Source organism: Phaseolus vulgaris, chromosome 1, assembly GCF_000499845.2.
Source record: "Phaseolus vulgaris cultivar G19833 chromosome 1, P. vulgaris v2.0, whole genome shotgun sequence".
Taxonomy (NCBI): domain Eukaryota; kingdom Viridiplantae; phylum Streptophyta; class Magnoliopsida; order Fabales; family Fabaceae; genus Phaseolus; species Phaseolus vulgaris.
Genome location: NC_023759.2, coordinates 17,798,709 through 17,870,797, shown reverse-complemented (window position 1 = coordinate 17,870,797; position 72,089 = coordinate 17,798,709). Strand labels below are relative to the sequence as shown.

The 72,089-nt window shown below is 34.5% G+C and overlaps 1 protein-coding gene and 1 long non-coding RNA gene across 17 annotated transcripts; one reads left to right on the top strand and one right to left on the bottom strand.

The window, feature by feature from the left end:
* Positions 1 to 46,857: 46,857 nt before the first annotated feature.
* Positions 46,858 to 48,487, bottom strand: LOC137815462 (uncharacterized). The gene is made up of 2 exons (XR_011081754.1): positions 48,157 to 48,487; positions 46,858 to 48,092 (listed from the first exon to the last, which is right to left on the bottom strand). It is a non-coding gene; the product is annotated as an uncharacterized lncRNA (long non-coding RNA).
* A 3,133-nt stretch (positions 48,488 to 51,620) lies between these two features.
* On the top strand, positions 51,621 to 56,250 carry LOC137813707 (choline monooxygenase, chloroplastic-like). 16 transcript variants are annotated; one of them, XR_011081482.1, is made up of 10 exons: positions 51,628 to 51,931; positions 52,025 to 52,092; positions 52,188 to 52,262; positions 52,348 to 52,565; positions 53,233 to 53,354; positions 53,503 to 53,596; positions 54,812 to 54,908; positions 55,017 to 55,110; positions 55,812 to 55,888; positions 55,988 to 56,250. XR_011081482.1 is itself a non-coding variant. In XM_068616090.1 (10 exons), exons 3-7 carry the CDS (start codon positions 52,242 to 52,244, stop codon positions 54,827 to 54,829), a joined length of 468 nt encoding a protein of 155 aa, XP_068472191.1. In that variant the 5' UTR covers positions 51,628 to 51,931; positions 52,025 to 52,092; positions 52,188 to 52,241; the 3' UTR covers positions 54,830 to 54,908; positions 55,017 to 55,110; positions 55,812 to 55,888; positions 55,988 to 56,250. The 16 variants fall into 16 exon arrangements, 6 of the variants coding, with proteins under 6 accessions (XP_068472192.1, XP_068472191.1, XP_068472194.1 ...); XM_068616090.1 differs by having other exon boundaries at positions 52,353 to 52,565; XM_068616093.1 differs by having other exon boundaries at positions 52,353 to 52,565; positions 54,812 to 54,918.
* Positions 56,251 to 72,089: the final 15,839 nt, after the last annotated feature.

Genomic DNA, 72,089 nt, shown 5'->3' with positions numbered 1-72,089 from the left:
CAAAAACAAGTTTTGACAGCAGAGAGTTAAGTGTTTACAAAGGATTAGCATTTGTTCTTCAAAGATTTCAAAAATCACAAAGTGCTTGTTCTTGGTTTGGTTCCAAAAGCTTGGTGTGAGGTGCAGCTACTGTTCTAGCAATCTTGCCTACTGGTTTAAGGCAGATCTGTGTATCCTCAATCAGGTGTAGTCGTTTCACATCTCTTTCCTGTAATAGTTTGGTTGAACACTCTTCTTGATAGGTGTTCTTGAAGAGTGGGTGTGTGTATGCTGAAATAGGTTTTTTCAGCAAGAGTACCTAAGTTCTTGTAGGTTTCAAGAACAGTGGGAATTGTACTTGGTTGTACTGTGTGTTAGTGATTTCCACCTGTTGTTGGTGAAGACTGAATGTAGCTCAGGTTGAGTGAACCAGTATAATTGCTTGTGTTCATTCTCTCTCTCTCTCTGCAATTTCGTTTCTGCATAATTGATAAAACAGCAAAGAAATAAATCTGTTCAATTGAAAATAAATCTGTTCTTTCTGGGCACTGCGCATACTATTCTTGATTTCTGAAAAAGGTGTTTGAATCTGATAAGAACATATGTAATCTGCTAAAAACCATTGAAACAGATTGACTGTGAAAGGCTGTTCAAGAAACTGCAAATGCTATTAATTGAATCTTAAACAAATTGCTTAAAGTTGAAACTTGCTGTTCTATGATTCATTGTTCTTAATTTCTGGAAAATTGCTTGACATCAAGAAGAACACTCATAGTCTGTTAAAAGCCACTGGAACAGCTTGTTTGCAAAGGTCACTCAATTAATTAGCATGCTATCAATTGAACCTTAATCACTTGCTTGAAATTGAAGCTTGCTGTTTTGTGTTTCACTGTTTTTTCAAATCTGATATTTGTGTGTGTGCTGCTGGAAATTCTCACTACATAATCTTGTGATTAACCTTGCTGAATTAAAAGCTTTTCAAACAAAAATAGTGCTGAAATAAATCTGTTCATTTTCACATAAATCGATTTATTTTCTGTAAAACTGTGTTAAACACTGTTTCTGCGAGAAAGTTTTAAAAGGTCAATTCACCCCCCCTCTTGAACTTTGGCACTATTAAACCCAACAATATGTACCTAACATAGACCAAAACTTATTGAGTGTTGGTCAGTTGCTACAAAAAGGCTTCAAGGTGTTGTTTGAAGATAACCACTGTTTGATCAAGGATGTTACAGGACAAGATTTGTTCAAGGTACAAATGAGAGGCAAAAGTTTTTCATTAGATCTATTTCAGGAGGAGCTGACTGGTCAAGGACTTCTCAAGATGCAAAAATCTGAAATGGAAGATGATCCACCAATTAAAGGCAATTGATTACTCTCTGACATATATCATAGATGTAACGTTGCAATATGTGAACCTGTGGATCACAAAGAACTTGTTGATCACAAAGAAGTTATCAATAACCCAAAGGCGGAAAAGACAATGGAGGAAGAGGTGTATATGATTGCGAAGAACAAAACTCGGGAGCTTGTTGACATACCTCGAAATAGAAAGGTACATCAAATGGATGTCAAGTCAACATTCATAAATGGATTTCTTGAAGAGGAAATTTCTGTTGAGCAACTTAAAGGTCTCATTGTGGAAGGAAAAGAAGACAAAGGCTATCTTATCAACTTAGGCTTTGACAAAAGTCTTTTAGAATCTGCACCTTATGTCAAATCAAAAGGTGTTGAATGGAGATTAAGCAAAGCGAGGATGAAAAAAAATAAAAATTGTAGATTTATTTACCAAGTCACTTCCAACCAACAAGTTTGAGTTCTCAAGACAGAAGATTGGAATTTGCAGTTCAAAAATCAAGGAGGAGTGTTGGAAATTCTGTTTTTTAACAGCAAATAAATGCACATAAGTGCAAGTGATATTTTATTATTCTGTTTTAATTGTTGATTTAATATTTCTAGGTAACTGCTCATAAAATTAGTTAAAGAGTTTGTTACTGCAAGTACTATAAATGTAATTGTCAGCAAAGATAATACAATATCTTCCTCTGATTTATTCAAAAAACCAACAGAGCTAAAGCTTCTTTTTCTTCAACAATTCCCTAAGCAATACATTGTCAACTCTGAAAGGATTATCTACTTCGTATGACACTTAACTTTAGTCAAATTCAAGTAAAAGCATACTACCAGAGAAAAAAATAAGTTGATGCAATCCTTGCTTGCATCTTCTTGCTTCTTTTGCTTTGATGTTTTTTTGCGGTTTGATGTAGGAGTTTTATGGATGAAGATTTACGTGAGAAGTGAATGAATTCGATGCATGAAAGTTGAGGCTTAGAAGAGGTGACGCCAACTTCTAAGAAGATCCAAGCTAAACATTCACAAAGGTGCTAACTAGGAGAGAGTTAGGAGACAAGTGAAGCTGAATTTTGGCAGCATTTCATTAGTCTAATCCAAGCTATTTTACAAGGTGATTAACAACTTTATTTATAGTGTTGATTGGTGCTAAATTTCATAAATATTCCTCCACTCATAGCTTAACAGATGGCACTATATAATTGGAGCAAATTCTTTCCATTTCTGGCTTGACAAGTGGTGTGTTGGCATTGGTTTAGAAAACTCTCTATTGAGGTGGAGCCATGTGTCACTCACGCCTTCCATGCCTAGTCCAGCTAGCTTCACACATCCCACATGCCTCCATATGTGACATTCCATCTCACTAGATGCCTTCCATGTCATGCTCCAAGTGTATGGTTTTACCCTAAACGGTCTACGGTTGCATTGGGCCTAAGAGGCCCAATTGTGAATACATGGCCCTTGAAATGACCATAGACGGTCTAGACTTTATAATTTTATTTCATCCTACTCTATTAGGTCTAATGTAAGAATTAATGGCCTTAACAAGAGGGGGTGAATTGTTTAAGGCAAGTTTATCGCAAATACTGGCTAAGAATGAAGATTAATGATGATTTACAGATCAAAGAATCAGATCAACCAGGAAAACAAATTTATTAAAACTGTTATCAGAAAAACAACTGGTTGAAAATATGATTTAATCGATTGTTTATGGCAGCAGAGATAAAATCACAAGTCAAACAGATTTTAAATGAGTGATAGAGAGAAGACCACACAAAAAATTATACTGGTTCACTCCTTACCAGAGCTACATCCAATCCCCAGAAAACCACTGGGTATTTCACTAGGTAACCAACAACAAATTACAACACATCACAACCTCAAAGAGGTGATCTTGCCCACTCAAAAACACACTCTCTCTTTGATTTCAAACACACACAGTTAGAACAACCCTCTGACTTTACAGATACACAATTTACAATAATTCAAACTAAAAAACAATTACAAAAGAGTATGGAATAGATTACACTTTATTACAAGAAATCACAGTTGCTCCTAATCCACTCTTTAACCAAAGCACAATTGAAGGAAATCTTGCTTTCCTGAATCCAAACTTTCACTCAAAATATTTTATGAATATCTTTCTCTCTCTTTCAAATAGGAAGGGTAATCAGCTTTGTAGCTCATCAAACTAGCTGTTTTAATCAGTTAAACATGAGCCAAAACAGTTTGTAACTATCTGAAAACAGATTTAACAGTTTTATGAAAAGCTATTAAGAAATTCAAAAATCAACTGGTTGAAATGTCGATTTAACCAGTTGAATTGGTTTTGATAGTTCAGTCAATCAAAACCAAAACAATTCAAAAGACCCTTCACACAGGCTGAGGAAAAACAACCGATTAAAACGAGAAATCAACAGGTTGTTTTTCACTTAGCTTTGAAAAACATTTTTCTTTTTAAAACCAGATTGATTCAGTTGTGAATTGATTAGGAGTGGATCTAGCAAATTCTAAACAACCTAAAACTAAACCCCAAACACAACTACAAGGTCTTCAAGCTGTCTTCAAGAATTTGGAGGCATCAAAGCTTCATTTTCAGCATTCTCCCCCTATTTGATGAAGATAAATCCATGGGTTGCTTTGGGGAGTTCTGTTTAGAATTTGGCACAACTTGCAATCACAAAAAGATGTGGGTACAAGAGATAATCTATTCCATATATATCAAGTATCACTGAACCAGTTTCCACTAGGTGATTTCCAAAGAGGAACATCAACCAAATTAGTGTGAAAACCAGTTACACACACATACATGCAGTAGTAGAAAAACAACCTGTTAAAAAACAAGATTAACCGGTTAAAATCATCAGAGTTCAGCAGTTTATCATCTACCTAAGCAGTTATCAAACAAAATAAGTGCAGGAATTAGATGATTACAACCCTAAAGTCATTTCTCCCCCTATTTTGTCTTCACAAATAGGATGTAAGAAGGGATAAAAACAACATAAAAAAAAAGAATTTGTTATAAAAGATGTAAATGTGCTTCAATTATCTTTGCCATTCTGCAGTTCAAAAAGTTGGTTTTGCACAACCTTGATTTGTTCATCCAAGGTTTGAAACCTTGTATCCATACTCTGAAACCTTGTGTCACACAACTCATAAAGGCTCCTTTGGATGTTAGCAAAGCTATCCATTCTACTCGCCATAAGTCTTGCAAATGGAGTCATGTATGTAATCCTCTCATCTTCAGTGCAACACTTGGTCCAGCTTCAAAAGCTTCAGCAACAGGTTCATCTCCTATGGCAGCAACTTCATTTTCTTCCTCAGCTTGTGCTCCACTTGATAAGCCATCTTGGTCTCCTCCTTTGCTAATCCATTTACCATTAACTTTGGTAAACCCCATCTTACTTAGGGAACCATTGTTGATTTCACTTGAGGACTTCACAATTTCAGACAACTCATCTTCCAAGTCCACTTTAAAATAATTCAGAAACTTAGAAATCAAAACAACACAAGGGTTGTGGTAATCACTTAACCTTGTAGATTTCTGCATATGATCCTTGAAGATATGGATTCAATTGATCTTTACTTTGTGCATGATACAATATATGAGGACCAGATCTTCTTCTGAAAGTGTGGAGTGATTGTTTCCCCTAGGTGTGAGCATCCAGGAGATGATGAAGGCAGTGAGGCTCTTGTAAAATCGCATTTTGTTAAATTCTTCAACCACTCCTATATTACCTTTGTTGATCCTTAGTCTAGTATACTTCAGCCCAGTTATAGCAGTCCAAACATCATGAAAAATTTCTATGTCTACTCCTTTCACATGAGAGCAAACATTATCACCAACGAATTGAAGATTTGTGTAAAATACTCTTACCAAATTTGGATATATGTTTCCAGACATTTCCAGAAATTTCCATAAATCTTTTCAGCATTTGCTCCTTCAACAAGTTCCTTACTTCCATGAGCTTTTCCTGCTTCATCCAGGAGAAGGAAATCAACTTTGGATTATTACCTTCCTACTTGTCTCATGAAGGTATTTCTCTATTTGCTTTCCTTCTCCAGAGAACCAACTCTCCAAACGTCCTCCCTTTCTTATAACCCTGATTTTCATCCTTTTTGCAGTGAGTGGTGTAAAGTCCATGGAGAAGAGATTGACTTCCAACAAAAAGTGAAGATAGACAATAGTCTTTGATGTGAATGCAGAGGAAAAATAATGGGTTGAATCTATGAAGAAAAACAATTGCACAAACCATGGTTATATAGGTAATAAAGCAGTTTCATGATTTGGCATTTAGTGGGTTATTTTCCTTGAGAAAAAGAATTTGTTAAGATGCTATAAAGCTAGTTGTCAGGCCCCTAACAAAATGCACAAATAAAGATCACGTGTTGATTTGACCAAGCCTGAAATGTTTTTAATTTCCAAGATATGTAGGAATATATTCCATAAATAACAGTAAGTGCACAATGAGAACATGTTCAAAGCAGTAATTAATGCAACATTGACCACCAATGACTCTGAGAGTGATCAGAAATACAAATCAAGGCACAGAGCAATAAAGCATAATTAACCACAATGTTGTCAGGGCTGAAACAATCGGTTGTTTCGTGAAAACAATCGATTGATTTTTTGTGACAACAATCTGATATAAGTCATATAGACTAAAATATCAAGTGGTGAGAAGTTGAGGGGGAGAGTTCTAGCACACTTACATATGTAGATGTGTGATTTTGATTGTAATGAACTTACCCTAATCCATTACTCTTGGATTCCCATGTTAATCTAAGTCTTGGATTAGAATGGTGTCATTTTAATATTGTTAAATATATTTTGATGTATAAATTCATGTGTGGTCTATATGATTTCATATATTGGTATTTTATTGAAATTTAATTGTGGTGAATTGTTAATTAAAATGTCTCTTCTTATATACATTTTCTCATGTTGGAAATGTATTTCAATACTTTACCCAATAAACAAAAGAAAATTAAATAATTAACCTTGTCACTATTTTTTGAAAACTAAATTCTTCATTTTTTTATATAAATTTTAGATTACAAATAAGAAAAAGATGAGCTACCTCAAACAAATTGTACAACAAATCTCATTTTAAAAATAAGTTAGATGATGTGTTGAGATTTAATGTTCAACTGAAATAAGAGAATTAGTGTGGAAAAGAAATGAAGAAAAAAACGTAAGATTGTAATGGCATTGATTTTTGGCATTTGATGAATACTTTATGGCAAGTGTACTGTATCAAAAGTAATAATTTGTCTCTAAGAACAGGTATCAAACTCACAAGGAATAGTTAAATTATCAAGTATAAGATTCACTAAATAGAAAACAAAATAATAAAGTTTGTTGTGTATGATTGCAAGAATTGTAAATAAATAAAAGTAAAGAGTTTTTGATTCAATTGGGATTGGGGTTCATCCTTCTTACTCATTTTTATTTTGAAAAGCATAATACTATTCTATCCTTTGATTGATGTTGGTTCCCATATAAAATCATTTATATCAATTTCTCGCATATAAAATTATTAAGAAAGTCCCAAATATCAATTCCTCTTATATTTATAAAAACTATTTATCCTTACGATTAGATGTTGATAGTAGTTAACATTTCAAATTTATTCCTAACATTCAAATAAGTTAAGCATTATCATTTAGGTCAGAAACTTAGAAGTACTTTGCAGTCAAATCTAAGGATCAAAATCATGATAAGCAAGCCTTACGAATAAAATAACAATACCAATCATCAATCAAGAAAAAAATATTATATTTAAATAGCCTCAATACATAAGAGATTGGACATATTACTCCCAATACCAAAGGGTAAAATAGGTCACTCATGTTGGCCATTACAAGCATGGAAAGAAAGAAAATAAGATTCATGATGTTTCTCCTTGATGGCTGCCTCCTCTAGGGTTTTCTATCACCTTATATTTTCCCAATGATGTATAAGGTTATGCTTCATGCCTCATATTTAACATAGTTGGACTTGGGCTAAGTGACTTCTCGCCTGGGCGTGATTGGGCTCGCTTGGGCGAGTTAGACGAAAACAAGTCCAATGTCTCTAGAGTGATCTTGCCTGGGCATGAGTGAGCTCGCTTGGGCGAGAACTTCGGAAGGCTTCTGGCTTAGACATGTTTGGGCGAGTGTTGGAACATTCTAACTTTCCCTTTTTATCTTATATATTCTCCTTTTTCCCTTTCATCTCCATTTTTCCCTAGAATCCTGAAATTAACACAAATTTGGAAATATATCGTTCTTATTCATATTATAATCACAAAATATGTAAAAAGATTTAAATTCATAAATTAAGGGTTATATTACAATTATTTTATTAATAAATATCTATAAGTGTCTGTATTTCAATATGAATATTACTGAAATATGACTCTTATCAACATTCACACTTATTGTTGTCATCTTCATTTTGCCAAAGGCGGTGATCATTTATCTTATGCTATAAATAATTGTTTATTTTGCTATGATTATTGTTGATTTTCCCCGGCAAGTACATCAAATCAACTGTAAAGTACTATTTAAAGTACGAATGTCAAATCCATAAGGAACAATTTTAATTAAGATGTTCTGTTATAAAACTCATTAAGTATAGAAAATAATTGTGAGAACTTGTTCATAACCAAATTAATGATTTCACCATAAATAACTCAAAGTTTAAGATTTAATTCTACAAGTAACAAAGCTAACTTACCGAATATAGATAAAAATGCTTGGGATTGAATTGTTTCTATCTCAATCATTTGTATTTTGGAATAATATAATATATAATACTCAAAGCTACTTATTCTTGATGTTGTAATTTAAAGTTATTCACCTTGATTCCTCACAGATGAAATTAATAAGATAATTTCTCAAATACTAATTCCTCAGATATCTAACAAATCATCCAGCTTTACGAACATAATTATTATGCAATTAACAACCTGAAATCTATTTCTAGCATTACAAGTTATCAAATATTTTCATCTATTTCAGATCCATAAAGATACTTTCTAGTTAAATTTAAGGATCAAAATCAAGACTCCATTGATTAGATAGAATCAAGAAATAATCATGAAACGAAAATACCAAGAACAAGTAAAAAAAGATATATATATATATATATCACCAAGAATACATTTGATCAATTAGCCAATTTGAAAGCAATTAGTCACTCATGATAGCTTCTCAAATCTTCATTCCTGATGTGAAATTGCATAAAAAGAGTTCATCTGAGCAAATTCTTCTACTAAGAACAAAGTTTTCTTATTTTGTCCAAGTAAACTCAGTAATCTCCCTAATCTCCCTTTTTATCTTGCACCATTAACTTAATCTGGAAAAAATTTGCATGAGCGGAATCTTCTAGCTTGAGCGAGATGCTTCTTTTAAATTTCTCTTCTTTACTTCTTCTTGTGATCCAATCTATAAGTTTTTGCTTAAATTTTTCTAATACTTCACATTCCTCTGAAATTTACACAAAAAATTGGATTAAATTTCTTCATTTGTTTCCTAGCTCAAAATATATAATCAAATTTAATAATTCTCAGATTAGGGTAAATTTCTAACATTAAGCAACAATTAAGTTCCAAAGTGTTCAATTTTCTCAATTATAAATACTACACATTGGCACTATCAATATCCCCCCAACCTAGAATCTTGCTTGTCCTCAAGCAAAGTAATTAAATCCCAAAAAATAAGAGTTCTTTCCGCCCCAAAAATGCTTAGAAATCAAATCTATAGTTCAATATCAAAACAACTTATGAAAAGAGCACATGATAAAAGAGAAAAAAATGATGGTGTATCCAATCAATTCAAACCAAGACAAGATAAGAATATATTCAATTTCCAGGTAAATAATTGTTACTCTTTACTGAGAATCAAGCTAAGGAATTTCTCTCTTAATTCCTCATTGGTGAGTGTTTGCCCTCTCTTTTCACTGTTTTCCAAGCTAATTTAAGGTTGTCCTTCATTTCCATTTGATTGCAAACACTTTTACAAATATAAATCCTGAGGTCTTTTTCAGGTTGCAATGAGGTTAGGTTTGATTAATTATTATTTACACTTCCCTTTAGACATGAGAGACCGGAGTAGGTGGGAGAGGGAAGATCATCGGAGAAGAGAGGCAAATTATAAGGCAGGTAAGTATTCATCAACTAGAAACTCAACTACGTTCTTCTTCTCTAATTTGCCAACTAGTCATGGGGAGCAAGACATGTTTAGAATTTTTCAAAAATGGGCTAGAGTGAAAGAGGTGTTCATATCTAAGCGTCCAAATAAATGGGGTAGAAGATTTGGGTTTGTGAGATTCTTCCCAGTGTCAAACGAGGTGAGGTTGGAGAAGCAGCTGGATCAAATCTATATTGGCAACCTCAAACTATATGTTAATCTCCCAAAATACAAGAGAACATAGGTTGTATATAAGAAGGAAAAGCCAAAGGTGCATGAAAGAGATAAAAGTCATGTCAATGGCTTAGGGGGTAGGTTAAAGGAGAAGGAGGTTTGGCGTGAAAAAACATTTTCAACAGGGCAAGCAGTTCGAAGAGGCCTTTCCCTAAAACAGTCTTATGCTGATGCTGTCCGCATATCTTCGCGAGGTGACTGGAAAGACCCTGCTTTTGAAACAAAATCAAACACCCCACCATGGTTGGTTCGTAGTGCGGTTGGTTGGATGTCCCCTGATCTTACTTTCGACTCCCTGAAGGAAGAGTTCGTTAAAGGGGGTATGAACAGGGTTAAACTGAGGTTTTTGGGTGATAATCTAGTTCTCCTAACTCCTAGAGAAGGAGAACGGATGGAAGAAATCTTTAAGCTTAACAAGGAATGGTTTCTATCTTTATTTGTTAATATCGAACCCTGGTCCGCAAAATATGAAGTTGACCATAAAATTGCCTGGGTGAGGTGTTATGGTGTACCGGTAACTTTGTGGAATAAAGATTGTTTCTCTAAGGTGGTTGGTGAAGTAGCGTCGTTGGTAAATATTGATGAAAATTCCCTATCTTGGGAGAATCTAGAGTACGCCCGTTTGCTGGTTCGGCTACCTAGATCCCGAAAAGCAGAAATGTCGAAGGGGTTTAGGATTAATGGTCAAGTTTACAACATTTCCCTGGTTGAGAAGGTCTTGAGTCAAGGGAGAGGAGAGTGTTCTTGTCTTGAATATCATCTTGGCTCATCGGATAGCATTTCGTCATCAGAAACTGTTGTGGAGGAAACTTTTACTGAAGAAAGCTCCGGCGAAGAAGGTGCTGATCCGAACTAGGGCAATATGCGGTGGGGTGCGGTACCCGATGAGGTAGGGCAATCCCAATTGAAGCTAGAGACAAAGTGGAAGCAGTTTGAGAATAAGGTACAGAGTGATATGGGGTGTCAGAATAAAAGTGGTTTTTCGTTTCTAAATGAAGGAAAACGTGTGTGAGGGGAGTCCGAGGGAGGGGCAGCTTTATCAGCTACTAGCCTAGTCAACGCAGCTTGCACAGAAATTCAACATTGCTTGGTTAACCTAATTGAAGGGGTTCAAGCATACAGTGCACTCCCTCATGGGCCTAAGCAAGGTGAGGCCCATATAGAGAACATGGGTGTGTTTAGTAAAGTAGAAGGTGAGGGAGGCCCAGTGACTAATTGCAAAGAGGAAGCGGAAGGAAAAGATGGTAACGTGGAAGGGGTTGGAGTATCGACTATGTCTCCACCTCCACATCATTGCTCTTCGTCGAAAGCGAGTGGGAGAGTTGTCCTCTCAGCGGCGGAGCAAGTGCAGGAAAAGGACTCGGGTCTCTCCCCCTGCCATGCAACTCATCAATTCAGCGAGGGACAAGACTCATTGTCAGGAAGTTCTGACCCCCAGCCCAGTGTAAGCACAAACCGACGACGGGAGGGGTGCGTAGGGGGGACAATTAATGGGAGTAAGGCGTTAACCCACACAGAAGCGGCAAGCAAAACCTCGCCGGAATTTTGTAGATTGATGGTGAGCAAAATCTCGCGGGATCATGGTGAGCGAATCGCCCAGCCAAAATGGAGAACCAATGGCGGTATCGGGTCCCTCCATGGGGTAAGTTCTTCATCCAGGTTAAGTCGCTGCTCCTTTGCAGAATCGACTAATGATATCAATCAGTGTAATAGTCGGATTAAGTTAGAAGAGCAAGCTGTTGAATCTGTTAGAATCTGGGATTTAGGCCAAAACTTGGGGATGCAATGCTCAGGGGATGAGGAGGGCGTGGTCGGAGAACTGGACGGTTTGGAGGTAAGGGACAACGAAGTTAACAACAAAGTCCAAGGCGGGTAAAAAAAAAGTGGGACCATGATTATAGTCAATCTCAAATTAAGAGGGTTGGGAGGGGGGACGAAAGCATGGTACTTGAGACACATTGTGGGAAAGGAGGGTGTTGAGTTCTTATGTTTGCAGGAGTCTAAAACTTCATCTTTTTCAGATTCTAAGTGTTTTTCATTATGGGGTGATAGTAATATCGGTTGGGTCCATTACGAAAGGGTAAATGGGGCAGGGAGTATGGTAACAATGTGGCATAAAAAAGTTTTCTCGTACGACAGTCATGTGGTTGGAAAAGGTTTCATTGCAATTGTGGGCCAACATCTGAAAGCTAAATGTCAGTGTGTAGTGGTAAATGTCTATGCAGCGTGTAACCTAAAGGATAAGGTTGCTTTGTGGGAAACCTTGACGACTCTTAAGCAATCATATGTGAACTTGGCTTGGTGTGTCTGTGGTGATTTCAATGCTGTTAGGAGTGAAGACGAAAGGAAAGGGATCAGAGGTAGCTCAAGCCAAAAGAAGGAGATTGATGGTTTTAATTGCTTTATTGAAAGTAATGGTTTGGTGGACCTACCCTTTGTTGGTAAAAAGTACACTTGGTTCAAATCCAATGGCACAGCTAAGAGTAGACTAGATAGAATCTTGGTGTCTGAAGAGTGGCTCAATCAATGGCCTGCATCCAAGCAGTACGTACAACCGAGAATGGTTTCAGACCACTGTGCTCTTGTGTTGAAGTCGTGTATTAAAGACTGGGGGCCTAAACCGTTCAGGTCTTTAGATGTATGGCTTGCAGAACCGGGTTTTAAGGCACTGGTAAAGGAAAAATGGGGATCATATCTTGTTCATGGAAATAGTATGTCCATACTTAAAGATAAATTGAAGCTCCTGAAGGCTGATATAAGAGTGTGGAATAAAGAAGTGTTCGGCTGTATGGAATTTAATAAGAAAACTATTGCGGCAGAAATAGAGGACCTATATGACAAAGATGACAATGATGTTCTTAAGGAGAATGGTAAGATGAGAAGAATGGAACTGTTCAGCCAGTTGGAGTTGGTTGAGAAAAAGCTAGACTCTATTTACAGACAAAAGGCGAGGGGGAATTGGATCAAGCATGGGGACATTAATTCAAAATTCTTCCACAATGCAATTAGATGGAGAAGACTTAAGAATGAGGTTAAAGGGGTTGAGATTGGCGGTCTGTGGTGTGAGGAACCGGAAGTTGTTCGTAGGGAAGCAAAATCTTTGTTTGAAAAGCGTTTCACAACTACACAGGACTATGGCGTTAACCTGGGTTCGGTGGACTTTAAATCCCTGTCTCCTGAGGTGAGCAAGAATATGATAACTAGCTTTTCCGAGGATGAAGTGAGGGATGCTGTGTGGCAGTGTGGAGGGTCAAAGAGCCCGGGTCCGGACGGGTTTAACTTCAACTTTATTAAGTCTTGTTGGGATGTGATCAAGTCTGATGTTATGGCAGCGGTGCACTTTTTTCACGCTACGGGAACCTTTCCGAAAGGTTGCAATGCCTCATTCATTGCTCTTGTCCCCAAGGTTAGGGATCCTTCCTCGCTTGACCAATTTCGTCCGATATCTCTTGTAGGTGTTATTTACAAGATTATCACTAAGATTTTGTCCCGACGCATGAAGAAAGTTATGTTGATGATCATTGATGATTGTCAGTCTGCCTTCCTAAGCGGAAGAGGTCTAACGGATAGTGTTGTTATGGCTAATGAAATTTTAGAAGAGATAAAGTTAAATAGGAGGAGTGGGCTCTGTTTTAAGGTGGATTTTGAAAAGGCGTACGATTCTGTGAGGTGGTCTTTCTTGTTTGATATGCTTCGGAGGTTGGGTTTTCACGATAAATGGATCTTGTGGGTTAAAGGGTGTATGGTGTCGTCGTCTGTATCTGTCTTGATCAATGGGAGCCCTACGGAGGAATTCAAACCATCTAGGGGGTTGAGACAGGGGGACCCCCTAGCTCCCTTCCTGTTCTTAGTGGTAGCTGAAGGTCTAGCAGGGTTGGTGAGACAAGCGTTAGGTATGAACGTTCTCAGGGGTATAAAGGTGGGATGGAACAGTATTGAGTGTTGCTTACTTCAGTTTGCAGATGATACACTTTTTATGTGTGAAGATTCCTTCTCAAATATTTTTGCTATCAAGGCCATCCTTCGTTGTTATGAAATCCTATTTGGTTTGAAAGTTAACTTTCATAAATCGAAGTTGGTAGGCATTAGTGTCGATAGCTACGCCCTGGACACCTATGCGAAGACCCTAAACTGCAACACCATGCGGCTTCCCTTTAAATATCTGGGCGTCGAAGTGGGGGGAAATCCGAGGAAGAAACAATTTTGGGAGCCGTCAATTAAGAAAATTGAGTCCAGACTTAGTTCTTGGAAAGGAAGATTCTTATCTATGGCGGGTCGGATTTGTTTGCTCAAGTCGGTCTTCACTGCCATACCTTTGTTTTACCTTTCTGTTTTTAAAGCCCCTGCAGCAGTACATGATAACATCTGTAGTTTACAAAGGAAGTTCCTTTGGGCATGGGGTAGTGAAAATAGAACAATCTCTTGGGTAAGTTGGAAAAATGTTTGTAGGCCTCAGGAGGAAGGAGGGTTGGGCATTAAAGAGACTAGGTGTTTTAATGCGGCTCTTTTGGCAAAATGGAAATGGAGGATTATGAGTGATGAGGGAGGGAAATGGAAGGATATTCTTGTATCTAAATATGGTACAGAAACAGATAGAGGAGAGACAAGGCAGAGATACCAATCACGGTGGTGGAAGGACCTAGCTAAGGTATGCGATGAAGGGGATGAGGAAGATTGGTTCCACAAGGCTATCTTGTGGAGAGTAGGTGAGAGGCCTAGTCCGATTTTGGGAGGACACGTGGTTACAAAATAACAGCCTTAAAGCTCTCTGTATCTAGTAGCAGGATCTGAGAAGAAAATAAACCCAAAAGGGTACTGGTTGAAGGCTCTTTGTATCTAGTAATAGCTAACAACTTTCACCAAGGTCACTGGAGCCTAGGGGTTGTCTATGTAATCGAGGGGTTTTGTTAGTATGGAGAATTGGAACGAGAACAGATTTACTCCGGGTTGTAATTATAAGTTGTTGCTACAAAGTCTGGATGTCCGATCTCATTTATCAAGTCTTTAAGGTCTGCTAGGTTTGTTGGAGAGGAGCATGGGCCTTAGGTGGTTTTATTGACTGCTGCTGTTAGTTGGAGTGGAGGAAGCATAGTTTTTAAGAAGGCCGAAACGGTGGGTGAGTGTGAAGGGAGACTTTGATGATTCTGCAATGTTTTTGAACCCAAGGGGTGCTTCATGGTGCAGGGAATCTGTTCCCATGTTTTCAGGTGGTGTTCGGTGCTTTATCCATGTTAAGGCCACGTAAGTAGGGTGCAGGGGTGTGAATGTTGTGGCCAAGTACATAAGGTAGGCAATCCATGGACACCTAAAAGGTTACAGGGGTTACAAGCAGGTGCTGGCAGGTGGCATGCAAAAGATGGAAGATTAGAAGTGCAACGTGTCAAATTATATGGATTACCTAAGATTTTGTTCTAAACAAATAGTTGGGTCACAATTCCGATGCCTGGATCCTGGTTCTCGAGATACAGGTTGAGTATTTGGGCCAAGGTATTTGGTACATGCTCTTGCATGTTTATGGGTGGCTAGAATTGAGCTATAAAAGGTGTTCTTTATAGCCATGTGGAGTACCTTGCTGGGACGTTTCTTCCTGCTTCTGCTGCGTATCTCCATATTCCTTTGCACTTTTTTTCGGTTTCCCTGTTGTGCTGTCTGATGTACCCATGTTGACCTATAACTTTGTTCCACATGTGGTTTTAACAATATGTGTTGTTTGAGGTTTGTATAAGGGTTGGGACATCCCTGAAATGTCCCGTTTAATTTAATTTTAATTCTTTGCTGACCAAAAAAAATGAGGTTAGGTTTCAAAGAAGATTTGGTTTTTCTCGGATAACAAAAGGCACACTTAACAAAAGATTAGCATATTTGAAATTCAATTTCTAATTGTGTTATCCATTATCTCTTCCATAAGATTGATCCACACTGCTTCCCTTTTTGTTTTTGTAATCCCCATTTCTTATTTATTTTGTTTTTTTTTGTTTTTTTTAGAAAAGAGAATGAGAATGTGGATTATTTTTTTGTCATTCTCAAGATCCAAATCCAATTCTTCTAATTATAGAATTTTGAATTGCACCTATGCTCTCCTTTGTTAGCATACCACAAGGTAGGACAATATATGTATATAAAAAACTAGGATGCAATAAAACAAATTTCAGCTAAAAAAGGATTATTTTTCTACACATTTCATTATATACTGCAAATGTCAGTTGTTTGGCCCTGAGTTTTCTCACATCCAACTCTATCAAACATGCCTCAATCATCTCCATGATTGGTTTTGTGATGAAAATTGACTAAAAAATTAGGCAACCTCAATTAACTCTTCACTAGTGAAAGTCTCCTCAAACTGTTTTAAGGTTTCACACCTTCACTTGGTTGGCTAATTTTAATTCCTCCTTTGTTCTCAATCATTCCTTTCAACTGTTTACCTTGTTCCAACTTGTATACATTACCATCCTTCCTCAATCTAAGTGATGGTTTCAGCCACATATTTTTTCAAATTTAGTCCGTGATCAATCCATTTGGTTGTTCTAATTTAGAACTAGGGTTTGATTTCTTTTTCTAGAAAATTTGACTATGACTATTCATTTCCAAAAAAATAAGTTATCATCATCAATCTATGTACAAAATTTCACAAAATATGCAAACATCAGCCAATATTACTAAATTAAGTTTACAATAAACAAAAGTTCAAGTAAGAAATATTAAACTAAACTACTAAAGTCTACTTACTAAATTAAAATACTTAAACTAAATTAATACTGAAATTAAAGTTAAAGAAAATGATAAAACTAGTTTTTTTTTGTTCACTCATGAGAAGTATCAATCTCCTTTTGTGATTTTGTCAAACTCTGTGAAAAAATCATCATTCTAGAACTGGTTTGAATATTCATTTGCTGTTGCTGGTCCAAGACCCATTTCTTATGCATATTCTACATAGAAGTCAGTAAAATCTTTCTCTCCAGCTTCCATTTTAGTGCATCTCCAACTCTATTCCCACTCCAGATGCTCCTGCCTCCCCTGAAAAATTGTGTCTGTCCCCAGGCCAAGATAGATAATCATTAAATTCAATGGGTGCCAACCACTGATTATTTAATACCAACTGTGGATTTGGTGTGACCCATTTGAACATGTAAACATAACCATCTTTTAGTCTATTCCAATATTCAAAACCAAAGTGTTCTATATCATTGGCATTTTAACAAACACTTGTTATGCATGATGTAGAATGACATTGAATGAGTAACTTTTGGTATTCTAATCCATGGAAAACAATGCTTAACTTCGAATAAACCAAAACAACAATCATATTCATTATCAAAACATTAAAATATAAAACAGATTGAATCTTTGAGTTTGTGGCAATTTGGGATGAATCCCTAAAATGAAGAGATAGAGAATGGCAATGAAATCATAGGGAATGACATATTTAAACCATAAAGTACTTCCTGGATAGTGGAAGTTTATATGAAATGCTTGAATGAAAGAAATCTATGGAAGAAAAGTTATAAAACTGGAGATAAATAGGGTGCACTGGGTTTGAATGAAGTTTTAAAATAGTAAAGTTTTGAGTTTTTCTTTTTTTACCCCGCATCTCCACCATCAGCAACGTAACTTTTTCTAGCCCATGCTAGGTCTGTCTCGCTCAAGCTAGATTTAGGCTGAGAGCAGCAACAAAATTTTTTTATTTTCTTTTCACTTTCGCTCAAGCTAAGAGTGACTTGCTTAGGCGAAAATTTGGCCAAGAGCAACACATTCTTTCTAGCTCAGGCGAGGTCATTTTAGCTCAGGCTAGAATTGTGTAACAAAATTTCTTTATTTTTCTTCTTATCTCGCTTAGGCTATAAGAACCTAGCTTAAGCCAAAATTACCCTACAATGAAATTTTCTTGAAAATTTTCATTTTGTCAATAGTTTCAAACCTTTTTAAACTTTCTTTCATCCTTTCATTTCACCTAACATTTCAAATCTACATGACCATTACTCAATTCCCAAATATAAATTGGTTTTAAGGACATAAAACATACTACTAAATCAAAAGAAAAATTAAAGACACACTTCAAAATAAAAAATTGGGTTGCCTCCCAGCAAACACTCGTTTAACATCATATAGCTTGACGTCTGATTCAATTAAGGGTCATTCAGGTGGATCATAGTGGTGTGCCTTTTAACTTCACCACCAAAATAATATTTCAATCGTTGTCCATTGACCACCCAACTTCTTTTTAGGGCAGGGTCTTCCAATTCCACTGCTCCGTATGGCTTTACTTGCTTGACTTGGAATGGTTCTGACCACTTTGATTTGAGTTTTCTAGGGACAAACCTCAACCTAGAATTGAATAACAACACCAATTGACTTGGTTCAAAAGTTATTTTCAAAATTTTTCTATCATGATAAAATTTGATTTGATCCTTATAAAGTTTTGAAGATTAGTAATCATTGAATCTCATTTCTTCAAGTTCATGAAGTTGTACTTTTCTCTTCTCTCCAGCAACTTTAGGATCAAAGTTTAAGAACTTAATTGCCTAGTATGCTTTGTGTTCCAATTCCACCGAAAGATGGCATGCCTTGTTATATATCAATTGGAATGAGACAAAGTTGTAGGTGTCTTAAATGTTGTTCTATAAGCCTGGAGAGCTTCATCAAACTTGTTTGATCAATCCTTTATGGAAGAGGATACTATTTTTTCCAAAATCTTCTTATTTATCCCCTTTTGAACTCGATGCTTTTATTCTAACAATTGACATCAAGAGCTGGTTCATGAAAAATATTCAAGATTTGATCTTCTTTTTTTTGAAAATGGATGATAACAAAGTTCTATTTTCTAAAGGTGCATTTATTAATAGACTATCCTGTATAAAGATGTCAATTATCAGTTTTGGAAGGTCATAATGAAAATATTTATTGATTGTATTGATAAAGAGATTTGAGATAACATAGTAAATGTTTTTCTCTTACTCTTTCGACTAGCAAATACCTCTTTTTTCAAGGCATGAGTTTTTTTTTTATACTTAAGACTAAGAGACAAAAGAAGTTTGTAATATCATAATATGATTCGTTCATTAATAAAGAATAAAAATATATTCAAAAGTATATTATTTTAAAAAGGATTACTAAAAATATAATTAAACAAAAATATTTGTAACTAAATATTTTTTTTTTAATTTTTTAAAAATATTTCTTATAGTTATAATTAGGAAATATTATTTTTTGTATATCAATAGTAGAAGCCTTATGTGGTTTAAATAGGAAAAATCTAGATAAATCTTTACAAAGAAAATATAAAAGGGTGTCCAAGTCAAAACAAGAGTGTAAGTAGAAAACAAGAAGTCAGCAGCCCAAATTGAAGCTTATATTGGACAATGTCTTCCTGCATCCCATAGTTTCTTATTACACCCCATATTTTCTAGAATTTCGAATAATTTTTTTCATTCCAAATTCTAAAATCTAAAATACAATTTTTCTATTTAGACAGTAAAATTAAGAGAGATGACATTAAAAGTGGAAAGTTGTTGTGGCAGTGAAAGTTAGACGTGGAGATTACTGCGACTCTAAAAATTAGAGGTGATGTGTGCTCAATGTTGAAAATAAAGAAGAGAGTAAAATTATAATTTCACTTATTCAGAGGAAGTGCTGGAAGAAATTGCCCTTATATTGCTTGTTAATTCTCCACCAAGAGAGCATGAAAGACATGAGCAAACATAGAAAGTGTAACCCTGATTTTGGCTAGATTAACATTTAATTTGAGACACATTTGAGTCTCATTTCCATGTGAATTTTAACTTTCATCATTCTTTATAAATATGTTCTACTACCATCCTTTTTTAATATTCGCACGCACACCTCACATGTTATTCAACCAAACGCCTTTATGTTAAAACTCAACCTCTTTGAATTGTTTATCACAATCTTAAAACACTTAAAAACAAGATTATTTATGCACTGAAGGTAATAATTTGGAAGAGACACTTCACTAAGCAAACCTACCTGAAAGAAAGAAAGAACAATATGAAATCCCATTATTCATATCTTTTTTAGTGTCACCTATGTATATATTCCTAATTTTCGGAAACAAATATTTCAAAAAAAGGAGAAGGTACGGACAAAAATGAATTGAATCAAATCTATCCATTTCATTTAAATTTTATCATAATTTATTTCTTATATTTAGCTTTAAAAAAAGGGTTTCAAAGAGATGCTTTAAAATTTGTTTTGCAAAATTTATTTTTGGAATTTAAAAAAAAAAAAATTTAAATGTCAAAAAATAATTTTATTTTTTTTGAAAATATCTATATTGTGAAGGGATTGAATGTCTATATCCATGAAATGTTTAATGAATGGACTAAATTAAAATTGATTTAATAGATAAATTGTTTATTTTTTTCAATAAATCAAAATAGATTTATAATTTTTTTTATGTTATCTGTTATAATCCAAAAATGAAATTTATCATGATTATTTTTCATCTCTAATTGTACATGATATATAAAGTCTTTAAAGAACCCATTATTAAGAAAGTAATGTGTAAAGAGGATAAGGATAAAGAGACAAAATTCTATTGATTGTTCTTTTCATTAATGTTTGTATATGGACTAATTGCCACAACCAGACATGGGACAGCAACATGCTTGCCGACTATGTCCCTTTTTTCTTATTTTATTTTTTTAATCTAGTTTATTCTAATACCACTTTGTACAGTGAAATAATAAAGATTTGTGTTGTTTATACACTATTTCACACTACAAATATAATGTTTTTTAATATGATAGATAAATCATAGAACAAAATAGTAAGTATTAATTAATTAGATGTTTAAATAAACTAATATGGTTTGGACATATTTTAAAAAACTATGATGTTTAGTAGGATTTAAAGAATAAATAACTTACATTGTTATTTAATAATAGATTGTTACATACTGTGATTATATATGTAAAAACTTTTACAAACTCATGTTTTACTTTTATTCGTGACAAGAAAAACAAAATCATAAACCTTAAGTATATTATTCATAAGTTAAGTCTATTATTTTTATATAATAACTGTTTAAAAGTCGTACTTATTTTATATTCCTGTAAATATAGTAATAATGGATATATGTGTTTGTACATATGTTTTCTAATGTCTTGTTCTGCGTTTGGTCGTTGTTACTATTTGGGTATTGTTTGACATTTTTTTCTGTTCTTATCAATCAATAACTACTTTTAATACTATGAAGTTTGACATACTCTAATTTTTACCAATCAACCACGTCACTACACCATTTCGACTTGTTCAATGCTAGCAATTAATCTTCTTAGGTAGAGTTGGGTATGTAGATAGACCTCCTTAATTAAGCCTACACCCATATAAACTTGCACAATAATAAAAAAAATTATCTATAAACTGCATTTTAAATGGACTTATTTTTTGAAAAATCATATCCGTCGTTCAAAACCCACAAGTTAAATGGGTTAGCACACATCCAAAAAGATACATTGATATTTTTTAATATTTATTTGCAAAGCAACAATATATTCAATTCATTTAACAATGCACACCAATAGAATTGAATTCGATTTAACATTTTTGAAAACTCTTTATTATTATGATTACAGTGTAAAATATAGAAACAACTACTCTTAATTAAGTGCGACTTTACGAACAGACGCACTCGTAAAAAATGAGGTGACATTTTTTAAATTAAGTTTATTACAAATGCGACTATTTGTAACAACCGCACTCGTAAATCAAGTGCTTTGATTTATAAGTGCGACTATTTGTAATGAATTTATAGGGTTGTGCCTCATGCCTCATATTTAACTTAGTTGGACTTGGACTAAGTGACTTTTCGCCTCGACGTGATCGGACTCGCCTAGGCGAGTTGGACGAAAATAGACCCAAAGTCTCTGGAGTGATCTCACCTAAGCGTGACTCAGCTTGCTTGGACGAGATCCTCTGGAAGCTTCTGGCTGAGACGAGTGTTGGAGCGTTCCAACTTTCCCTTTTTAACTTTGTATATTCTCAATTTACCCTTTCATCTCTATTTTTCCCAAGATCCTGGAATTAACACAAATTTGAGAATACATAGTTCTTATTCATATTATAATCACAAAATATGTAAAAAGGTTTAAATTCATAAATTATGGGTTATATATTATAGTTATTTTATCAATTAATATCCATAAGTACCTGAATTTTAATATGAAATATAACTGAAATATGACAGTTATCAATTGCCAAGGCCTTCGTAAAAGAACATGTGTTGCTTCCATGGACACAACATCACATAATACCTCATCTTTATATTTTCCAATGGATAAAGCTATTAGAACTTGTTTGTTAACAATCAATTCACGCTCTTCACTAAGCCATTGCAATTTATAGGGCTTTGTATGAGAGATAGTGGGTAATTCAAGTTTCTCCACTACTCTTGTACTTGCAACATCTGTACAACTACCCCCATCAACTATCATGGAACATAAGTTGTTGTTGATAAGGCACTGGGTATGAAAAATATTTTCCCTTTGAGTTTCATCAAATGGTTTTTAAACTTGACCCAACATGTGCCTTACCACTAACAAGTTACCTTCACATGATATTTAACACTCGTTCTCACTTGAGTATTTTGAAGAGGAAAGGGGGCTAGATCTAGAGGATTGGGAACTATGGTCACTCACTACTATCCCCCATTTAACCATCAATGTTCTTTTACTAAGGCAATTTGTAGCAATGTGCTCAAAACCTAAACATTTAAAACACTTTCTACTTATGATTTTGGTAGGTGATTTAGGAGTAGAAGTAGAAAGGGTGTCTTTAGAAATTCTATGTTGAGAAATGGGTTCTTTTGAAAAATTGGAAGGAGAAGCTTTGTTTTGAAATTTATTTTTGTCATTCCAAGATGATTTTTAAAATCCATCATTATGAGTATTTTTGAAATATTTTTTTTTAAATTTGTTATGCAGCCTCGATTGCTATGTGAACCAATTTTTCCAAAAATGTATACTCGTAAAATTTTACAACATCTTGTATTTCTCTCCTTAACCCACGTACATAGGTAACTATCTTTGACTCATCAATTTCATGCATATTAACCTTAGTCAAAGTAATTTCTAAATCTTTGAAGTATTCTTCTACAATCCTATTTCCTTGATGAAGCCGTTGAAGCTTCAACAAGAGTTCATTCCTATAATGAGAAGGAACAAACCGCTGCCATACATTGCTTCAAATCATTTCAAGGCACCGCATTTGGCCTCTTGTTTAGCCCAATGTCCATTACAATTTTATGTCACCATTGTGTGGCATAGTCCTCAAACTTTAGGAAAGCTAATTTTACACATTGATCCTTGATAAGTTCCTAATTTTAGTAATATTTTATATTAAAATATAGGCACTTATGAGTATTAATTGCTAATTTACATAGAAAAAAATCCCTAATTTATGAATTTATACCTTTTTACCATTTTTATGATCTTTATTTGAATAAGAGCATCTTATTCCCAAATTTGGTGTTAATTTCAGGTTTTTATGGAAGAATGGAGATTTGGACTTAAGCTAAAAGGAGAAAGTTGGAAGGCCCAGAATGCACAAAAAGAGAAAGAAAGTCCAACTCAGAAGCGAGAATGCTTCAAACAAATTGGGCCATTTTATGTTTTTATCATTAAACCCATCAACGTGATGCATGAACTCACCTAACCCTACTAAATTAGATTAAATAGGGGGCTAGAGGCACAACCCTGGTGTGCAAAATTGAGGGGAAACACCATTGAGTGAGTTGTAACCCGATTGGGAGAATACAAGGTCTGAGAGAAACATTAAAGGAGGCAGTCTCCAAGGAGAAACATCCTAGATCTTCTTTTCATGCTCTCCCTGCTTGTAATAGTCATCATGTGTGGCTAATTCTACGCTTTGGGATTGTGAGTAATCTTTTCAAACTCTTATGTATTGAGGTGATATCTAAACAAGAAATTTTGATTGATAATTGGTATTATTATTTTGTTTGTAATGCTTGGTTTACCGTGATCTAGAATCTTATATTTGATTGGAAAGTACTTCTAAGGTTTTGACCTAAACAATAATGCTTAACATATTTGAATGCTAGGAATAGATTTGAAATGTTAATTGCTATCAACATCTGATCTTAAGGATAAGTTGTTTTTATAAATATGGGAGTTATCGATATTTAAGAAGCATCTTAATAATTTTATATGCGAGGAATCAATATAAATGATGTTTATACGGGAATCAATATCAATCAAAGAGCACAATATTGTCATGCTAATCAAAATACAAAAGAGTGAAAAAGATGAAACCGAATCCCTATTTTTTCAATTGAAGCAACAACTATTTGACTTGTTTTCTTGTTAATCCTTGTCATCATAACAACTCTCATCAAACTTTTATTATTCTGTTTTATATTTATTGAATATTTTACTTGATTATTCAATTGTTCCTTAGGGACACATTATTACTTCTGACAACGCGGTACACTTGCCGTAAAAAGTCATCAAACCTCTTATACACTAAAAATCTATTCTACCTTAGCTTCCCATCCTAGATATACATTAGGATCACTATCCCCATTAAAAGATGGAAATTTTACATATGACATGGACTTCTTGGATTGATGATGATGGGGCCTAACTTCATAATTTTGCACTTTCCAATCTTCATCTTCCTCTTCTTGACTTCCATAGTACATATGGTATCATGTTTCTCTTCTAGGCTCCCATCTCTTTTCTTGGTTTTGCTTATCTTGGAACTGTTCTAATCTTTGCAACCTTTCCATCATTTGCCTTATATTTTCTTCCTTTTGAGCCAAGCTCCTCTTAGTCTCTTCAAGCTCAACCATAAGACTTGCCTTTTGAGGAGAAAGCGGCTTGGATGATTCCCTAAATGAAAAGTGAGACATAATTGCACAAACAGGTTCAAACAATTAGTTTAATACAAAGTTTTAAGCACTCTTCTCGCGTGTATCACTCGGCCTTTTAGAAAAAGATGATGAAAGGTTAAGTTCACTCTTCACTCAACTAGTCACCAAGAAAGGTCTATTATCCAAAGAGTCCACACTTGAAAAAAATTGCTTCAAATGAAAGATGACACAACTCTTATGAACTCACTCAAAAAGGACTCAACAAAACTTCAGAAAATTTAAAGACAAACAAGAAAAGTATAGAGCAAGAAAGCTAAACCAAATTCGAAAATAAGATGAAGACAAAACTTTTAACAAGACAAGCAACAAAAGCAATTTTAAGACTGAAAGAAAACTTACTCAAATTTAACTATGAATTTTAATAAAATACACTAAAAAGAAAGGATCAACTCCACAAAATATGTACACAATTTTCCATATATCAAGAATCCTTTTTAAACTATATAATTTGAATGGTGAATGCATACATTTTCCTTTTTTTCTTCACTTGTTTTTCTTTGTCTTGATTCAAATTGTACTTTTGTTCATTTCATTAACTTTTTTTCTTTTCAAATTCACATTCAAACTTTTGTTTCAAAACTTTTTGGATTCAAGTCATATGAAAACTTGCATTCTTTTGTTCGGAATTAATTATACCCCTTTAAAGTAACATCTATTTTTTTAAACAATTAAATCAAATAAGTCGAAAGATATAAACTCCTAAAACACAAAGAACATTAAGACTCAAAGAACAATGTTATGGAAAAATTTAAGACAACACTTAACATGAAGAAAACATAGCTTGACAAAGGAATTGAAAGGCGGAGGAAATGAAAGTTGACAAATAATTAAAAGTTGAATTGAAAATTATAGTTGAATGATAAAAGCGGGAAAAATAAATTGGTGTTGAATTTGTAAAACGGAAATTGAAAGGTGTTGGAAAATTTAGAACAAAATTGAAAGGAGCAGAAATTGAAAGTGTTATCAACTCAAAACAAATTTAAGCTCAAGTAAACCAAGCTCCGATTACCACATAATGTGAATTGATTTAACAAATGCACACATTGAGTTTTTGGTTTTGCTTGTATTGGAGTTTTGATTACAGAATATAGTGAAGACTTCATGAGGATTGCCACTGGACACAAACTTAGCCAAGTGGTTAAGTAAGTGTGAAGGTTCTCTTCGAAGAGAAAAAAAAGAAAAAGACACACACAAAGAATAATGGAAAACGGAATTGCACATTATAATTGAGAGAGAATTGACGGAAGTGGAAGAAAATTGAAAGAGATAAGAGAAAATGGATCTTATGTGGTTGTAGCATCCATGGAGATGGAGTGATGGAGGGAATCACGCCACTTGGAAGAGGAGAGCTCCAAGATGAGTGAGGAAGGGAGTTGCTACTTGCAGCATTCTCTGCTAAGATAAGACCTAAAGGAAATAGTCACTTAGAAATTCACTCCAACAAAGTTTCTTCACTCAAAATATAGTGTGTTTTACTAGAGAGCAAGACACTCTTGTTAAAGCAAGTGGTGTTCAATGTTTTGAAGAATCCAAATCCTTTGAAGGTTGATGAAGCCTCTGCTTTGCTTGATGCTGCTGTGCTGGTTTAAACTTTGTTCTGGGGTAGTTTAATGTTGTAATCAACCCTTAGATTAAATTTTAAAGCAATTAGCATCTCATTTTTTAACAAAGCAAAATGTTTTTCAAACTAAGTTAAAACAACCGATTGTTTTGTCGAGACAACCGATTGTTTACACTTAGATGTTTTGAGAAAGTTTGAAAACTGTTTTTGAATAGTGTATTTTGTTAAGTAACAAAACAACCGATTGATTTGAGGAAACAATCGATTGTTTGTTTTAAAACCATAACAGAAAAACTGTTTTCTTTGACTGAGCTTTAAATGCTTTAACTGAATACACTCCAGTCATTAAATGCTTTGACCAATCTATTTTAAATGCAATTAAGAGTTTGTTAAGATTTGATAACAAACTATATTCTTAGATATATTCTGAAAAACTGTTTTTAAGTTTTAAGAATCTTGAAACAAAGTTTTTGATCTTAGAGTTTTTCAAAGAGTTCTGAGATTGCAAAAGAGTTGAGAGATTGATCAAGGTGCTGAATAGGATTCTACTTGTATTGATTTCAGATTTTCATCTGTAACAAGTGTAATCTTTGTAAACTGCTGAACAATTTGTTTGTGTGTGTTGCTGAGATTGGCTGTGTGTTCTTGAGGTGTTCAAGATCAGCAATCTTAGTGTTGGCCAAGGAGAGTGTGTGTCTTGAGGTTTTCAAGGTGATTCTCTTGGTTGTGGTGTAAGTGATCAAGGTGTGATTGCTTAGTGGATATCCTCAGGGTTTCTGAGAAGACTGGATGTAGCTCTAGTTTGGAGTGAACCAGTATAAACAACTGTGTACAATCTCTTTATCCCTATCTCTTTAAATTCAGTTTGTTTGTTGTTTGCTGGTATAAACAATCAATTGTTTCAAAGAAACAACCGATTGTTTTTTTTTAGTATTACAGTTTTGCTTGCTGTTTTGGCTAACTGAATTGCTGAATCAATTGGTTTTTGAAATAAGTTCATTCTAGCTTTGAAAAGTTTGCGAAAACCCCTTTAAACAATTCACCCCCCCTCTAGTTTAAAGCCATGTTTTCTAACAACTCTATTTATAGCCTAAGGTGCAATGTGGATTAGCAAAAGGAGGGAAACTCAAATTGAAAATAAGCCTAACAATGCCCCTAATTAGGTGCCACTAATTGTTGATCTAGGAGAGCACATGCTTCTCACATTTAAGCACATGCTTAATGTGAGAAGAGTGACTTGGGCGGCACATGGGAAGCTCTTTCTAGAAGCTAGGTTTAAATGTGGGCTTGGCACAAGCCCAATTTATGCTATTTAAATCCTATTCTACCTAAATACAAAGTATAGAAAATAGTTGGTGCTCAAGTCCAATAATTTGTGCTCTGTTCCTGGTAATCCTCTGAGGCATAATGGGCTATGAATCACTGGCTATGGAATAAGTCTGACTTAGCCCTGGGTCCTGTTTCATGATCCTAGTCATCCTTTTAGAAGGTTGGGTTGGCTTAGTGGATGCTCTATCAGTCAGGGTTTCATGAAAGCTACATCACTAAAAGTGGTAAAACCGGATACCATTAGGTTAAATATCCTAGGAGGTGAAGCAAGGGAGAGCAAACTAAAGTTCACACAAAAACAAGGCAATAAGAGCAACAATTTGGAGTGCATAGAATAGGAATTTATTTTAGTGGATAAAACTTGTTTACCTAATTTTTCATTGTATTTTCTTTGAGCTGTATTTGCTCTAAACTTCTTTACTTAGTGGATTAATATCACGTTTATTTTGGTGAGTGTGTCTTCAAGGTCCAAGGTGCTAAGAAGCCTCACCTAGGAAACAATCTAGCTTAAAGTTTTCTAGTATTAACAATTTTCAATTGTTTTATTGTTATTCATATCTTGTTGTTAATTAGTGTTTTTCATCTTTGTTTGTGCTTTTAAGAATTTGCTTAGAAAAAGGTTTGTGAAGTGTTTTGGGATAGTCTCTGACTAGGAAAGACTTTTTACTTAAGAGATCCTAGTGATCCATCTCCCTCTTTTGGGAAACTACCTATTTCATTGAGCCTATTTTTCGCTTTGGGAGTATTTTTTACACAAGCTTTAATCATTTCTAAACAAACTTCTCATCTTAGTGAAAGTGATTTTAGCTCTCCAAAATTTCTTTTTGGAACAAATGGCTAGAGATCTCCAATCACTTCAACTAATACAATTGCGATGTGAGAATCAAAATATTAAAGAGAAAAAGAAAGAGATTCTCATTTTTCAATTTTTGAGGAAGAGTTGAGAATGATTAAAGAGATGACAATATTAGAAAATATAAAAAGAATCAACCTTCTAAAAGTTCTAGGTCTGGCAACTCTCCTAATAAAGAAGAAAGTCTTAGAATTAATTACTATTATCAACCAACACCTAGAAGATCTAAAAGAGAAAGCCATAAAATTGAAGTCAGAGTTGACTTACCTCACTTTCATGAGAACGAAAATGTTGAAACTTACCTAGATTAGGAGATGAAGGTAGAACAAATTTTACCTATCATCAAGTTAGTGAGGAAAGAAAGTACCACTGACCACTTTAAGCTTTCAAAGCTCTGCTATGTATTGGTGGACGTCCCTAGAGAGTGACGTCACTATAATAAGCCTCCACTTTTATATTGGAATGATCTTAAGAGTGCTCTAAGACACCTCTATATTCCTTCCTATTATAACCGAGAGTTTATGGATAAGCTCAAAAGACTTCTTCCAAAAAATCACAATGTAGAAGAATATAGGAAAAAGATGGAGTTATATATGATGAGGGAAGGGATTAGGGAAGAAAATAATACCACCATATCTAGGTTCTTAAGTGGTCTCAATCTTGAGAAAAGAGACATAGTTGAACTTTTACCTTATAGAGATTTAAATGACTTGATTCAACTTTGCATTAAAGTTGAACAACAAATTTTGACAAAAGAATCAGGTCAAAAAGAAAGTTCATACTTTGTACCTTATGAAAGCAGTGAGTTCCAAAGGAGGTAAAGCATATGAAAGAAACATCTAAATAACCTTCCCAAAACCTATCTAAATATGGGCACATCTCACACACTCGAACTAGAGAAATATGATCTTAAGGGACAAAGATGAATATAATAGCCAAAAAGAAGAAACTAGTAAGAGTGAAGAAAATGAGGATAAAATAAGTGAGAAAACCTATCTTTATGAATTACTCATGATTCAGTGTAGCCCTAACAATCAGTCTAGTTCGCTATTTGATTCACAAAGAGAGAATGTATTTCATACATGTTGTAAAATTTTAGAAAATATTTGTTCTCTTATTGTGAATAGCGGGTCATGCTGTAATTGTTGCAGTACAAGGATGGTTGAAAAGTTAAACCTTCCTATCATTCCCAATGCCAAACCTTATAAGCTTTAAGTGGTTAACTAAAAGAAGGGGAATTGATAATTAATCAGGAAGTGAGCGTTGAGTTATTTGTAGACATATATAAAGATAAAATTTTATGTAATGTAGTGCCTATTGAAACTTGTCATGTCTTATTGGAATGACCACGGTAATTTGCTATGGAATCCATACATAAAGATCGTACCAACAAGATTTCCTTCACACATGAAAAAAATAAATATGTTTTTTTTTTTATCTTTTAACACCTTCTCAGGTCTTAGATGATCAAATAAGATTAAAACAGAAAATAAAAACTGAAAAATTGCTAACTTTTTTAGAACAAAAGGTCGTGTCTAAAGAGTCTAGTAATAAAAATATGGAAAAAGGGAGGAAAAACTTAGAAAAGAAAATTATGTACTCCTCTCTAAAGAAATCTTGTCATAAGTTTCCAAAAATAATAGAAAAACAAAAGGAATGACAACTTAATAAGACTGGTTTTTATACAACTACTGAAACTAACTCATTTGATTTGTTTGATGACTCCAACTCATTTAATCCTGAAGGATGAACATAGTTTTCAAAGCAGGAATAAAGCTGTTAATCGAGATTAACCCTGTAGATCTAAGGATAGATCCTCTCAAGAAGGAGGGGATGACGGAAGAGCTCTCAGCCACACATAACCACATAATAAGGAGGATGAAAACCTAGAGTTTGTTTATGGATTTATTTGCAAATATGAGTCTTTTTTATTTATTTTTCTAGGTCCAATCAAGAGGAAAACTATAAGATGAGGGAATGTACAAAACATATCCAAGGAGACATACAACTCATCAAAACATAAACTAGAGTTTTCGTCAGAAGGACACAAGAAGACTGAATTTCGACTAACTAGTCAACATTATTTTTGGGCCAAACTTTAGCTTAAATAAATTGTATAAATTTTTTTAGGATTTCATGGACCATGTATTGGGCATAGTAGCATAAAATAATTGTTCTAAATATTTGGACCAAGTAGCATAGGTTTTTGGGCTTGTATTTGGGCCAATTATATAATAGGTCTAGCTAGGGTAACAATTGGGTTTCATTGAGCCCAATGTAACCCTAGAACATCTAGGGTATAATATAGGATGAAAATTGCATTGGCAAGGAGTACATGGACATCCACATGGCAGCTTAGGAGTGGAGAGGATTTAGCATGGAAGGTGTGAGCTAAACATGGAAAGCATGGGTCCACATGACACCTTCTCATTAGAGAGTTTTATTTTGAATTTTCAAATTTTGCCTCTAATATATTCAACCCTCTCTCCTATAAATTGAGGTATTTGGCTAATGAAAAGGAAGATCATATATGAGTGTTATGCTGCCAAATTGCAAGTTTAAGCACTCTCTTGTCTAAACCTCTTTAGGAAATACATCTTTTGTCTCATTTTCCACCTCTTCTGATATGAGTTGATTTTAGATGATTCCATTTTAAATATGAAAATTGACTTAGGATTGAGATTTTTATCAATTATATGGTGAGAACCCAAGAAGATCCCCACTGGACACGAACTTAACCAAATGGTTAAGTAAGTGTGAAGGTTCACTTCTAGAGGGCAAAGGAAAAATACAAGTATATGGTGATTGATGATGAATGGCGGAATTTAAATGAACATGGAAGGAAACATATAAGCATGATGGAAACCAAATTGACAATGGAGGAAAATAAGAACATAAGAACACAAAGATAAATGGAGTAATGGAAAAATGGAAGAGATGAAGGAAAGTAAATGCTTATGTGATGGATAGAGAATAGATCACGCCACTTGGAGTGTTGTTTTACTCCAAGATAAGTGTTGATGGCCGCCACTTGATACTTCTCAAATCACTCAAGATGAGACCTAAAGCTAAGAGGAAACAAGCGTCACAAACACCTCACACAAATTGTGCAGAGTAACTTTTTTATTCAAATTCAACATGTAAAATACAAGGAGTATGACACCCTATTTATAGGAGATGGTGCCTTGGAAAAGAAGCAAGGGTAGGATGGGAAACCTAAAAATGGGGTTGCCTTTAGGGTTTGACTAAGTCAAAACCACACCTTAGGCTTGTTCTTCTATAAACTAGGTCAAAAACAAGCTAAAGTGATAAGCACACCTCCCCTATTATGCTATATGAACCTACTCTGGCCTATCTTGCTATTTGGACCCCTAGAGTGAGCCCAATTTATTTACAACTTGATTAATTCTTAAGAAGACTAGCGGGAAGAACATTAGATGCTCTGGTTTTTGTCCAGTTCTCCCTCTGGTGAGGTCTGCTAGATCCTTGGTGAGGTCTTCACTTGAATGTTGAGATGAATTCTCATAGTGTGAATGGTAATGTGTATCCTTGGTCATTTCCTTGTTAGCTTGGTTTGTATCATCTTCCAAGTGATATGGTCGAACCAATCACTCTCCACACTCTTTATGGAAACTCCAAGAAATCCATAGCTTCAATAGAGCTCTCATTGACACATTACTTCCATTAGCTTATTCTAACTCTCACCAAAATTCAAAGAGAAACTCATTTCGGAGGAAGGAGATGCACTTTTTGTGTTGATAGTGTAGTCTTTTTAGGTTTTATAGTAAACAAAAATGGGGTTCATGTTGACCCTGAGAAAGTCAAAGCCATCTAAGAGTGGCCAATACCGCAGAATGTAGGAGATGTTAGGAGCTTTCATGGATTAGCAAGTTTCTATAGAAGATTTGTTCCCAACTTCTCTAGTCTAGCTTCACCACTCAATGAGTTGGTGAAGAAAGACACTCCATTTTATTGAATTGAGAAACATGAGCAAGACTTTCAAAGGTTAAAAGCTCAACTCACTAATGCACCCATTCTAGCTTTGCCAAACTTTTCAAACACTTTTGAGCAAAAGTGTAATGCATTAGAAGTAGGCATAGGTTCAATGTTATTGTAGGGTGGGCACTCAATTGCATATTTTAGTGAAAAATTACATGGTGCAACCCTCAATTACCCTACCTATGATAAAGAGCTCTATGCACTTATGAGGGCCCTGTAGACTTGGGAACACTATTTGGTTTCAAAATAATTTTTCATTCATAGTGATCATGAATCTTTAAAATATCTCAAGGGTCAACATAAGTTGAACAAATGCCATGCAAAATGGATGGAATTTCTAGAGCAATATCCATATGTTATCTAACACAAGAAGGGCAATACAAACATTGCAGCATATGCTCTATCTTAGAGACATGCCCTCTTTTCTAAACTTGGAGCCTAAATTCTTGGATTTAAAAACATTCTTGAGCTTTATGAGAATGATCAAGATTTTGCATCCACCTTTCCTAACTGCAAACATAGAGCACAAGGAGGTTTTTTACATTTCTGAGGGGTATTTGTTTAAAAAATTAAAACTTTGTATACCTCAAGGAACATATAGAAGACTCCTCATTAAAGAATCACATGAAGGAGGTCTCATGGGTCATTTTGGAGTTGATAAACTCTAGAGCGTTTAAAAGGAAAATTCTTTTGGCCCTATGTGAGAAAATAAGTTCAAAGACATTGTCATAGATGTATCTCATGTTTAAAAGCTAAGTCTAAGACAATGCCTCATGGACTTTATACTCCTTTACCTCTTGCTTGTGCTCCATGGGAAGACATTGACATGGATTTCATTTTAGGGATTCCTAGGACACAAAGAGGATTTGATTGCATCTTTATGGTAGTGGATAGGTTTAACAAGATGGCTCATTTCATACCCTGCCATAAATTGGATAATGCTAACAATATCTCTAAAGTCTTCTTTAGAGAAGTGGTAAGGCTTCATGGTCCACCTAAAGCCATAGTTTAGAATAGAGATCCAAAATTTGTTAGCCATTTCTGGAGAAATTTTCGGGAAAGGCTAGGAACTAAGTTGCCCTTTTCAACCTCTTGTCATCCTCACACAAATATTGTAAATAGATCTCTATCAAATATGCTTAGGTAGGTCATGAAAGGAAACCACAAATCTTGGATGAGTACCTTCCTCACATAGAGTTTGCATACAATAGAGTGGTCTATAAGACTACTAATATTTCTCCATTTGAGGATGTATATGGTTTTAATCCTCATACTCCTTTGTATTTTTTACCTTTGCCTAATCCACATGAATTTGTGCATAAGGAATGGGTAACAAAAGTTGAATTTGTTAAGAAATTATAGAAACAAACTGATAAATACATCAAACATAATAATAAGGGGGAAGAGAGAGATAGTTTTTAAAGAAGCAGATTGAGTTTGGATGCATCTTAGAAATGATAGATTCCCTAGTCAGTGGAAGTCTAAGCTTAGTCCTCGAGGATATGGTCCTTTCCAAGTCCTCTCAAGAGAGACAATAATAATGCATATTAGTTGGATCTACGTGAAGAATATTAAGTACATGCTACTTTTAATGTTATAGATCTAACACATTTTGCAAGTAGAACAAATGATGAGCAGAGACATTTGATATGAGGACAAATCCTCTTCAAGGGGGAGCAGATGATGTTAGAGGCTTTAGCTCAATACCAACCACTAGAGCTATGACAAGGATAACACAAGAAGATAGTGACTCTACTGCTAATGACAAAGACACTCTCTTATATATGTCCAAAGTGTCATAACCTAGTGTAAATTCTAGAGTAGGATTTAAATTTTCTTGCTTAAAATTAGAGTATGATTTTTGCTTTAATTAAACTAGAGTTAAGGTTAGGTTTCTAAAACTACCTAGGGTGTAATTGGGTTTAAATGCAGCCCACATTTAACCCTAGGTCAGTCATTTGACCTAATTAGGTCACATGATGCAAACTTGAACATGTTTGCCTTGTGACTTCTTTGGGCACTTAATTCAAACAATTTAGTTTTGTATTTTCCCACCACTTTTTGTAACCCTTGGCCGACCTCTTTCACCTATAAAAGGAGATGCTTGGTTCATGATTTACTAGATTAAATATTAGTGTTATGCTTCCAAATTGCAAGCGTAAGCACTCTCTTGTATAAACTTCTCTAGGATAGACATCTTTGGTCTCACTTTCCACCTCTTCCAAGTGATATGACCAAACCAATCACTCTCCACACTCTTCATGGCAACTCCAAGGAATCCATAACTCCAATGGAGCTCTCCTTGACACATTACTTCCAATAGCTTCCGCCAACTCTTACCAAAATTCAAAGAAAACCCATTTTGGATGAAGGAGGTGCTATCATTCGGTATCTAGAGCTTTGGTTCTTCAAGAGCTAAGTATCTTCTTCTCTTAATTCCATGTTGTTCATTTGATGTTCTTAAGTGTCTTGTTGTTTCAATTCCATTTTACTAATCATCTCATGATATCTGTGCTAATTAAATCTTGAACCATCCATTTTAATTTTTGTAGGAATTCAATTTAGTATACCGTATTGCTTTTACTTTTATTTGAGTTTTATCACAATTTTATTCGGTACATTTAATTTTTAATTGAGTCATTTTCATTTTGAAATCAAGTTCAAGTAATGTCTAGTCACGTTCTTCCTAAATTTGTCATTAAATCTGTGTGGTGCCTTTTCTAATTGATTTTGGTTGTTTGCTTTAATTTGAGTCTTAATTCTAATATGAATTTGAGCTTTGGTGCATTTTCTTTCTTATATATTTAAGTTTTATACTTGTTGTTAGTTCCATACAAGTTCCAAATTCAATAAATTCTATTGTCTTGAGTTTTCATTTATGTTTTTGAAATTCAAATAGGTTACTCTATTTTCCATAATTTTGTGCTGGCTGAAAAAGTTTATCATAATTTTAATTAATGGTAAAAATAATATGAAACTCTGGAATGGAGTACTTTGAGGTGTTGAGAAAAGTGAAAAAAAACAATTACATCAAAATTCAAAATAGAAAAAAAAATGACAAATGAAAAACGAACTGAGTGTAATTGGCTCAACAAATTTGAATTGAGGAGCCAATTTGAAAAAAATATTGCAATTAATTGGAAAATTATTTTGTGAAATTCCAGTGCCAATATTCAACTTATACATTGAAGTTTCAGTGGTTAAAATTTCAAAGTTTGAATTCAAATATTTTGTTCAGCATAAATTCGACAAGTTGTGAAAAAATTCTTACAAAAAATTTGTATGGTGTTATTCATCTATTCTAGAAGCTTTCTTTAGGATTCCTTTAGCATGCTAGCTTTTCTTCGCGATTCTTAATTTTTTGTTTGTCAATTTTATTGTCTACTCATTTGAAGTCATGTTTATCATAAACTCTCTTTGAAGTAGTCGTTAAATTTTAAATTGAGCTTTTGTTGCTTTGAATTGTTTGACCTTTATTTGTGGAAGTAGCCAAATCCACTGGAGCTATGGATTCCTTGGAGTTGTCATGAAGAGTTTGGAGAGTGATTGGTTTGGCCATATCACTTGGAAGAGGTGGAAAATGAGACCAAAGATGTCTATCATAAAGAGGTTTAGACAAGAGAGTGCTTAGGCTTGTAATTTGGCAGCATGACACTCATATTTGATCTTCCTTTTCATGAGCCAAACCCCTCAATTTATAGGAGAGGGCTGAACATTTTGGAGCCAAAATTTGAAAATTCAAAATAAAATTCTCCAATGAGAAGGTGTCATGTGGACTCATGCTTTCCATGTTTAACTCACACCTTCCATGCTAAATCCTTTCCACTCCTAGGTTATCATGTGGACGTCCATGTACTCCTTGCCAAGGTAATTTTCATCCTATAATATACCTTAGACGTTCTAGGGTTACATTGGGCTCAAAGAAGCCCAATTGTTATCCTAAATAGTCACTTTAAACCCGAACTATACCTATTCTACTATTGGTGTAACACCCCATAATTTACATGTAACTATTACAATAAAAGTTCTACCAGTTTCTATACAAACTTGGAGTTTTTCAAAATATTCCTAATACATGATTAGGATTTATAGAAATAAAAATATTTACATATCCATAGCTCAAAATAAAACTTTGAAACCTCTAAGGCTCTTCTGCACCTATATGGTCATCTGCTCATGTACATTGTACAGTCATCGCAGTTCAAACACAGCAAGAAAAGCAAGGGTAAGCTAATGCAAAGAAAATCCATGACATAATTCATGGAAATAGAACCAATTTAGACTAATAATTTATAAACATTTCTTTAAATGATTTCATGTAAAATTTCAATAGCAATTCCATCATTCATATAGACCACACATGGATCTATTTTCAATCACAATCATTGGATTTCATTTCAATCTCACTTCATCTTCCGGAAGACTCATTAAGTATGCCTCTACTAGAGACTAACACCTGATCCAAAGATTATTAGCGAATCCAATAAAAAGGATCAGAGTAAGTTCAAACATCCAATACCGAGTGTCTACAGTGGGACCCGGTGTGTATGAACTCCCTCTCAGCTTCTCACCACCTAATATCTTAGTCTACATGACTTAGATCACCAGTGAAGCCAGAGGATCTCCGTTAAACATAGGCTTTTCATACTTAATGTACCATCAAATAACAACTCATACATTATCCCAAATGTATGACGTCAATTTCATACAATTTTCATCATACAATATCATTCAAAACGCAATCCACAATATTCAAAATCTTATTTAACAGAAAAAAAACAACACTTAAATACTAAACCATCAAAATCTAATATTTTACTAGTTTAAATAATATATAAACAAACAACACAATATATAAACACACAACATCCCTGCAAGAGAAATTGAATATTGGTACCACGTCCCCTTCGCATTCAGATCTTCTATCCTAGGGTGCTATTAAAAAATTAAATTTAGCTTCCCTTACCTCAATTGCTTGCTTTCCAAGCAACTTTTAGAATTTTATTCCCCACAGTCTGGATAAACTTCAAGATTTACGAGCCTAATGCAAATTATCCAAACATAACAAAAATTCAGTATATAGTAAAATAAGTTGAGAGGGTTAAACTTCTCAACTGACCCCACCAATATTGATGACTAAATCCTAAGGAAAAACAGAGAACAAAGGATATTTAGAATAAAAAGGAACTTACTCTGTTTAAAAATCTAATCGGGTAGAAATGTTCCTTAATTCGCCTGCTACAACGTGGTATGATCAGATTCTAAAATAGATGAAGATTGGGAGAGAAAATTAAGAGAGAGGGAGAGAAGAGAATATGGAGAGAGAGAGAGAGTGAAAGAAGAAAATGGCACTGTGAGGGGGTGCGACTTCTGTTTTTGTTTTTAAGAAAAGTTACGTTGTTACAATTGGCCCAAATACAAGCTCAAAAACCTATGCTACTTGACCCAAATATTTGGTTCAATTATGTTATGCTACTAGGCCTAATACATGACCCATGAAATCCTAAACAACTTTATACAATTTATTTAAGGTAAAGTTTGACCCAAAAATAATGTTGAGTCCGTCGAAACTTAGTCTTCTTGTGTTTTTCTTACAAAAGCTCTAGTTTATATTTTGATGAGATGAATTTTTCTTCGATATGCTTTGTACATTTCTTCAATTAGGCTAAAAAAATAAAGCTACTATCCTTATAAGTTTTCTTTTTCTAAATTGTTTAGAATTATGTTTATTAAGAAAAATGTTTAAATTTTTAATGTTGATATTTTTTAAGTAATATCTTTCAGGAAATCATACTAGAGTAATGTTTGTTAAATATAATTTTTTCTTATATTTATATAAGTGGAAGTATTATTTATTTGTGATTACATGTCTCTGTCATGATTTTCAGAGAACTCCATTATGATGGCCATAAAAGTGAATATATACACATTAAAAGATAAAATAATGTACACAAATCCATTTTGAATTGTCCCACATCGCATTCAGCAATAAGCAGCACCTTTCTTTTTATATCTTTTTGTTCCTTAAATTAAAATAATATTAAAATTGTATTGACGACAAACGAGTCCTTATTTTTCCACGCGCGTATTTAATTGATGTAAATATATTAATGTTGATGGTTGACTAATAATAATTGAAGTAGATAAGATGCCAACAAAATTAAATGTATGAAAACATCGTACGGTAAACGCGCGTGAAGTTTGCTGCAATTCAATCAGGCAAACGTTATAAAAAATTTAAATTATTATGTAAGTTTAAATTTATACACAAATTAATTTATAAATTATTTCGTATAATAGTTTTCAAATTTTTTTTATACTTATATCATAATATTTATAAAAAAGTTATATTGGTAGTATGTAATTGATATTTAATGTTATTGTATATATTTGGTCAGAAATTTGATTTTTTTTAAATAAAAAAATATGAGATTGAAATTCTAAAAATAATTTAAATTTGAAAATTTCTTTTTAAACCGATTTTTGTTGATGTTTTGTTTAATTCTTGTAAATTAGAGGAATTCTTGTTCGAGTATGAACATCTTGATTTTTTTGACATATTGTTGAATGATTACTTTTTAGTTAATGTTGATTAAGGTTTTTTTTAATTAATGATGGTAAGAATTATTATTTTTATTTAAATTGTTATGATTACTTTTTCCTTGTAGATTGTTATTATTTCTCGTTCTATACTAATAGAGATGTTTTTTCATAAATATCGATGATACTACCTTTTAGCCGTTGTGTACTAACTTTTTTATTTGATGTCGATTTTCTTTCATTTATTTTCGCGGCGATTATACTTTTATCATTGATATCAATTTTATTCTCTCTATCAACAATTTTTTTTATTTAAAATACATTTATATATTTGATGGTAATTAAAATGCTTTATTTAAATAAAAAAAATAATAGATTTAAACTGTTTTAATCAAACAAAGCATTTCAAAATAAAACAATTTAAATTTCATATATTTAATCTTTAGAAATTGGAAAATTCTATTAGGGAAGTAGGGGTTGATAATCACACAATGAAGACCTAGAGTCTCTTAATAGATTTATTTGCAAATATGAGTTTAATTGAACTTTTGTTTAACTTTGTAGATCCAATCAAGAGGATAATTCTAGGATGAAGAAATATACAAAGCATATTCGAGAAGACTTCCAACTCATCAAAACATGAATTATAGCTTTGGTAAGAAGAGTACTAAAAGATTGAGTTTTGATTGACTAGTCAACATTATTTTTGGGTCAAGCTTTAGCTTAAATAAATTGTATAAAGTTGTTTAGGATTTCATGGGCCATGTATTGAGCCTAGTAGCATAAAATAATTGGACCAAATATTTGAGCAAAGTAGCATAGGTTTTTGGGCTTGTATTTGGGCTAATAGTAAAATATGTCTAGTTACAATTAAAAGTGACTAGTTAGGGTAACAATTGGATTTCTTTGAGCCCAATGTAACCCTAAAATGTCTAGGATATGATAGAGGACGAAAATTACTTCGGTAAGGAGCACATGAACGTCCACATGGCAACTTAGGAGTGGAGAGAGTTTAGCACGGAAAGTGTGAGCTAAACATGGAAAACACAAATCCACATGGCACCTTCTCATTAGAGAGGTTTTTTTTTGAATTTTCAAATTTTGGCTCCAAATTATTCAACCCTTTCTCCTATAAATTGAGGTGCTTAGCTCATGAAAGATATATCAAAGATATGAGTGTTATGTTGCCAAATTGCAAGTCTAAGCACTCTCTTGTCTAGCCTATTTAGGATAGACATCTTTGGTCTTATTTTCCACCTTTTCCAAGTGATATGAACAAACCAATCACTCTCCACAATCTTCATGGCAACTCCAAGGAACCCATAGCTCCAATGGAGCCATCCTTGACACATTACTTCCAATAACTTCCGTCAAATCTCACTGAAAGTCTAAAGAACAACTTATTCGGATGATGGAGATACTATCATTTAGTATCTAGAGCTTTTGTTCTTTAAGAGCTAAGTATCTTCTTCTCATAATTTTTTTCTTCATAATTCCAGGTCCTTCATTTGATGTTCTTGAGTGTCTTGTTGTTTCAATTCCATTTTATTAATTGTCTAATGATATTTGTGCTAATTTCATTCGGTTCAAATGATTTGTGTTCTTGAACCATCCATTTTAATTTTTAGGAATTCTATTGAGTATATTGTGTTGCTTTTACAATTTGTTGAGTTTTATTGCAATTTTTTTCGATACATTTCATTTTATTTGAATAGTTTTCATTTTAAAATCAAATTCAAGTAATGTCAAGTCATGTTCTTCCTAACTTTATCATTAAGTACGTTTGGTTTCTTTGCTAATTGATTTTGATTGTTTGATTTAATTTGAGTCTTAATTCTAATATGAATTTGAGCAAGTAAAGGTAAAGCAAATTAAAAAGCAACAAAAGTTTCCATTTGAATAAAGGACTACTTCAAAAGGAATTTTAATATTGACATACAAAATTGAGTAAGAATAAAATGACAAACTGAAATTAAGGTACTGAAACAATGGTTGGCACACAAAATTAGAACCTAAAATTGGATTTAGAATGGATTAACAAAATCAAAATTACCAAAGAATTGAAAGCAAAAACACTAATACACTTGCATGATATATCTTGAAATTTGTAATTGGTTTCAGCTACTGAAATTTTTATAATAGAAAATATAATCAAATAATTGATGAATGGCACTGAAATCTTGTTAAAACACCAAAACAATTAATTTTCATAATTCTGGAAAGTTTTATGCTCACTTTATGGTGTAAGGTGCATCTCACATGTTTTCGTATTTGATTTATATTTTTTTTCTATTTTGAATTTTGATGTACTTTCTTTTTCTTCTATTTTCTAGCACTTCAATGTACTTAAATACAAAATTTAAGAATTTTTTTTGTTAATGAAACAAATTGTGACAATTAATTTTCAGTCACAATTCAAATACAGAAATTTGCCACATAAACTCAAGACACAAGGGAAATTCTAACTATAAGAACTTGTTACTAAACTAATTAACAAGTAATGAACTCAAATACAGAAATTAAAAGCAATTCAAAGGAACAAAAATCTGCAAAACATCTTCATATTTTCTTGAAACAAAGCAAGAAATTAAAAATTGAACAAAAGTACTACTAAGAATTGTTGACATATATGGATTAACATGACTTGGCATGACTGGAATTGTATTCAAAAATTAAAATGACTCAAACACAATTGATTAACCAATCAATTAAAATATTCTTAAAGCAAAACACACAAAAGCTTCACGGTTTACACAAAAGAGTTCCTAAATTTAAGATTTGTTTTTTATCAACAATAAAAAATAAGTAAATAAGAATCACTTCGGGGGTGGTTCAACCCTTATACAAAATTGTACAATAACCATCTTCTAACTAAAACTGCCTATTAGACTAACAAAAACACTAACCACACTAAAAAAAGCTTAAAATACATCAAGATACCATCCTCATACACATCAAAGGTTCCAAACACCAATTAGAATAAGAAAACGAAACAGAACGAGATTTTAGAGAAATCCAAGACCAAACCTTTACTTGCACCATTGCAAACACTTCTGACACATCAGTCACTCCCCTTTTGAAGATGATAAAATTCATGTGGTTCCAGATTTCACTCACTACCCCAACCCAAATTGTACCCCACACATCATTAACCGAATCTGAAGACTGACTCATCCTGAACTGAACAAAGTTTGACATAGGATCAATGTGAGACACGAACGACACTCCAAGCTACTTAAAGCAAAAACTCCGAACACGCCAAGCAAAACTGCAATCGAAAAACAAATGGCGGTAAGACTTTTCCTCATTCCCACACAAACAACACAATGAATTTTGAACCACCACCCCTCACCTTTCCAAATTGACCCTAGTAGCAATCTTATTCTCCAGCACCCTCCAAGCAGTAAATAAAGCAGAAGGCACGAATTTACACCTCCACAACTTACTGAATACCAAAGAAAATTCTACCCTACGATCCCTCCTAACCTGAATATAGGCATAGTTAGTTGAATACGTCTGAAGTCCCCCAACCTTCCAAACCCAACTATCCGCCTCTCCCAAAATCAACTTAACATCTTGGAAAACCTAAAACAACTGATTCACAAAAGGCTTCTCCCAGTCGAAAAAATGTCTTCGCCAGTCTAAATGACAAACCCAGACACCATTAGTCCAAGACCCAAGCTCTGCCAACTTTGCAACTTTGGTCGAACAGAGAGAGAATAGTCTCGGAAAGACTCTCTTCAACGGACCACAACCCAGCCAACTATCCTCCCATAAAGAAATATTCTTTCCATCACCAACTTTCCACTTGAAACCATCTTCAAAACTTCTTCCCCAATCCTCTGAAACTCACACCTCTTTCAAATCTTTCCATCAAAGAGAGCTCCTACGACTTTTTCCTTCCTCTCTCAAACTTCTCCAACCACCATATTTAGAAACAAGCACCTCCTTCCATAGACCACCCTTATCCGAACCCAACCTCCAAATCCATTTACCTAACAAAGCCAAGTTAAAAATCTTTAGACCGATAATACCAAGCCCCCCAATATCGCAAGGCTCACATACCATTTTTCCAAGAAGACCAAGCGATCTTCCTTCCTTCAGAACCCCACCCCCAAAGAAAATTCCTTTAAATCCTAACTAACTTATCTGCCACCCCTTAAGGCAATTTGAATAAAGACATATAAAATAACGAAATAGATGAAAGAACATACTTGATCAAACAAATCCTCCCAGTCATCGACAAACACTTGCCTTTCCACCTACTTAGCCTAGCCTGAACTTTCTCTATCACCCCATTCCAAAAGGCACCACGCTTATGACGCCCTCCTACTGGCAACCCCAAGTAAACGAAAGGAGAAACCATCACGTCGTAGTTAAGGATAACTGCAAAACGCTGAAGCGAAATTTGATCCAACCCCGTCCTGCCAATTCTACTTTTCAAAAAATTCACCCTAAGCCCAAAAGAAAGCTCGAAGCATTGCAAAATCCCCTTAATATTGAAAACACTTTTGGTGTTAGCTTCATAAAAGAATAGAGTATCATCTGTATATTGTAACATACTTACCTTCACTTTAGCCCTTCCAACCTCCAAACTGTCTATCAAATTCTTCTCTTCTGCCATCCTCGACACCCCGACCAACCCTTCTGCCACAATAAGAAAGAGAAATGTAGCTAGCAGGTCACCTTGACGAAGTCCCTTCCTAGGAATGAACTCCCTAATTGGATTACCGTTCACAAGTACTGAAACATAAGCTGATTCTAAACAACCCTTTATCCATCGGATCCAAAGATCACAGAAATCCAACCTTCCTAGCATATAATAAATAAACTCCCAACTAACCGAGTCATACGCCTACTCATAGTCAACTTTGAAGAAAACACAATTCTTCCTCTTTCTTTTATATTCTTCCAAAACCTCATTAGCTACTAACACATTGTCCAACAAACCCCTTCCTTCAAGGAAAGCCGATTGTCTAACGTCAATAACTTTACCGATCACCTTTTTCAAGCATAAAGACAACACTTAATAGATGATTTTATACAAGCAACCTACTAACGAAATGGGTCTAAACTCGCCAAGCTGCTGAGGATTTTCTACTTTTGGTATAAAACACAGGAACAAAACATTTGAACATCTGGGCCAATGACAATTAACCGTAAAATCCTTCACCACCAACACCACATCCTTTTTAATGACATCGCAACAAAATTTTAAAAAACCAAAATTAAAACCATCAGGACCAGGACTCTTTGAACTGTCACAACTCCAAACTGTTGCCCTAATCTCTTCTTCAGAAAAATCACCAATCAACAATTCATTGTCAGTTTTCGAAAGGGAACTAAACCTAACATTGTCCGGTCTAACCTGACAAGCTTCGTTCCTAGCAAACCAGACTTCAAAGAAATCTCGAACCTTGTCCTTGATCACATCCTTATCCTTGCACCACCTACCGTTAAAAAAAACCCCATGCAACTGATTCCTTACCCTTCTCCAGTTTATAGACAAGTGAAAATTTTTTGTATTAAGATCCCCCTGTTTCAACCACCTTTGCCTAGCTTTCTAAAACATAATAGCCTCTTGCTTAAACACAGCTTTATTAAATTCAGCTAAGAGAGACTTTCTTTCTTCCCATTCTAACTCTTCTAAACCTCGATCATCATCTCGTGCGTCTAATCATCAATCCTTTTTTGCACTTCCTTACTGGGAAGGTTGACATCCCTGAAGACTTATTTGTTCCATACTTTTAAATCTGCTTTTAGCTTTTTCAATATTTCTTTGAAAATGTATATCCCACCTCCTAAAACCTCATAGGTGGACCATCTCAAACTCACTAACTCTTTAAATCTGCTATCTCTTTGCCAAACATCTAAACTCCTAAAAGGTTTCGAGCCCCAGTTGACGAACACCTCTTTAAGTATAACTACACAATGGTCGGAGATTGATCTGTTTAATACGAACTGTTGGCAATGTGGCCAAGTTTCCAACCACTCCTTTGAAACTAGAACCTTGTCAATTCTGCTCTTCACCATTTCATTGGGCTTATGCCAAGTAAACTTCCTGCCTACCAACGGGATATCAACCAATTCTGATTTTTCAATAAAATCATTAAAGCCTTTTATTTCTCTAGAATAGTTTGACACCGAAATCAAACTCTTCCTCTCCTTTTTTCGTATAATAGAATTAAAATCTCCAAGAATACACCATGCCTTTGACAGTTGATTCAACCTGAAACTGTTAATCTCTTTCCACACCTCTTTCTTTTCCCGTAAAGAGCCAGAGCAATATACATTCACTATTGTTACATGTACCTCATTACCAACCTTCCAAAAACCATCAATAACAGTAAAGTTCCTTATGTTTACAAAACTAAACATCTAGAACGTCTTATTACTCCACATCGTAAGAACCCCACCAACACTGTTTATAACTTTGTTTTCAACCTAATCTACTTCGTTAGTCCCCCAAAGGAGACAAACCTTCTCCTTGCTAAAATCAGAGCACCTTGTCTCTTGTAAGCACATCATATCCGTTTGTTCCTTACTAATCAGCTTTCTTAAGTAATTTCTTTTTATGGTGTCTCCTATCCCTCTGACATTCAAACTAATTATCTTCATTGAAAAACTTACTACTCTCCCCCATCGACTTCCTCGTATTGCCACTGACCCGATTAGTCAAAGAATGTAAACTATTTATGATTGCGCCTTCTCGTCCGGGAAAAGAAAATCATGCTTCTTTACCAACACATCAAACACTAGAAACTCGTTCTTTTCATTCTTCACCCAATAAATTCTATTACAATTCTCAATTGCGTTGTCTGACGTGAAAAGAGAATCAATCCTAGTACCTGGTTGTTGAAAAAAAAAAACAGCTTGGTCCACCTGCACATCCACCAAATTACTGTCTTTGAACAAAATATATGTAGTTTCAAGCATACCTTCATATAAACCTTTCACCATCCTTGAAGCTATACACGGGGAACGATTACCTGGGTTTGTCCCCATGATACTGGCTACTTCCTTCACCTTCACCACTCTGTCCCAAGGACTTACAACCCGTTCTCCTCCTTACCTAAATTCACCTTTGAGGGGTTGTCTGTCCTCTTCCCTTCCAACAACAACAGGTCACCAACATGAGCCTCCTCCTGTAAGAAAACCGTACCCTACTCACAAACACTAGCTTCAACAAGACCCAACAACCTTCCCTCCTTGAGCTCTCGTCCTCCTCTAACACCTTCACAAACTGCCGAAGCCACCCCTAAGCCCGAAACCACCCCTACCAGAGGGGTTACAACTCCTCGCTCAACTCTCACAGACACCGGTGCATCCTCCTCTGGTCAGCACCCCTTCCGTCTAGCTTCTCGTTCCCTAGAGACACTCTGCCAACAATGTTAGGAGATGTAACATGCTCCACCACGATTTTGTTAGGACCACCTGCAACATGGTATGGACATGCAACATCACCTTTACCTACCACCCTTACACCAGAATGTTCCAGCTCGTCAATAATTGGACCCGACCCTAGTGAATCTCCCATCCAACTCATGTTTCCCACGTGGCCAAGTAAAGCCCATCAAGAGAAGTCTCATTAATTGCGTCCAGCTGAGTGCTTATTGACTTCGTCTTTAAAACTTGAAGATTATTTGCATGCGCCTCTAGTGTAAAGGAAGCTCCTCATTAAAAGCTAAAGTTCCACTATGAGACTTCCATGTGGACATCCATGTGCTCCTTTTCAAGGTAATTTTCGTCCTATATTATACTCTAGACGTTCTAGGGTTAAATTGGGTTCAAAGAAGCCCAATTGTAACCCTGACACTTCTAACCCTAACTAGACCTATTCTACAATTGGCTAAATACAAGCCCCAAAACCTATGCTACTTGGCCTAAATATTTGGTCCAATTATTTTATGCTACTAGGCCCAATACATGGCCTTTGAAACCCTAAACAACTTTTGTATACAATTTATTTAAGCTTAAACTTGGCTAAAAATTAATGTTCACTAGTGAGTCGAAACTCAGTCTTCTTCTATACTTCTGGCCAAAGCTCTAGTTTATGTTTTGATGACTTTGAGGTCTTCTTGGATATGCTCTATACATTCCTTCAATCTAGAATTGTCCTCTTGATTAGGACTACAAAGATAAAAGAAAAAAAACCCAATTAGGCTCATATTTGAAAGTAAGTTTATAAACAGACTATATGTCTTCATCCTCCCTGTGGTTGTATGTGGCTGGATGATTGCCATCAAGGTGCCTGTTTTCTTTGCCTGGTCTGCGTCGTACATAGTCGGGGTGAGCACTCGCTTCACCCTCAAAAGGGATATTTTCAACAAGGATTATCCACCCATCATATACGTCTTTGTTAACATTGAATTCACCTCCTTCAGGTGCACCGTTATTGTGAATGAAGGCCTATGTGACAACTTAGTTGAACCTCTCCTCGCACATATAAATAATATGACTTTTTGAGTTATGGAGCTCAACTTCAACAACCATCTCCTCTCGAGCATGATTTGAGACATCAAGATTGTCCTCTAGCTCTTTCATATCAACCGCTCGACGTTGATTGTTTTTCTCCAAGTTAGTGCATTTTGCTCGAGATTGATTTAGCTTGACATCATTCTTGCGTATTTTTCCTTCAAAGGTAGAATTGGCCTCTAAGGCCCTTTTCAGAGAGCTGATAGCATTGATCATCTTGTGCTCCAACTTGGAGATAGCCTTGACATGCTTTATTGCCCTCGTCATTGATTACCCTCGTCAACAACAAAGCACGACTCTGCAACTCAATGCAAGTTGAGATCAGATCTTTCACCAGTGTTGACCGTACTGCTTGCTCTTCTTAGGTGTCAAACCAACATGAACACCTTTGGAAAAATGGAGTTCAATACGGAGCAAGGAAGCAAACTCTTTAGTTGTTATACTGGGTGAGGAAGGAGGATGAGGAGGCAGTGTCAACTGTCTCTAGAAATCTCGGGCAGACCTCCTGGTAGTCCTCTCCTTTCTTTTCTTGTTCCTTCGGTCATTGGCGCCCGAGGGTGGTACCAATTTGATAACGTTGACCAAAGAATCTCAAGTCACATACTCGAGGCTGCCCCTTGGATGTCCAATGATCTCTTTCCTTAGCGCCAACATCATAGATTTGGAACTTCGGATAGATTTAGGCATTATGCCTGCAAAAAAGCACAAGGTTAGTAAAAGTTTAAACTGACCAAAGAAAATAAATTTGTCACCTACCATTAAAATCTACTAAACAAATAAATGACCACCAACTCTCGAGTAGGGAGCCTCCTCAACAGTTTGTCAAAAACACAAAAAACTTCTTAGTCTTTGGTGCTCGTGGACGAGCGAGGCTACTGTTTATACCATGTGAGGGACTTGGTCCAATAAAAAGGGAATTTAGATCTACCCTCTCAGTCATAGAAAAATCCCTACCCTCCAGATCAATATAAACTTTGAAAAACTTTCCCTCGAAGTTTTTGTAAGATATGTAGGGAGAAAAAAATAAGATTACTCTTCCAACTCGAGAGCGACAACCAACTTACATGGTCAATCAGATGAGAAGAAGAAGAAGAAGAAGAAGAAGAAAGAAGAAGAAGAAGAAGAAGAAGAAGAAGAAGAAGAAGAAGAAGAAGAAGAAGAAAGAAAAAAAAAAAAAAAAGAAGAAGAAGAAGAAGAAAAAAAAAGAAGAAAGAAGAAGAAGAAAAGAAGAAGAAGAAAGAAGAAGAAGAAGAAGAAGAAGAAGAAGAAGAAGAAGAAGAAGAAGAAGAAGAAGAAAGAAGAAGAAGAAGAAGAAGAAGAAGAAAGAAGAAGAAGAAGAAGAAGAAGAAGAAGAAGAAGAAGAAGAAGAAGAAGAAGAAGAAGAAGAAAAGAAGAAGAAAGAAGAAGAAGAAGAAGAAGAAGAAGAAGAAGAAGAAGAAGAAGAAGAAGAAGAAGAAGAAGAAGAAAAGAAGAAGAAGAAGAAGAAGAAGAAAGAAGAAGAAGAAGAAGAAGAAGAAGAAGAAAGAAGAAGAAGAAGAAAGAAGAAGAAGAAGAAGAAGAAGAAGAAGAAGAAGAAGAAGAAGAAGAAGAAGAAGAAGAAGAAAGAAGAAGAAGAAGAAGAAGAAGAAAAGAAGAAGAAGAAGAAGAAGAAGAAGAAGAAGAAGAAGAAGAAGAAGAAGAAGAAGAAGAAGAAGAAAAGAAGAAGAAGAAGAAGAAGAAGAAGAAGAAGAAGAAGAAGAAGAAGAAGAAGAAAGAAGAAGAAGAAGAAGAAGAAGAAGAAGAAAGAAGAAGAAGAAGAAGAAGAAGAAGAAGAAGAAGAAGAAGAAGAAGAAGAAAGAAGAAGAAGAAGAGAAGAAGAAGAAGAAGAAGAAGAAGAAGAAGAAGAAGAAGAAGAAGAAGAGAAGAAGAAGAAGAAAGAAGAAGAAGAAGAAGAAGAAGAAGAAGAAGAAGAAGAAGAAGAAGAAGAAGAAGAAGAAGAAGAAGAAGAAGAAGAAAGAAGAAGAAGAAGAAGAAGAAGAAGAAAGAAGAAGAAGAAGAAGAAGAAGAAAGAAGAAGAAGAAAGAAGAAGAAGAAGAAGAAGAAGAAGAAGAAGAAGAAGAAAAGAAGAAGAAGAAGAAGAAGAAGAAGAAGAAAGAAGAAGAAGAAGAAGAAGAAGAAGAAGAAGAAAGAAGAAGAAGAAGAAGAAAGAAGAAGAAGAAAAGAAGAAGAAGAAGAAGAAGAAGAAGAAGAAAAAAAGAAGAAGAAGAAGAAGAAGAAAGAAGAAGAAGAAGAAAGAAGAAGAAGAAGAAGAAGAAGAAAAAAGAAGAAGAAGAAAGAAGAAGAAGAAGAAGAAGAAGAAGAAGAAGAAGAGAAGAAGAAGAAGAAGAAGAAGAAGAAGAAGAAGAAAGAAGAAGAAGAAGAAGAAGAAGAAGAAGAAGAAGAAGAAGAAGAAGAAGAAGAAAGAAGAAGAAGAAGAAGAAGAAGAAGAAGAAGAAGAAGAAGAAAGAAGAAGAAGAAGAAGAAGAAGAAGAAGAAGAAGAAGAAACCCCCCAAAAGGAGCTAGAAGAAGACATGACTAACCTTTTGGAATAAACGGTCGACTGATAGTAGTAAACGTTAGAAGACGAAGATAAATGTAAACAAAGGGAAGAAATCAATTATTCAATTGGTAGTAGTTCCTGTTACAATATACTTTAGGTAACATGTCAGATGTATTCACATGTAATGTTACATATTAGTAAAATAAATCAATCTATCTATATATATATATATATATATATATATATTTATTTATTTAAGAAGCAATGGTAAATAAATTAAAATCATATAATTACTATACTTAAAAGATATAATTTATTCAAAAGAAGACCATTAATCTAAAATGACATAACGACAGATTATATATATATATATATATATATATAATTATTTTTAAAAGGTTAAATATACTTGGTCATAATAAAAAAATTTACAATGTCAATCGCTTAAATCTCTTAGTTGATTTGATATTTAAGATATTTATAAAAGAATTAGTTAGCGTATTATAATATGTACTCATTTATGTCCAAATCATTGGGTAAAGTAATATTTTACTGTAAATACATTAATGATTTACTATAATTTTAATACAACGGTATCATATAAAAGGCTTTAGGTTAATAACTTAAATTTGGAACTTATTTTAAATTTTCAAACATCAATAAAATAATTATATTTACAATAAAATAAAATAATTTTTCAATAAATCTTATCTTTCCGTCACGTCCAATAATGTTAGTTAACTCCATCCTTTTCAGTTTTATCCTAACTCAACTCAAAGATATTTAATACAAAAATATCTTCTTTTTGTCTCTCATTGCAAAGTTGAAAACGTATACATCAAATTGGAAAGTTGATATGATAGCAATAAGAAAAGAAAAGAAAAAGTTGATATAAAAGATCTTGGCTTTGTTTATTCGAATTCATTTGTTTACCTCAATTGCCTTATACAATGCATGGAGGCTTCTCAAAATAGTTAAAAAGTGGGCCCAGGATACAAATAAAATGTCATTTTGTTCTTACCCTTCGCGACGATGGATTACTAAAAGATCGTCATAATAGTTAGATTAAATTAAAAAAGAAACATTTTTTTTAAATGCAATGCCAGTAAAAAACGAGCCTTCGTCTAAATTACGAAATGAAGATGATTATGGCAAACAATTTAATACAATTCATAGACACAACTACTTACGAATTACTGCATTGCAACAAGGATTAAGAAATGGGTCCAACACAGTTATGAAAGTGTATAACACAATTATGAATGTGTATATATAGTATATGGAATTGTATAATTAAACACAAAAATGGAAATAATACAAATCTCATTGAATTTGTTTTGTTTATAATAGGGTCACTACAAAAAAATGTGTAAAATGTGGCGGTTTTAATATGGCAGTTATTAATAACCGCCACAAATTTCAGTATAATACGTCATTTCATTAACCGCCACAATTATCTTTTAAATTATGTCATTTTTAACCGTCACAATTTTCCTTCATATTTGAAAACTTGCTTTGAGTTTTAAAAATTGAAAATTGAATTTTTGAAAATTGAATTTTTTTTTGAAAACTTAAGAAAATAATTTTTTTTTAAATGGATTTTTTTTTAAAACTTACTTTATTCCTTTTTTTAAACTTACTCTCACAAAAACTAATTGAAAATTGAATTTTTTTTTAAAACTTAAGAAAATAATTTTTTTTGAATTTCAGTTTGGAAAACCTAACGCTCTTCACTCTCGTTCCTCTGCCTCCACAACACTCTCGTTCCTCTGCCTCCACAACACTCTCATCCCTATGTGGAGAACCCTTAGCGCTCTCTCCCTCTACACAAACCCTAGCGCTCTCTCCCTCCATACGAACCCTAGCGCTCTCTGCCTCCACACGTTTATTGTCACAAAACCCTACTCTCGCGTCCGCCATCGCCACCTCCTTGCAAGGATTCAACACAATCAAACCCTATCGCCTTCAGAAGTTCAAATTACGCCTCTGATGTGAAGAGGTCCGATTTGAAGGTAATTAAATGCTTGCGCGTTCTCTTATCAATGCTTTGTTTGATGTGTAATTGAAGGAACTGACATGGGCAGTTTTGATTCTCTTCTCTATAGATCTCCTCTCTTTTTATATTATGATCCTTGTGAAATTGAAAACATAATTGTCAAGCTTTCCTTCACAGGTAATAGCTGTACTTAGTTATCATGATCTGATACTTTCTCGTATAGGTTTCTATGTTTTGAAAACTTAGATATGAAAATACGATGATTTCTGCAGGGGAGGACTTATGGTTTCAATGGAGCACTTATAAAGGCCACTAGAATATCAGGAATGCGAAATTTCAATATAAATGTATGCAGATATGTTCCGTGATAAGTTTCTTGTACTATATATTTTTCAGAGGGAAAGGTCAACTGATTTCTCTGTGATCATGAAGGGTAGGATTTTGGCCTTTTACCAATCAAAGCAGCTACCTGGGGACGTTTTGTTCTTCTCAATCTGGAAAAAGAGAATGTCTCTCAGAAGAAAGTTGATAGCCATAATGTGTCAAAGGAATGGCTGGATAGCTGTTCAGAAGTACTGAGTTCCACTGGAATTGATTCTTCACTAAGTTATGTTTGCAGACGTGAATACACAATTGAATGCAATTGGAAGGTATGAATTGACTATTTGATTCAATTGATTCTTTTTCCTGGAAGTTATTGTTTATTATGTGAGCTACGGTTACATTTTCTTTATAATTATGTGACCAGATTTTTATCTGGTTTATGAAACTTCACTCTCACGTATAGTAGGTAAACCTGTTTGCTTTATCTCACAAGTGAACATTCTCTACAAGAAATTTTAAACATCAGCTTTTATTATATCCACAATGTTGTTTGTATGATTCAATGGGTTTTTTTTTTCTAAGACTTTAGCAATTTCAGGGTTTTTTTTAAGGTATTCTATGATAACTAACTTAGATGGTGGCTATCATGTGCCGTATGCACATAAAGGCCTTGTTTCTGATCTTAAGATGGATTCCTATTCTATCACTGTAAGCTTCTTTGCTGTCTTTAAAAAATCTTTTCATTTTACATGCTATTGTACTGTAGCATGAAAAATTGAGTCATGTAGATGGTTTTTTGGGACCCTTGTTATATGACTTTTTCATCCTTTTCTGCAACCAGAATAAAGAATTTTCTTTATCAGTCTACTAACTAAAATAATTTTCTAAAGTGAGCTAAAATAATAAATACTTTTGGCACTGGATTTTTTATTTCTTTTGTTACACATCTGGTTGCTTATGTTCTAAAAAGATTGTTTATGAATGAGACAACAGATGTTTGAAAAGGTTAGCATCCAAAGTTGTGAAGGTAGCTCAGAGAAAAGCGAAGAGAATTATGATCGACTTGGAAGAAAAGCTATATACGCTTTTATTTACCCAAACTTCATGATTAATAGGTGCTTGTTTTGTTGTTGTTTAGGCATGGTAGATCATTTTTTCAGTCATCTTATTCATTTAAACAAGAAATTTTGATATATTCAAGTGTATTATTTGTTTTGCAAATTAGCATGCTTTATAACTTGGGGTGCTTGCTGGCCTTCATAGGTACGGACCTTGGATGGACACCAATCTTGTGGTTCCACTAGGACCCAACAAATGTCAAGTAATATTTGACTACTATCTTGAACGCTCTCTGAAGGTAACTTCTAGTTATGTAGGCATATAATACCCTATATTCTATCCATGATTTAGAGTCTCTAAAATGTATCTGTTGTTAACTTACTGCACTATCAACCCTATTGGACTAAGGATAACAAAAACTTGTTTTCTTGTATGGGCTCCCTTTTGGTCTATCAGCAGAAAATTATTTATACTCTTAATAGTATATATATATAATAACTATCTATTACATAAATCTGTACATAATTTTATATATATTTTGTTGGCAATAAAAAAATATTTTATGCTATCATTGTTATTACACTTGGGGAAGTGGGGGTGTGTACTGTTTATCATTAATGCATGCTGTGCTACCAATAGAATATCTTTGTGAATAACATTTGTGGACTCATTTGTATCCCTTTCTGGAATATCAAAATTTGGATTGGAATTACTTATTATACCGTCGATTACATACTAATGAATAAACATGGTGTTTTGTATTTAATAACACCCCTTAAATAAACATGATTCATTTGCGAGGCTTAAATGAATAAACAAATTAATTTTGTAAATATAATAAATTTTATTTTACAAATTAATTTTTATATGGTGAAGTTAGACTTCAATTTATTTTTTTAAATGGTATTAAAACTTATGAGAGTCTATCTTATTCACGTTTGTTAGTCTATTGTGTTTTTTTTATATCAACTCTTTACTTCTTAATCTTAATATCTCTAGTATTCCATGTAGGTATGATAAAGATTTTACTTTAATTAAAAATATAATTAAACTAAATTATAAAAGTGGGTATGAACCTTACCTACTAACTAAATTTATATAATTTGGTTAAATTTAGAATTTAGTTTCTAATATATATTGCTAAATATCAATAATTAGATTATTTTACCAATATTGATAACTAAAAATTATAGTGACATTTATTATGTATACATAATTAATAAATAATTTATTACATTAAATGTTAAATGATTAATATATATATATATATATATTCGTTTTTATGAGTATTTAGAGGGACAATTAGAGGAGCTGTAGAAGATTTTTTTCCAGGTTAGATTTTGTGGCCCATTCATATTGTTCAAATTGAAGAGATTTCCCGACCAACGGAGATGTGTATATGGACTATTGATTCACTTCCTTTTTATTAGCTTTTCTCAGTTATTTATGTAATTAAATTTTTGCTGTATATTCTATGATAAACAAGTTAAATGTTAGTCAATGATATTTGCAGCTATCAGGAAGCAATTGAGGACATTACAAAAAGAATGGGTGCTGGCATGGCCAAATTTACACATGAAATACCTTTTTGACTTTCACTCCATGTTCAGGTGTGTTGATGTATGGGTTTCTTATTTGTCACTTCAATTTAATTTTATAATCCAGGATTTGAAATATGAGTAGAATTCTGTTAAGGCAGTACAATGCTTAAATGACAGGGTCACTAAAGCTCTGATGCATGCTGAAGATTCCTTAATATACATGTCTGCTTTAAGAGGCTCGTCTATATTTCGTTTTTGTGCTATACCCCAGGTACTGTTCTTTTACTTAGTTACTTCTGATGGAACTGTTATTTAGTTCATGTCACTCTATGTTGCAATGATATACAATAATTTATATGCATGTTTTATATTGTTTGCATACCATGTTATGTTTCAGAAGAGTTAAATCATTCCAGCTTCCTCCCTATTCAGTTCAATAAAATATGAAAAAGTAAAATTAATATATTATGCCAGTTTCTTTTAAGATTTAGTTTAAGACTTCCCAAAAGATGTGTTAATAACAATCTATTATACAATTTCTAGTTAAGTGTTTTACCTATACATAGTGGTAAGCCAAGAAACAAAATATCTTTTAATAGAAACTTCATGTACAATAATTGTGAGAGTACAGATTGTCTTCCTGTGGTTGAGTGATTTTAATAGATCATGATTGTGTGAGGGTTTAGCTATATAGCCTTGCTGGTTTTAGTTAATACTACGTGGAATAAGAAATTTGTTCTTTTGAGTTGCATATGTTCTAGAGGAAGAAGCTGCTTGGGTGGATTTACTGGGTACAATCTGATGCTATGTGGAACCTATTTTTCTTTAAGCACTATTAATTTTTTTTTGGGGTCAAAGGGGTGTTAGTTTCGTTCATATTCATTTTATGTTTAATGAATCTAGCAATAGTTATTTTGATAATCTTTCCCTAGTAATTTTGATGTTTATTTGACATGTGCTGTACTGTGACAGATAATGGCAATTGGAACACTAGCGTTATGTTACAACAACATTGAGGTCTTCAGAGGGTGTAGTTAAAATGAGGAGAGGTTAGAACAACTATTTCGATACTGAAGTCTTTTATTGGTGTCTTTTTATTTTATAATTATAAACATACAAATTCATTAACTTAAAATTATTTATTTCAGGCATCAGATTATGGAAGTGGTGCTCCATCACCTAATCAAGTAATAGGATCAAGTGCTGGAAGCAAAACTGATTAGGATGTGTGTTTTAATTTTAAACTTGATTGGGGATGTATGAACTTTTGAACAATTATGTGTTGTAATTTTAAACTTGATTAGGGATGTATGAACTTTTGAACAATTATGTGTTGTAATTTTAAACTTGATTAGAAATGTATGACCTTTATATGTGTTTTAATTTTCAATTATATATAAATTTTTGAACATTATTATGTGTGCTTTAATTTTCAATGAAAATGAATGGATGATTATAACTTTATACATTATTTTATTTTATTATGCAAAAGTGGTGGTTAAATTTTATAATTGTACAAAACAGATTATAAAAAAGATTATAAAAAAGTGGTGGTTAAAATTTATAATTGTATAAAACAAATTATAAAAAAAGTGGTTAAATTTTATTTATTCAGTATTAAAATTACGTCAGTTAAAAACGCCACTACTTATGTATACTATGGTGTCAGAATTTTCTTCAATGCTTGTAAATTGCGACAGTTATAACTGACACTACTTACATATAAAAACCGTCACAACTTACACTATGTTTAAAGTGGCGGGTGTTGCAGCGGGTAACATAAAACCGCCACATTAAACTTTGTGGCGGCCAGTTCTATGGCGGTTTGGGAAACTGCCACAAGCGTATATTGTGGTGGTTATAAACGTCACTTTATACGAAAAAAACCGCCACAATATACACTTTTCTTTGTAGTGGGTACTTGTTTTACAATTTTTTACTCACTTTTAACTGACTTATCTGATAACTCCTTCCTACTTCAAAGCAAATGATGTGTAAATATGAAAATGATAGAGCAAATTTTTTAAAATATCTACATGTTAAGGTTAAACTAGAGATAGGTGGAAAATATGAAAGTGACCCAAATAAAGGAAGAACGCAAATAAAGGAAAAAAGAGAGTCATCTTTCAACCTCGAGATTGTGTTTGGTATAGGTTTCATAATCAAACAAAATTCACACTTTAGGTTAGGGAGATCACCATTCCTAAATCTTAAAAAAAAAAATCATAAGTTAGATATCTCTGAAGAATATGGTGTTAGTCATATCCTCAACGTATGTCATATTTTCTTATATGATGCAAGACTTCCAAATTTGTGGACGAATTTCCTATTAGATGGGAAGGAAGATGTAAGTTATGATAGTGAAGATCTTGCAAAAAGATATTAAGAAAATAAACTTTAAGCCTAAATCAACCTTACAAAATCGACTTATAAGGTGAGGTTTTGCATCAACTTATATACTATAAAATGTCCTTATCTCTAGTCGATGTGGAATCTCCAACACACACTCCTCAAGTTGAGACTCTCCAACTCGTGCATAAGACTATATATTTATGGGTGATCTGATAGCAATCCAATAGCAGATGACCTGATAAGCCCAACAAACTCTCGGTAGAATATGCTATAAATGGCTCTAATACCATACTAGGAAGTGGACTTTAAGCCTAACTCAATCTTATAAAATCGACTCAAAGTTGGAGGGTCTTAGCGTGAAGGGAGTGTGTTGGAGATCCCACATCGACTAAAGATAAGGATATTTCATAGTATATAAGTGGGTGCAAACCTCACTTTATGAATCGGTTTTATAAGGTTGAGTTAGGCTTAAAGTCCACTTTCTAAGAAAATATGAGAAAAAAGAATATAAAGGAATAAAATCAAGAAGCATGACTAGAAGAAATAAAGAAAAAGATATTAAGAACAAATTCCAAGGGAGAATCGTAAGAGAAAAACTTTAAAAAATGGAAGAAGAAATAAAGAAACACTTAAATTTGTAAATTTCTTATACTATAGAGTATTCCTTGACTCCTTTGGATTATTATGCAATCTAAGAGAATATATATGAGAGTAGATAGGATGAATTTTAGATAAGTGAGTATACACATGAAGAGTTTTTAACTTCCACATGTTACTTTTAAGTGCATGTGATGATTGAAACTTCCTCACATATCTTCTCCTTGTTTTTAGAAACTTCCAACTAACTTCATGCATTTCTTCCTTAATTGTAGGCACCACATAATCTCTTGCAACTAACTCCATGTAAGGGACTACCTGTGTGTTAGGAAGATTAAGAGTTAAATAAGCGATAAACATATGAGTTACCTAAGTAATCATTAGTTTAGTTATTCTTATGTGTACACTTAGGATTTACTTTGTTCTACACATGGAAGGTGACTTTTCCACTCCTTGGTCATGGCATAATTCTATAAAAGGAGAGTTCAACCCCTTTGTAACTCATTTTTAAGAATATATGAAATGCACTTTTGTAAGATATCTTTGAGAGTCTTAAGAGTGTTCTACTCTTGTGTTGGTTCTTATATTGGAATGATTTTTCAAAGTGATAAATCCTCTTTCGTACTTATTCTTTGGAAGTCTATTTCAAAGGTGACATTTTCTTCATTAATCTCTCCTTAATCCATTTTCTATTTTCTATTTTCATTTCATTACTTGTTCTTGTTTCTACCTTGTTTTATATTGTTGATGAATTGAAACCCATTGTTTTTTCATGCTTCTGCCAACTTCTTTTGTTCTTCCATGGTTCTTAAGTATAATGTTGATCAAGATCCTATCAACCTTCCAAGGATTACCACATTCTCCTTAGTATAATGTTGATCCATCATAACTTCAATTTTTTTGTCCTCTTTGTCCTTCCTCGTGTGCAAATTCTTGAATCACATCCACACTTTAATCCTCAATTCTATGTTGTTCCTCTATGCTATCAGGATTCTTCTAAGTCACTTCAACATGTTCCACATAGAGCGAACTATTTGTCTTAAAACATAATCAATTATGATCAATCCTTTATTCAACACCAACTATCAAAATAAGACTTTGGAATCTCAATAATTCATTCTACATATATTTCAACATCCTAGTCTATAATGTCATTTCCTTTTCAATTACTTCATCATTTTCTTGATTTCCAAATTTAGTCTCAAATCATTGGTCCTCAAATCACCATGTTTTAGCCCATATTAGTAGGAAGCCTTCATATTTTCACCTTTCTCATAATTCTTAACATTAAGGGTTGGTAAAAAATCCAAATTGTCAAATTCAATTCATAATTATCCAAATCCATATTACTTTTAATCCATTTAAATGGATTTATCTTAAATCTAAATCCATATTGTTGGATTTTAAGTCCAATTCATTTAATTGAATATGGATTAGATATAGATTGGATACAATTTTGAATTGTCCAAAATGGATTTTGGGTTAATTTTGACTTGGCCCTGACCCAAGTTGAGCATAGTCAATCCAGGTCCGGATTGACCTAAGTCGATCCAAGCCCATGTCGAACTGAGTCGGTCAGAGCCCAAATCGAGTCGAGTCAGTTCGAGCCAAAGTCGAGCCGAGATGGTCCGGGCCCAAGTCGAGACTAGTTGGCCCAAGCCAAAGTCGAGTCAAGTCGGACCATGCCAAAGTCGAGCCAATTCAACCTGGGCCCAAGTCGAGTGGAGTGGGTTAGAGCCCATGTCGAGTTGGCACCCAGACAAGGTCAAGTCAGCACCGGGCCCATGTCGAGCCAATCGACCCGGGCCCATGCCGAGTTGAGTCGGCCTGAGCTGATGTCGAGCCAAGTCGGTTCGGGCCCATGTCGAGCTGAGTCACCCCAAGCCTATGTTGAGTCGAGTCGTCCTAGGCCCATGTTAGTCCATGTCAGCCCTAGGCGATGCCTAGCCAAGTTTGCCCAGGCCCATCTCGATCTGAGTGGACCCGCATCCATGTCGAACTAAGTGTATCCGGGATCATGTCGATTCGGGCTAGTGTCAAGCAGAGTCGACCGACACCTATGTCGAGCCAAGTCGAGTCATCCAGGCATATGTTGAGACGAGTCGAGCTAGGCCTATGTCGATCCGAGTCGACTTGGGACCATGTTGATCTGAGTCGGCCCGAGCCCATGTTGATCCAAGTCGGCTCAGGACCATGTTGACCCGAGTGGGCTCAAGCCCATGTCAAGCTGAATTGGCCCAAACCCATTTGAGTCGAGACGGCCCGTGGCCATGTCTAATTGAGTATGCCCGGACCCATGTCCAATTGAGTTGCTCCGAGCCAAGGTTGAGTAGGCACCAGGCTGATGTAAAGCCAAGTCGACCTAGATCCAGGTCGAGCTGAGTAGGTTCAGGCCCAGGTCGAGTCAGTCGAGAACCATGTCAAACCAAGTCGGCTAGTTTCCATGTTGAGTCGAGTGGAATTGAAGGATTTCATCGCTTTCCCCAACATAGCGAAGAGACTCAAGATGCCCACAAAGACTGACAACAGGTTGGGGCCTAACAAGAACGCCTGGTGCGTGCGAGTTCCACCAAGCGTATGGCCATCCCATACGCAACTGTTTGGCACTCAGACACCAGTTGGACAAAATGGTGAAGAATGGCTTCCTGAAGGACTACTTGCTAGAGTCACAGGGAGCCCAAACATTGGTAGCGTCAGGAGGTGATCAGGGGCACGAGATGCCCGTTCATGGTGAAATTCACACCATTTCGGGAGGTTTCTCAGGCGGAGGATGCACTGCCTCCCAGCGGAAGAAGTATGCACGAGCGGTGATGACGGTAGAGGCGAAAGAGGCAGACTAAGCCCTTGACTTCGACCTCGTCTTCACCAAGGCCGACCTCCGAGATGTCGTCCCCTACGACAATGACCCAATGGTGATCTCGGTAGTGACCGCAGGGAGGAAGGTGCACCGTGTCCTGGTGGACCAGGGAAGCTCGACAGACGTGATGTTCTGGTCGACTTTCAACAAGTTGCAGTTGTCTCCTGATCAACTGAGGCCTTACACCGACTGTTTGTATGAGTTTACGGGAGACCGAGTGGAAGTGTGTGGGCACTTAGAGCTGAGAACCACCTTCACAGATGGTGTTGCCTTCTGCACAGAGAACATCAGGTACCTTGTTGTTAACGCTCCCTCAGCTTACAACATACTGTTGGGCAGACCTGCATTGAACAGGTTCAGGGCGATGGCATCAACTAGGCACATGAAGATGAAGCTGCTTGACTTAGGAGGAACAGTGATCACCATCAAGTCAGACCAGAAGAAGGCTAAGAGATGTTATGATGAGAATAGCCTCAAAACAAAGAGAGGGGTGTTCACAGTCACCACCCGGTCTCCAAGTGAAGAAGGGGTCGCCTGTGCAGAGATCGCCCGAAAGAATTTTCAAGCTTGGCAAATCTCTAGGCCAAGCGACGCAGGACCAGATTGCCGAGGTCATAGCACGACACCTGGATGCCTTCGCATGGTCCGCCTCGGACATGCCTGGCATAGACCCTGACTTCCTATGCCATCACCTCACAATGGATCCCCAGGTCAGGCCCGTCTGCCAGAGGAGGAGAAAGTTTAACGAGGAGAGGCGGCATGTCATCAAAGAAGGGACACAGAAGTTGCTGAGCGTCGGCCACATCAGGGAAATTTAGTACCTAGAGTGGCTGGCAAACGTGGTCTTGGTGAAGAAGGCCAACGGGAAGTGCAGGATGTGCGTAGACTTCACGGACCTCAACAAGGCTAGCCCGAAGGACTCCTATCCCCTACCAATCATTGATGCTTTGGTAGATAGCGCCTCGGGTTGCAGGTTGCTCAACTTCCTGGATGCCTTTTCTGGGTATAACCAGATCAAGATGCATCCCAGGGACGAATGCAAGACGACGTTCATGACAAAACTGTCTTGCTATTGTTACACAGTGATGCCCTTTGGGCTGAAGAATGCAGGTGTCACCTACTAGAGGCTGATGGACAGAGTGTTCGCGCCCATGATAGGGCGAAATGTGCAGGCCTATGTGGATGATATGGTGGTGACCTCACAAGTGAAGGATCAACATGTCACTGATTTAGAAGAGCTATTTACTATGATAACTAAGTATACTGAAGCTAAACCCCGAGAAGTGTGTTGCAATCCTCGCAATGAGGAGCCCGATCTCAGTGAAGGAGGTGCAGCAGTTGATAGGGCGGATAACTGCTCTGTCTAGATTCGTATCAGCGGGAGGGGACAAGGGTTACCCTTATTTCTAGTGCCTGACGAGGAACAATAGGTTCATCTGGACAACAGAGTGCGAATAGGCGTTCCTCAAGCTGAAGGAGTACTTGGGCAGTCCCCCAGTGTTGTGCAAGCCGCAGCTGGGTACTCTGCCTCGTTTGTACTTCGCATTTACAGAATGGGCGATCAATTTGGTCCTTGTGCAGGAACAGGACCTAGTGCAGCATGTGGTAACAAATTGATAAAAATTTAATTTGTTGAATGGTTTATTATTTTGAGAAGATAGGGTTATTTATATCCACTTAAATTTCATTTGGTATTGTGTTCATGATATTAAATTTAGGCTAGACTTTTAAATTTGAAGTTTTACACAAGTAGAATGTTGAAATGTTGTTTTCCAAATTATGTAAGAGCTAGGTACTACTTAGGTCTAAACTTGTTTTTAGTTATTAAAATTTAGGTTGGATTGATTTTCCATGTAATGTCATAATTTAGGGGGTTGTGATTTTGGTTTGAAAGGTCTTGGGTTGTTTTATTAAAATAGAAATAAAAATATTTAATTGATAAGGTGTTGGAATCAATCTAACTTAAATTAGCTTCATATTTGAAAAAAGATGATTTGGTAAAGTACTTGATAGAATAAATTGTAATTTTGATCATGTTGTTGTGACAAAAATCCATATTCAAGCGAGAAATACTTACTTAAACAATATTATTCTCAAAATTTCTTGAATATATATAGCTTGAATGAGGAAATATAACTAAACAAGTAGGATAATATAACTTTAGTGAGGCAAACAACTCAAGCAAGGAGACCAAATAAAGTAAAATGAGTTCTGCTATAGAACATTGCTTAAATGCGAAGACATTGCTCAATATTGATTATGTCCAATAATGAAGTGTTGTAGAGTGGGTTGAATAAATGTTTAGTTGGAGTGTAATGAGAATATTTACTATGATCGTGTATTTAAAGTATACCTTCTGAGGTTTTGATGGATATATGTGTGGTTTTAGAGGTGAATGGATATTAATTTTATGCTTTGTTAGATAGAAGTTACTAGTAGGTTACACTATTTTGTGTGATCACAGAGTAAGTATAGATTTATTAACTATATATATATATATATATTATTCAAGTTTTACTAATTGTTTGAATCATATGGATGAATGTATCAAATGATAGTTTATTAAGGTTTACGCCACTTATTTGTGAATGAATGTGTGGGAGCTACCTTAATATATATTGGATACCATATGGATCAAATTAGGACCATGAAATTAGTGAATTTTCATATGTACAATTTGAGGATAAGGTATTTCATGTTAGATATGGAAGGTATTAGTTAGTCCTAAATATTTGTACTCAATAATGTTTTCTAAAAGTTGTTGAGTACTAAATAATTTTATTTTATTTCTTGGGACATTTGGTGAGACAAGGAGTGTGCTTGATATATGTATGAATGATATTGTATTAACTTTACACTATATAAAATTATTAAATAGAAACTAATTTTAGAGATTAAAAATAATTAGTTGTTATATTGACTAGTTTGGAGACTAAAAAAATTATTGGTTTCTAAATTAGTTTTTATTATTGATAAATAGTTTCTAAATTGGTATCTAATTAGCTACCACACTTATAACTACCAATTATTTAGATTATAAATTTGGTAGCAAAAACCTTGTAGCTAATCCAACACCAATTTAAAAACTATTTATCAATAATAGAAACTAATTTAGAAATCAATAACTTTTTTAGTCTCTAAAATAGTATCTAATTTAGTTAATATAACAACTAATTATTTTTTATCTCTAAAATTGATTTTTATTTAATGATTTTCTTGTAGTGTGAGTTAGTATCATATATATAAATTTGATGTAATATTTGTTTAAAAATATAAATTTGAATAATTTAATTATGATTCTAATGTTTTTAATATTTTATAAAATTTGACACATAATTACTCAATGTATGTATGTACCAATTTATAAGTAATAAACATATGCGTTCAAGTTTGGAACAAGTTTGGCACTAATGTGCCAATGAACACTTTTTACACATATTCACGTTCTATTTGATATGATGGACCGGATATCAGGAAGAACTAGAAATGAAGAAGCATATTTCTTCTTTCATTTTCTAATTAACTTTAGGGAATCTGAAAAGAAAAAAAATCTTTTAATGATGGTGAATCATTCAAGAGGTATTGATATCATGAAAGCTCAACAAAAATTGTAGACGTTTTGAATTTATCACATTCAAAGGAGTTCTCACTAGAATGTGGATAAAGGTAGAGCAAGGTAATAAAATAACTGAAAACCCACAAAGTGAATGGAGAAATGATCTTCTTAATAAATATGCTTCAATAATGTGTTGATGATATTTTCTTCATTTGTGAAGAAAATTACAAAATATTTTATTCTTGAACGTTGTCTTAAGATGTTTTGAAATTTCATATAGTCCCAAAGTTAATTTTAATTTCTTTAAAAATAAGTTAGGTGGGATTAAGGTCAATTATACTCAACTGAACACATATTCTACCATTTTGAGTTATACAATAATGTTAAAACTTTTCACATATCTAGGAATTTCAATTTGGAGAAATCTAATAAAAATTGGGATTTGGGATACAATGATTGAAAAAATGAAAAGAAGGTTAATGCGTTGAAAAGGTAGGCATCTAACCTTTGCTGGTAATGTTTTCTTGATTAAGTATGTAATTTTAACTCTACCTCTCTTCTTTATATCCTTTTTCAAAACATAAAATATAGTGTTGATAGAAATTAGTAAAATTCATAGATGATTTTTGTGGGGGATTAGGAACAATGGGAAACAATATAGTTTAAGTGAATTGAGCAATAATTCGTAAGCTCAAAGAATTAGGAGGATTAGGCATAAAAGACATACAACTTTTCAATGAGACATTACTTGCAAAATAGAAATGGAGATATGCACTTGAGAAAATATAATTTTGGAGGAATATTTTGGAATCCAAATATTGGTATTGGAGAGAACTAAATCAATCCACTCACTTTAAACATGAATCGGTAAGGTGGTTCTACCCTTGGCTCTTAGGAGTGTTGTGAGGAGTGTGGATAGTGATAGGTTAGGTCTAATCACTTGAAGAATTTGAGAGAGTGATCAAAGAGGTGTCTACCCTAGAGAGAGGATACAAGGAGAACTTTGCTTACAATATGGGATGCATAACTCTATATTCAATGATCTGAATTTTCCATTGCCAAGAACCTTCATTTATAGTAGAAGGGACCGACCAAGGTTACAAAGAACGGGTGGGAAAATTTGAAAATAAAACATTCAAAAGTGGCGCCTATTCTAAGTCACAAGGCAAGTGTGAAGGTGTCTGTTCCATGTGACTAATTTAGGTATAATGACCAACCTAGGGTATGATGTGGGTTGTAATCGAGTCCAATTGTACCCTAGGTAGGTTTTAGCATCCTAACCTTAACCCTAGTTTATTTAAGGTCAAATACAAGCCAAAAATTTATACTACTTTTGCACAAGAAATTTTAAATCCTATTTTAGGTTATACCACTAGGTTATGGCTCCTTCAAACATGTATAAAAGAATGTCTCTGTTTTGAGTAGTTGTGTCCCATTCTTCTTGAATTCTTCTAGCCATTTCCTTAGTGGTTGGTCCTTTGTTGAGGGCTCTTCATTCATCCCCTCCCTTTGTTGAGGGCTCTTCATTCATCCCCTCCTTTGTTGAGGTCCTTTATTGTCCTCAAATCAATAATTTATGCCTCATCATCTATGCTACACACAAAAGGTGTTAGATCAATGACATTGAAAGTAGCATGTACTCCATATTTTTCAAACAAATCTAACTGATATGCATTATTATTTATTCTTTTGATGATCTGAAAAGCAGCATCTCCCAGGGGACTAAGTAGACTTCCTCTGAGTAAGAAAATTTCTTAGGTGAAGTCAAACCTAGTCTCCCTCAATAAAAACTATCTCTCTTCCCCTTATTATTATGTCTAATTGTATTTCTCAGTTTTCCTATGTATCTAAGTTCTAATCCTCTCATGTAATTTCTTAATAAATTTGGCTTTTGTTACCCCTTCCTTATGCACAAATTCATGTGGATTAGATAAGGGTAACAAATATAAATGAGTATGAGGATTAAAACCATCTAGAACTTCAAATGAAGAAATATTAGCAGTCTTATGGACCACTTTCTTTTATGCAAACTCTATATGGGGAAGGTACTCATCCCTAAATTTATGATTTCCTTTCATGACTGACCTAAGCATAGTTAATAGAGACCTATTGACTACCTATGTTTGTTCATCAGTCTGAGGATGACTAGAGCTTAAAAAATTCAGTTTAGTTCCTAGTCTTTCCCAGAGAGTTCTCTATAAATGACTAATAAATTTTAGATCTCTGTCTGAAACTATAGTCTTATGTAGTCCATGAAGTTAGACCACTTCTCTAAGGAAGAGTTTAGAGATGTTGTTAGCATAATCTACTTTATGGCAGGGTATAAAATAAGCCATTTTTCTATATCTATCCACTACCACAAAGATGGAATCAAAACCTCTTTGTGTCCTAGGAAGCCCTAAGATAAAATCCATACTGACATTTTCTCGTGGGGCACAAGCAATAAGTAAAGGAGTATAAATTCCATGAGGTATTGTCTTAGACTTAACTTTTAAACATGAAATACATATATGACAATGTCTTTGAACATCTTTTCTCATATGGACCAAACGAATTTTTCTTTTAAAAGATCGAGAGTTTTTATCAACTCTGATGTGAATTGATTTTATATTGGCACATTTTAGAGGTTTCACTTTTGATTAAGCTTTTTGAGATTAACAATTTAAGGTGAGAACACAATGAAGATCCTATTGGACACGAACTTAACCAAGTGGTTAAGTAAGTGTGAAGGTTCACTTCTACAAGGCAAAGAGAAAAACACAAATAAGGTGATTATGATGATGAAGGTAACTTGACGAAATCAAAAGAGCATAAGATGAAAAATGACAAGTGAAAACCAAAATAAAAGACAAGCGTAACAACATAAAGAGGAAAGGGAATGGTGGTGCAAAAAGAAGATAAAAAGAGGAACGAATGAAGGAAGCTTATGGAAGAAGAGGGGTTGTCACGTCACTTGGAGAAGAAGGTACTCCAATATGACTGGTGAAAGAGTCGTCGTTTGAGGTGATGCACACTCAAGATAAGACCCAAAAATAGGAGAACATTAGTCTCACTAAACATTCCTGCAGAGTTTCTTTACTGTATTCAAATTCAATATGTGTAATACATGAGGAAGGTCACTCTATTTATAGGAGAGTGTCTTGGAAAACAAGATAGAGGGGTAGGGGTGTCGTTTGTGAAAAGACTTCTAGAAGGTAGGTCAAAGAAACCCTAAACCTAGAAACCCTTGTCATGAAAGGTGGGCTTGGCACAAGCCCAAATTACTAAGCACAACCTACTCAAATTACAAAGCACACCCTACTCAAATTACTAAGCACACCCTACTCTAGTTTATTCTTCTATTTGAACCCCCAAAGTGAGCCAAATTTATTTACATAAACTTGTCTTTTAAAAAGACCAGAAGAAAGAACATATGATGCTCTGGCCTATGTCCAATTCTTCTTCTGTTGAGGTCCTTCTGAAATTTGGTGGGGCCTTGTCTTGGATGTTAAGATGACTGACTTAAGTGTGAAGTGTTTGTTGTGTACTTGGTTATCTCCTTGACTAATTGGGTTGATCATGCCCCCCAAGTTGGAAGAAATTTGACCTTGAATTTAGAACTCCTATAAATAACATAGTTAGTTTGTTCACAAAGAAGATAGAAATATTTCTAGGTTTAGGATGTGAAGCAAACTTATGTTCAGGAAGCTTGGGGAGTTCATATGGGTGAATTCTAGATACAGGCCATGTTTGTAGGGAATGTTTAGGGAAGAAATGATTTGTTTGTGAAAATCCTCTTAGAAGGTGAGAACCTTTAGGAGGTTTTCGAAGATCATGCCTAAACTTCTTTATCAAAGATGTCAAGTATTTAGAATGGCTTAGTAATGAAAAAGAGAATAAGAAGTATACCTAAAAGACGCAATTAGTTTTGTTTGGGTCCACATTATTGTTTTTATTGCATGAGATGAAATGATGAGACCTGCTTTACTTTCCTTTCCTTTTTCATTTTCTCTTTTGGTTTTCATTTTTATTTGGTCCTCATTAACTTCTTTGGGAGAAAGGGGTTTTAAGGTAACCTTAAGCTCTTGGAAGTTGAAAGAAATTTTATTGGTATGGCCATCATGTAAAACTTGTTTATCATATTGCCAAGGCCTTCCTAATAGAATATGTGTTGCTTCCATTGACACAACATCACATAAAACCTCATCTTTATACTTTTCTATAGCAAAAGTTATGAGGACTTGTTTATTAACCATGATTTCACCTTCTTCACTAAGCCATTGTAGTTTATAGGGCTTTGTATGAGAGATAGTGAGTAATCCAAGCTTCTCCACTACTATTGTACATGCCGCATTAGGACAACTACCCACATCTCTTATCATGGAACATAACTTCTTGTTGATAAGGCAGCGAGTGTGGAAAATATTTTCTCTTTGTGTTTCATCCAAAGCTTTTGGAATGGTTCTCAACATTCATCTTACAACCAATAAGTCATCTTCACAAGGTATCTCACATTAATTTCCAATAGGGATTTTTTAAGGGGTAGGGGAGTTAGACCTTGAAGATTGAACACTATTGTCATTTACTCCTATCCCCCTTTTACCATCATGGTTATTTTTTAGGGCAATTTGCTGATATATGACCAAAAACCTAATCATTTAAAACATTTTTTATTTGAGGTTTTGGTTGGCGATTTTGTCCTAGAAGGAGACAGATTGTCCTTAGAAGTTTGTAGGGTGGATTCTTTAGAGAAAGTGGAAGGATTATCTTGTTTTGGAAATTTATTTTTATCCTTCCAAGATGAGTTGTAAAAGCCTTCATTATGAGTATGTTTGAAAAATGTTTTCTTTGAAAGTTATGATTCAACCTTGATGGCTAGGTGAACTAATATTTCTAAAGATTTATACTCATAAAGTTCTACAACATTTTGAATTTCTCTTCTTAATCCACTCACAAATCTAGCAGTCTTTGACTCTTCATTTTTATGCATATAAATCTTAGTCAAAGTTAGTTCTAAATCTTTGAAGTATTCATCTAAACTCATAGGTCCTTGATGAAGCCGTTGGAGCTTCAACAAGATTTCCTTCCTATAGTGAGGAGGAAAAATTGTGCGTGCATGTATAACTTGAAATTGTCCCAAGAGACCATGGATGGCCTCTTGTTTAGCCCAATGTCGATTACAATTTGATGCCACCATTGCATTGCATAATCCTCAAATTCTAGGGAAACTAACTTAACCTTTTGGTCCTCTTCGACCTCATACACATTAAACATTTGTTATACTTTAGCTTCTCATCCTAGATAAATGTTTAGGTCATTATCCCCATTAAAACTAGGTAATTTTACAAACGGAATGAAATTCTTTTGTTGATGTTGGTATTGATAGCGCCTCTCTTCAAAATTTTGCACTCTCCAATCTTCTTCTTGACTTCCATAGTGCATGTAATGTCTAGTAGCTCTTCTAGGCTCCCATCACCTTTCTCTAGCTTGTCTCTCTTGAGTCTCTACTAATCTTTGCATCCTTTTCACTAGTTGTCTCATTTCCTCTTCTTTGTGGGCTAAGCTTCTCTTGGCATCTGCAAACTCCCTCATAAGATGTGGTTTTTGAGGAGATTGTGGCTTTGAAGACTCCCGCGAAGATAAATGAGCCATGATTGTGCATAAAAGAAAACAAACAATTAATGAAAATCACAATTTAATCCACTCACTCATATCACTCGGCTATTTAGTAAAGGGGAGAATTTTTTAATTCACTCAAGAAAGATTTGCACTCTAAAACGGTCCACACTTGGTAGCAACACTTCAAGTAAAAGATGTCAAAGCTCTTTTCAATTGCTCACCAAAGAAACTCAACAAAACTTTAAGAAAATTTTAAATACAAGCAAGAAAAGTTGAAAGAAAGAAAGCTAAACCAAAATGGAAGTAAGATAATTACAAAACTTAGAGAAGACAAATAAGAAAAGCACTTAGAAAGACTCAGAGACAACATAAACTTTAATTATGAAGGTTTAATTTCCTTAGAAATTGTGAAAGCAAAAAGGAACAAATTCCACAAGTATGAAAACAATTTGCCATATACTTAGAATCCTCTTTAGTAATTTGCAATGTGAAAGTTGAAATGTGAATGCGCTCATTTTGTTGTTGTTTTTGTTTTATGGATTCAAAATTTCCATATCCTTTCTTTCTTTTTCATGCATATTTTAGTTCGCCTGTCAACTTTCGAAAAAGATATTGGGTTGAGATTCAATTCATATGAGCACTTGTATTCTATGTTTGGAATTAAATCAACCATTACTCAAACAACTTCTAATTTGTTTTTAGCTTTTCACAATTAAAATCAAAATAAGTAGAATGGATTTAAGACTCCTATTACACTAAAAACATAAGACTCAAGCAAAAGATGTAAGGAAAAAAAATTGACAAAAAAAATTCAAAAGCAGAATTTAAAGTGCTTAATGAATAAAAATGCGGAATGGTAAATGAAAATTTTTTAAAGAAGAAATTGAAATTGCTTGAAGATGAAAGCAAGAATTGAAATGTGCAGGAATTTAAAGGAAGAAATCAACTCAGAAAAAATAAGCACAATTTTAAAAACCATGCTCTGAATACCACATGATGTGAGTTGATTTTAAGATTTCACATTTTATAAATTACTCTTTTGATTAAGCTTTTAGACATTAACAATTTAAGGTGAAAACCTAAAGAAGATCCCCACTGGACATGAACTTAACCAAGTGGTTAAGTAAGTGTGAAGGTTCACTTCTAGAGGCAAAGATAAAAACACAAATAAGGTGATTATGATGATGAAGGTAACTTGCGGAAATGAAAAGAACATAAGATGAAAAATGACAAGTGATGAGAGTCAAGTAAAGGAGGTTTTTATTAATGAAGGAAGAGGCAATTCACCATCACACTTGAAGTTCTTCCTTCTAGTCTTCTCAAAATTAAAAGAAGACATAAAATAAAGAGAGGCCCAAGCCCAAAGCCCAAGCCCAAACCCAAGTCCATCCTATGAAGGACAAGGCCAAGTATTAAATAATAAAGAATATTATTGAAGGTGCTTAGAGGGAAACATTAGAAACCTCTATTGTTAAAGCATCTTTTAGTCTTTAGTTAGGAGTCTTAGGGGGGTGTGTTAGTAGATAGGTGTAGGAGTAGAATAGGAGGTGCCAAAGTGAAGGAAGAGGTCACACCTTCCTCATGCTTTGTTTTAGGCGCCAATTCTAGAAGCTTTTAGGGGGGAGTTTTTGAATTTGTGTAGCTTACATTTCAGCACCTTAGGCTATAAATAGAGGTGCTCTCTTTGTAAATTTCAGATTTGAATTTATCTAAAGAAACTATACTCAAAATTGGAGTGAGCATTGGAGAGCGTTTGAGCCTTCTTCTCTAGTCTTATCTTGAAGGATCATGGTTTCCTCAAGTGGCGGCTTGCACACTCATCTAGGAGCATCCATACTTCTAGTGGCGTGATCATCCAACATTTCTTCCATCTTCATGAGCAATCTCTTCTCCTTCCTTTCTTCTCTTGTTAATTTCCTTGTCTTAGCTTGTTTCCTAGTTGTTTTGGTTCGGCAATTTCAGCTTGTTATTGTGTAGCTATGGTTCATTTGTGTTCTTGGCTGTTCTTCATCCTTTCTTCTTCAATTCCAGCATTTTGATTCAGTACCTTGCTGTTTTGTGTTGTTAATTAGTGTTTTTGCCTTTCCTCCTTTTCTTTTGGTTCAATTTGACAATATGTGGAACATCCAAATGAGTTTGGGATTTGGTACTAGTTTTTGGTGAGTTCTTGTCTTAGAACATTGATCCAACTCTAAGAAAAGTGCCTAAACAATGTCCAGCTCAAGGTGATTCCTAAGAATGTCAAGAATCATTCTCTATATGGCTAGTGGACACGAACTTAACCAAGTGG

Bases quoted from the DNA above. Each gene is read 5' to 3' on its own strand.
- LOC137813707 (XM_068616091.1), top strand. From the start codon at position 52,242: ATGCGAAATTTCAATATAAAT. The intron at 52,263-52,352 runs GTATGCAGATAT...CATGAAGGGTAG, and splicing joins TGCGAAATTTCAATATAAAT to GATTTTGGCCTTTTACCAAT. The intron at 53,355-53,502 runs GTGCTTGTTTTG...TGGCCTTCATAG, and splicing joins CCAAACTTCATGATTAATAG to GTACGGACCTTGGATGGACA.